The 72,089-nt window shown below is 45.0% G+C and overlaps 2 protein-coding genes across 2 annotated transcripts in view; both read left to right on the forward strand.

Annotated features, from left to right (window-relative positions):
* The first annotated feature begins 3,385 nt into the window (after positions 1 to 3,385).
* On the forward strand, positions 3,386 to 20,624 carry ABRACL (ABRA C-terminal like). The gene is made up of 3 exons (XM_040429230.1): positions 3,386 to 3,665; positions 10,833 to 10,903; positions 20,040 to 20,624. Exons 2-3 carry the CDS (start codon positions 10,843 to 10,845, stop codon positions 20,222 to 20,224), a joined length of 246 nt encoding a protein of 81 aa, XP_040285164.1. The 5' UTR covers positions 3,386 to 3,665; positions 10,833 to 10,842; the 3' UTR covers positions 20,225 to 20,624.
* Positions 20,625 to 47,687: 27,063 nt separating this feature from the next.
* Positions 47,688 to 72,089, forward strand: part of HECA (hdc homolog, cell cycle regulator) — a 72,774-nt gene continuing 48,372 nt past the window's right edge. Inside the window, exon 1 of the mRNA XM_040429231.1 lies at positions 47,688 to 48,140. Within this exon, the coding sequence (XP_040285165.1) occupies positions 47,918 to 48,140 (223 nt within the window). The 5' untranslated portion in view covers positions 47,688 to 47,917. The remainder of the gene's footprint in view (positions 48,141 to 72,089) is intronic.

Here is a 72,089-nt window from a genome sequence, read left to right on the forward strand (position 1 = left end):
ACAAAGCACCAGAAGTATTGCTCTGGTTCACCCTGGCACTCCATGTGTCAGAAACTCAAATCTATGGTATCTAGGGGGAAGTGTAGACTTTTTCTGGTGCAAGTTATTGTAAATCTGGTGGGCTTTGATAGGTTCCGCCCTTCTGTAAGCCCCACCCCTTTTCATGGCATTTTAAAAACGTGGCGAGAAGCTCAAAAAGCTGTAAATAGGACATGTCCCATAATTCATGACTTTTTAATGCCACAATAGATTGATAAAACTCTCCTAATATTTTCTCGTATACAATGAAGTCTCTGAACTTGTTGGACAAAGAGCATAGCCAGTTTATTAGCAGGGGTAAGCCAGACAGAAGGTATGAAAAGTACCATCTTTCTGAACATGTCCACAACCACCCAAATGGTATCCTGCCCCCCGGATTTTGATAATTTAAACAACAATAAAGTCTATGAATGTGTTTATCTGTGATCTTTTGGGAGTAAGTAAAGGTGTTAACTGATAAAGAGTAAGGTTCTGAAGGTGTTATTGGTGGCACAGATGTCACATTTCCCAATAAACCTTTCCACATCAAGTATTACACATCTTAGTAATACCCAGATGACCAGCCAACTTGCTACCATGACAATTTATCAGAACAAACAACAAGTAAGCAGAATGCCCACATTGTCTCAGATGGGAATATCTCTTTAAGCTTTCAGAAGAAAACTTCCAGGAGAAAAGGAGACACTGATCCAACCTATAATCTTGAGGATGCTCTTGTAAAAGTACCGCCTCTGTTCCCACATCATAGGCTTGCACCTGAACAATAAACTGCAGCTCTGGTTCTGTCTCTGATCTTGCCTGTGCTTCCAGTGCCTTGCACCAGTGCTTCTGACCTAGTGTGTAGCTCACAACTACACCAAGACTATTCTAAGAGGTAGCAGCTTGGTAGCTCCCCTGCAGCAAAGTCAGATTCCTGTAATGGGTGAAAACCAGGGGGCCGCCAGGGTAACTCCCTCAGGTCTAGCTCAACGCCAAACTGGTTATTGGCATAGTGGTTCCACAACTATTGTCTGTAAGTTTCACCATTGATCCAAACCGATCCCTCATACAGCTCCATGAGGTTTTCTGTCTTTCCTCTACACAGAGAAGCATGTGAGCCACACGCACATAGATGCAGGCAGGTTCTAAACATTTTTGTAGTTTTCACAACCTTCTAGCATGGCATACCTTTTTTATTTTAGGGTTTAACACTGAAGAACTATCTTCAGAATAGGTCACCAGTATCTGATTGATGGCTGTCTGACTAAAAGCACCCCTGCTGATTAACTGTTTGACGAGATCACGGCTCTCTGTGACCGCTGCGGCCTCTTCTTAAGCCAGTGACCTCATGTTCATTGGTCACATGGCCTAGGCACAGCTCTGGCCAATTCAAGTGCAATACCAAGCAGAGCCGCTATATAATGGATGGTGGTGTGCTTGGTAAGCTGTGAGGTGGCTGCAGCACTCACTTGAGTGTTGTGGCCTCTTCCAACTGCTGATCGATGGAGGTGCTGGTCCTGAGGATAGATCATCAGTATTAAACACTCGGACAACCCCTTTAAGTTCAGAAATTCTTATGGATTTTGTATCAGGGTTGCCTTAGATTTTCCCCTTTGCTTGCATGGGTTAAATTCTTGGCATAAATTATCAGTAAATCTATGTGGGAAAATAAATGTCCTATGGCTATGCCACAAATGTCTTCTCAGACTACCTCTTTGAGCCTCATGCACACGACCCTATTCTTCATGCATGCCCTCGCATATTTTTGAAGATATCTGTATTTATTGCTGATCCGTGTGGCCACAAATTCTAGAACATCTGCTATTCTTGTCCGTATTGTGGATGACAGTAGTCATTTCTATTGATTGGAGTGAGAATACTGCAGAATGCACATGGAAGGTAACCCTATGTTGTAGATCTGTTGTTTGCTGACCAAAATACGGCCGTGGTCATGTGCGAGGGGTTATCTCAACAGGGCACATGCAGGGCATATCCTGCCAACACTGATTTGATTCTTTGGAGTTGGGGGCACAGTGGTGGACAGAACTTTCCCATTTCAAGCGTATTAATCCCAATTTAATCATAATCCTCACCCCAAAAGTCAGAATATTAGCCCCAATACACCCGACCCCCCACCCACCTACAGCATGTTGAAAGAAACCTGGCAGTAACATTAACTCCTTGTAACTACTAGCGCCGCCTCATAGTGAACATGTCGCTATGTATTAATCAATAGTGTTGAGCGCGAATATTCGAATAACGAATTTTAATCGTGAATATCTGCATTTCGAAAATTTGTGAATATTTCAAATAGAGTGCTATATATTCGTTTTTCGAATATTCGTAATTTTTTCCATCTGAACACATGACTCCTCCTTGCTTGAGTCATTGGCCCACAAGCAACTTAAGCAGGGAGAAATCATGATGGAAAACAATGATGAATATTCTAAAAAACTAATATATAGCACTATATTCTATAGTGCTATAAATTAGTTTTTGACCCACGCCTGTATTGAGCGTGCAATATTCACATATTACGCGATCATTACCTTGCCGAATCTTCGCGTAAAAAAAAAAAAAAAAGAATGTAGAATATAACGAATTCGCAAATATATGACGAATATTCTACAAAATACTCGCAAAATATCATGAGTTTGAATATGACCCTGCCGCTCATCACTACTAATCAATATCTGCTTGTGGAAAGGATTAACAAGGTCCCTGGAGGCATGGATGGCACAACAGTCCTGGTGGGTAGCCAGCCCCTAAACATGGCCTGACTGAAACCCCTGAGGCAGGGTTCTAGCTTCCAGGTCTCTGGCGTGTGGATGGGCGCACCTACATCTGCTTCCCCGCTGTCTGTCCAGAGGGAGCAAGATGGGGACCGGGTAGCGTCAGAACATGAGCGGTGTGGGATCTAGAAGATACTTATTATTTTACACCAGTGCTTCCCAGTCTGTGGCTCTTCAGTCATTGCAAAACTACAACTCCCAGCATTTCCTGCAAGCCTGTGGCTGTCAAGGCACCCTGGGAGTTATAGTTTTACTCCATTCTCAGCAAAATGAAGTGGCTGACTATAACCCCTTCCCTTTACCTTGTGTAGCACCACAAGACCCCCCATACTGGAACAGCCTTTTAACCCCTGCAGCACCAGACCCCTCCATAAAGCACAAAATCTCATCAAGACATCCCCTTCAGCAAATGACGCTCGTTCACCAGACCACTCATGTACAGCATAGCTCATTTATTGAGAAGGTTTCCCTCCCTGAGACTGTGCACAGGTCATGTGACTGCCACATACCACGTGACGCCTACTTCATGGCACGCGCCAGTCTATAGAGTGCCACGGGCAGGAGGGTGGCACCTGTCCTGTGGCTCCTGTGCCCGTTCACCCTGAGCTCAGCGCGGCTTGTCTCCATAGCACATCACAATGCTGGCACACAGCCTCCTCCCCATTTCCTCCCGGCTTTCATTCAATAGGCTTCTCCCCGCTCCTATGGGCGGCTCCGGTGCGGCTAACATTAACTCCTTCCTACAAAAAGCGTGTCTCTTCCTCCTTCCTTCCTTCCTTGTATCGATCTGGAGCCGGTGTGAGCTGTGCCTGCTGCTGCAAACCCCAGAGCACGATCCCTGGGGGAGACTTACTGGTGAGTAGCAGCCCAAGAAGGGGGCACCTAGGCTCTCACCTGGCCTGGGCACTCATATGGCACCGTGCCCATATATGGATTTCTTGGTGCTGCCGTTCGCCTATGATGTCATGTTCAGAGGATCTGTATGATCAGGGGCTGTAGACTGTAGTAGTAGACCAGTCATTGGAAAATGTACACAAGTCGCTTCAGTGTGAATAAGCCATTGCGGTGGTGAGATCGCTTCAGTGTGAATGGCCAGTGAAGTTTACTCTGGTTGCAAGCTTTTGAAGTTACATGACCGTTGTGTTTTTATTTTTATATAACCTTTTTTGCAGATCGGATGCAGACCCTTTTCTCTTCCTTGTATTATGGACAAGGATAGGACAGCTCTATAAAGGGCCGGCTGTTCCGGTCAGTGAAAGGCATACAGACGGTATCTTAGTTGCGGATCCGCAATTTGTGACTGCAAAAATGGCTACGGCTGTGTGCATGAGCCCTAAGGGTACTTTCACACTAGTGGCAAGGAACTCCGGCGGGTGAACAGCCTGTCGGATCCGTGCTGCCGCTAGTGCATGCGTGCCCAAGGACTACCACTCTGGCCCCATTGACTATAATGGGGGCGGGACAGAGTTCCGGCGGCAGCGTGGCAAAAAATGCCAAGGGGCAGCCGGAATAAAACTACGACACATCCAAAAAAGATGGTGCAAAAGTAAAGGTAAAAGAAATTCCGCTCTAAAGAAATCTAAGCTGTGCTGTGATTGGTCGCTATGGGTACACAAAGGGCTAGTTTCAAGATGGCGACATTGCAGCAAGAAAAAGTATTTTGTATGCTGGAATTTGTAAGAACAGGCTCTGTTGTGACAGTATGGGGACACTTTCAGAATACATTTGGTAAGTGTGCGCCACATAGAAACTGCATGTCACGTTGGGTGAAGCAATTCAAAACCACTGGCTGTTTGTCATGGGAGTCCGGGCCATCCAAAGGCTTCAGAAGAGGAAGTGAACAGGATGAGCATAGTCCTAGAGACGACCAGGAGACTAATATGGAAATACAAGTGCCACAAACCACAGTATGGCGTATCTTATGAAAACCTCTGTGTTGTCAGCCATACAGATTCTTCAGGTGCTGAAACCAAACACTGACCGGCTGGTGTACAGCGACGAGGCTTTTACCAGGAAGGTCAATCACTACCACATTAGAACTTAGGGCTCAGAAAACCCACGTGACCTTATCGAGCACATGTGGGACTCGCCCAAAGTAAATGTCTTCCCTTTGGTCCCTTTTTTTTTTGCTGAGGGTGCGGTCATTGCCCACTCCTACCTGGAAATGTCTATCAGTAGGATGGTGCTCCTCCTCATTTCCATGCTGCACTCTGATTGAAACCCTGCTGGCAAGTTGGGTCAGCCACGCCGGAATAATCAATTCTCCACGATCACCAGATCGGACACTCTGCATCTTCTTTCAGTGGGGCTACATCAAGAATTCATTGCATCTGTATTTCCCCTCCTCCAGCCACAGGATCTTAACCCTTTCAGGACCAGAGTTTGATGGGGGTTTTTTTCCGCTCCCTGCCTTCCCAGAGCCATTTATGTCTATTCACATATGATGTAGTTGAAAGCGGGAAAATTCCAAATGGGGTGAAATTGCAAAAAAATAAGCGATTCCACCACAGTTTTACGGGTTTTTTAATTACGATGTACGATAAAACTGACCAGTTACTTTTATTCTACACGTCAGTACGAATCCGGCAATTATATATAGATATAGATATATATATATATATATAATATAAATATATGTGTGTGTGTTTCTTGCGTTTTGAAGGTGCTAAAAAAATTTAAGTGGGGGGGGGGGGGATCTGTTTTATTTATTTTGTCGCCATATTTTGACCCCTATAACTTTTTTTTTTGTAATTGTGTACAGAGCTGTATGGGGGCTCATTTGCTATGGGGGAATCTGAACATTTCATTGATGCCATTCTGCGGTGTGTATGACTTTTTGATCACTTTTTATTTAATCTTTTTTATAGAAAATGAAGCGACCAAAAACAGCGAATCAGCCATTTGGACGCTTTTCTCCGTTTCGCTGTTTGCCGTATGCGGAATATATTTTTATACTATGGGCTTTTTCGCACATTGCGACACCCGTGTTTTTTTTTTTGTTGTTTACTTTACCCTTTTTAATATAGGGAACTATAACATGCAATCCTCTGATTGCTATTATCATAGACTCCAATGCACTTGCATTGAAGTCTATGATGATTTTACTAGTTTCCTATGGAGCCCTATTAGAGGCAAGGGCTCCATAGGAAATACTATGCAGCAGCCTTTTGTCATTCATAAAGACACTGGCTGCTGCATACACGCTTCGGCTACTCCGATCGCCACACAGGGGAGCCGGAGCACAACCAAAAGTGCGCACTTTCGGTTTCAGCGTGCTCAGATGCCATGGTCAGGATTGACCACGGCATCTGAGGGGTTAAATGTCCGCTCGGCATTACTGCCGATTGCGGACATGGGCTGCGGGTGTCTGCTAAAGGAAGCAGGTGGCTATGGCGGCAGGAGCAGTCGCCATCTTTAAACACCCGCCCAGCGCCGTACATGTACAGCGCTGGGCGTGAAAGGGTTAATGACATGAGACGATGCATGACTGAAAAAGTGGAGTCTGTATCCAAGGCTTTGCCGTTTCTGGACAGAACAGGACTACCGCCTAGACATCTGCCACGTCACCAATGGAGCTCACGTCGCACATTTGTAGTGTACAGATAAAACTTCGATAGGTAGTGGGGGAGAGTTATCAAAATTGGTGTACAGAAAAACTGTCTTAGTTGCCCATAGCAATCAAGGCAGCGCTCTTCAAACAGCTGATCGGTGGTAGGTCATAATTAGAACAAAAATGGAGAACCCTTTTAACTGTTACACCGGTCTTGATAAATCTCTCAGGGCTCAAGAATCTTACAAGCAGCAGACTGTTATAATATCTCGTCAGATTTACTAACTAAAATGATCCAAAAATGATGAGGTGTGTGGCATCTGCCAAGTGATCTAAGTGGTACTTCTACTGTACCTTTAAAAGTGTCAGGCATGCCTAAGAGGAGTCAAATAATATGCTAAATATGTGGAGCATTGCTACTGATTATTGCTATATATGCCAACCAAGAGATGGCAGTAATGGGTTCAACATGCCTAGTAAGTTGTGCCGAATATATTATGTGCCATGTGCAGGATTCTAAGTGTACTTTCACACTAGCGTTTTTCTTTTCCGGCATAGAGTTCCGTCAAAAGGGCTCAATGCTGGAAAAGAACTGATCAGTTTTATCCCCATGCATTCTGAATGGAGAGTAATCCGTTCGGGATGTCTTCAGTTCAGTCATTTTGACTGATCAGGCAAAAGAAAACCGTAGCATACTACGGTTTTATCTCCGGCAAAAAAAAAAGACTTGCCTGAATGCTGGATCCAGCATTCCCCCCCCCCCCCCCCCCATGGGATTCAAAATACCGGAATGCCGGAGCCGTTCTCGCGGTCTGCGCATGCGCAGACCGAAAGAGAAGGTGAAAAAATAAATAAATGCTGGATCTGTTTTGCCGGATGACACCGGAAAGACGGATCTGGCATTTCAATGCATTTTTTTGACCAGGCATTTTTAAAACTGATCAGGATCCTGATCAGTCTTACTAATGCCATCAGTTGGCATACGTTTTTCCATCGCCGGAACTGCTCGCCGGATCACTCTGCCGCAAGTGTGAAAGTAGCCTTATTGCATGCAAGCCCATGTTAAAGGGGTTCTACCGGCCACAGAAATTCATGGGGCACCCCCACTGATCAGCTGCTACGGTGTCATTGACTATACCAGTGGTGGAGATGGTGAACCTATGGCACGGGTGCCAGAGGCGGCACTCAGAGCCCTATCTGTGGTTCCTCGCACCCTGGAAAAAGTCTATGGTGTACCAATATGCCTTAGACTTTTCGTGCCACTCATCAGCGCAGGGCTCACTATGAACGGCACAGGCAGCGCACTGAATTTAGGCAGGATATTATAGCTAAATGATAAAGTACACGGAAGATATACTATATTGAACTGTATTATTCAGGGTAAATTGCCATGTTGGCACTTTGCACTAAATAAGTGGGTTTTGAGTTACAGTTTGGGCACTCGGTCTGTCAAAGATTCGCCATCACTGGACTATACTGTGTACAGAGCTAGAGGCAGATGGCTCTTACACCATGTAGTGGCCATGCTGGGGTACTGCAGCTCAGCTCCCGTTCAAGTATAGGCTCATCCAGACGACCGTATGTGTTTTGTGGTCCGCAAATTGCAGCTCTTTAGAAGTCTGGCAGAAAAGCTTTCAAAGCTGGAAAACTCCTTTAACTTGGACAATGAGTAATATATCAAGTGTGCTGCCTGTTTTGGTGGAGAAGATATTTGTGCCATTTTTAGGGGGGGAGGGTCACTTTTATTTTATTTTTTTAGCAATTTACATTTACTAAGTGTTTTATGGTTAGAGCTACATAGCCAGACTTGCCCATAAAGTTGCTTGTGTACTCCAGTTCCTTGGTGCATACAATCTGACTGTAATACATATGACTAGACTGAAAAATCCATATGGCAATCTGCAAAAAGTCACCTGAGGATAGGCATATACTGATGACCTGAGGATGGGTCATCAGTATATACTGCCTGCGCAACCCCTTTAAAAAGGACCTGTCGCCTCTCCTGACATGCCTGATTTAATAGCTCCATGCATTCCCCATGTAATAACGATTCTGTAACATCTATTCTTATGGCTCTATGATGTGCCGTTCCTTTTATTATTTCTACTAGAAGTTATGGATTAATTGCTAGCAGTCTGCAGTAAGGGTACAGAGGGGAGGTAACCAGTTGGGGGTGTGTACCTGCACAGACTGAAAATGGCAGCACTGATTGGATAGAGTGGGTCTGTGCAGGTACACACCCCAAACTGGTTACCTCCCCTCTGTACCCTTACTGCAGACTGCTAGCAATTAATCCATAACCTCTAGTAGAAATAATAAAGGAATAGGACATCATAGAGCCATAAGAATAGATGTTACAGAATCGTTATTACATGGGGAATGCATGGAGCTATTAAAACAGGCATGTCAGGAGAGGTGAAAGGTCCTCCTTTAAGGCTGCATTCACACGTCCGTGTTACACGGTCCGTGTGATACCGGCAACCAATGACGCCATGCACTCCTGCACTCAGAAGAAATCCAGGCCGGTATCACACGGACCGTGTAACACTGACGTGTGAATACAGCCTAAGGCCTAGTTCACACAAACGTGTTTTTTTTTTTTTTTTGAGTGTTCGGGCCGTTTTTTGTGTTCCGTATACGGAACCATTCATTTCAATGGTTCTGCAAAAAAAACTGTACTCCGTTTCCGTATTTCCGTTTTTCCGTTCCGTTGAAAGATGGAACATGTCCTATATTTGTTCGCAAATCACGTTCCGTGGCTCCATTCAAGTCAATGGGTCCACAAAAAAAAACTGAACACATACGGAAAGGCATCCGTATGTCTTCCGTATCCATTCCGTTTTCATCTATTGAAAATGTTATGCCCAGCCCAATTTTTTTTATGTAATTACTGTATACTGTACATGGCATACGGAAAAATGGAAACACAGCGGAACTCAAACGGAACAACGGATCCGTGAAAAACGGACCGCTAAAAACTATAAAAGCCATACGTTCGTGTGAACTAGGCCTAACCCTAACACTTTTTGTCTAGAAAAGCTACTCCAGTTTTCCTACTCTGCCCTCCTACTGGAGCGAGATTTGACTTTTTTGCAACTTTTTTTTTAAAAAGCCTCAGTGATAAATCTGGAGTGAAACTTCCCACCCATGCTTCAAAACTGGTATGAATGGTGTAAGAATGCAATTGAGCACAAAAAGTTGCAACAGCCCCATGTTACAACTCTTTGAAGCCAGAATTCTGGGGTGAATGCATGATAAATTGGGGCCAAAGTACTTAGTGGGCTGTGCACATGTCCTGTACAGCAAGGGTTTCCATCTAGATGGATTGTAACAGATTTACTTAGCGCTGCGATCATCTGACTGTACTAAACGGCTCAGTGACTTTCATAGTGACACTGGATGGCAGCTTTACAAAGTGCGGTTTGTCACATTTCTGTCCTTTAGTTTGGTCAGCTGAGGTGGTGATATTGCATGTAGAATTAAAATATCAGTCCTCCATACTGACACTGGATTTTAAAGCCGCGGGAGTGATGAACTACATTTAAAGACGGACCTGTCTGCTCTCCTGACATGTCTGGGTTAATGAATACTTCTATTCGCCATGAAATAGCAATTTGGGGGATTTATTTCTTAGTACTCTGCATGACGTTGTTCCGTTTGCTGTGAATAAATTGACAACTGGGTATGACTACTGCACTTGTCAATGCGATGTATCCCTACAGTCTGATCCTGCCCAGTCAGTGCTGACAATATCAGACCGCGTAGGAAAATCTAGCGTTATGTCTGCATATAGGTCTGAGGTGTAATACCAGGTACAGCCTGTGTACAAGTGGGGCACTGATTCTGTAAGGGCTAAAGCACATGAACATAAGGGGTCCCTACCAGTATTGTGGACCTCAAACAACTTGAATGGGTTTGCGATCAGCAAGATACGGCCAAAGATAGGGTCCGCATCCGTAGCATGGAGTGCACACGTCCGGTGCCGATGCATTGAGGTCCGCAGCACAGGCCTGGAGCCCTTACCTTCGTGTGCATGAGCCCCAAAGCCTCCATTTGTACATGTGTAAGAGTCAGAAAAGGATCTCTGCACTCTTCTAATGTAATGTAGCTGTCAGCAGGAAGGAGTGGGTGTAGGCAAGAGTATCGCTTGGTCACTTGAGAACTTCCTGCTTTCTACGTGTCTTGCTCAGAGAAGGATGTGTAGAGAAGCCTGTGCACTCAAATAGATAGAATACTGGCAAATATGGCAGATTAAAGTGATGGCCTATCCTCAGGGTAGGTCATCAGTAGCTGATTGGTGGGGGTCCTATACCCTGTACCCCAACTATTCAGCAATAGGGCCAGCTCCAATTATCTGAATGTATAAAGGACCCCAAGAACCGTTGCTGGCATATACTGAAACTGGTAGAATTCCATAACTCCGGCTCACTAGGTCACCCATTTTCTAAAATATGTGATTTGTGTTGTTTCAGGTTGATTACAATGAATGTGGATCATGAAGTTGGCCTTCTTGTGGAGGAGATTCGTCGTCTTGGCACAAGAGGTAAACACGGGATGAGATTATAGGTTTATGGCATTTACAGGCAATCCTCTGTTGTAGTAATATGTAGGTCAGAGGTCTCCACACCTTTTTAGAGGTTGTCAGCCGCTTTCAAATAACAGGTGGTTTAGTGCTGAGCCACAATGAATAATAAGAGAACATTATCAAATCTCAAACCAAATTATATGGATCTTAGGGCTTATGCACATGAAGGTATTATTATTATATATTTTTTTGTATATATATAAATTTATTATCCATATGCGGAACCATTCATTTCAGTGGGGCCGCAAAAAAGTAAATTACTTACTGTGTATTCAGTTTCCGTATGTCCGCAAATCCATTTCGCATGAGTCCTTGCCCTAGTGGAGGCTTGGATGATCCTTAGGGCTCATGTACACGACCGTATGTATTTTGCGGTCATCAAAACGCTTATCCACAAAAAAAATGACATCCGTGTGATGTCCATTTTGCATCTGATTTTTTTGCGGATCCATTGTAACAATGTCTGTCCTTGTTTGGAAAACAATAGGACATTTTTTATTTTTTTGCAAACAGACATACAGACACCCTTTGAGAAGCCAGCAGCGAGGGCTCTTTCACACTTGCGTTGTTGTGTTCCGGCATAGAGTTCCGTCGTCGGGGCTCTATGGCGGAAGAATCCTGATCAGGATTATCCCCATGCATTCTGAATGGAGAGAAATCCGTTCAGGATGTCTTCAGTTCCGGAACGGAACGTTTTTTTGGCCGGAGAAAATACCGCAGCATGCTGCGCTTTTTGCTCAGGTCAAAAATCCTGAACACTTGCCGCAAGGCCGGATCCGGAATTAATGCCCATTGAAAGGCATTAATCCGGATCCGGCCTTAAGCTAAACGTCGTTTCGGCGCATTACCGGATCCGACGTTTAGCTTTTTCTGAATGGTTACTATGGCACCCAGGACGCTATTAAAGTCCTGGGTGCCATAGTAGTAGTGGGGAGCGGGGGAGCAGTATACTTACAGTCCGTGCGGCTCCCGGAGCGCTCCAGAATGACGTCAGGGCGCCCCACACGCATGGATGATGTGATCGCATGGATCATGTGATCCATGCGCATGGGGTGCCCTGACGTCATTCTGGAGCGTGCCGGGAGCCGCACGGACTGTAAGTATACTGCTCCCCCGCTCCCCACTACTACTATGGCAACCAGGACTTTAATAGCGTCCTGGATGCCATGGTAACACTGAACGCATTTTGAAGACTGATCCGTCTTCAAATGCTTTCAGTTCACTTGCGGTGTTACAGATCCGGCGTGTAATTCCGGCAAATGGAGTACACGCCGGATCCGGACAACGCAAGTGTGAAAGGGCCCTTACTTTAAAGGCAACTTATTGTTTCCATGTCTTAGTGACATGTGAAAGGTTTTGATTGTTAGGGGTCCTAGGACTCAGACCTGCACCGATTTGCTTAAAATGAGGTGGCAGAAGTGCCCACATTTAACACTGTGCCCCTTTCGCTATTGCTTGGCTCTCCTTTCAGAGCATAGCAAGCAGATGAATCATGGGGGAGATTTATCAAACTGGTGTAAAGTAGAACTGGCTTAGTTGCCCATAGCAACCAATCAGATTCCACCTTACATTTTCCAAAGGAGCTGTGAAAAAATGAAGGGTGGACTCTAAAGGGTTGGTTGGGGCAGCTAAGCCAGTTCTATTTTACACCAGTTTGATAAATCTCCCCCCATGTGCCTTCTGCATCTGTATGTTCGTTCCACAATTAGATAGAACATGTCCTATACTTGGCCACAAAACAACTGGATGCCACACGAACATCAAATGTATTTTGTGCATCCACATTGGAGGCCTAAAATAAGAGAATATATTGCAATATAGGTAAAGCATTCCATGGGAAGAAGACATCCAGTCTGGTCATGAAGGAGCTTGTCCACACAAGAGCTGGAATGCAGATGTATAAAGCGTGTAACCTATGGTGCAGTGAGAGATCTCCGTATCAGACATATCTGCAGATTCCCCATGATTCCTATCACTGCAGATAATACAACGTTCAGTACACTATATCTTTCTGATACTAGATGTCAGTGGTAATTTACTTTTCTTGCCCCAAATAGTTACAAGTTAGTGTCTGCCAAATCTTATGATTTAGACGGTTCTGCAGTTTGGATGAGGCCTAAACCAGACCACAACGTTACGGCTACTTTCACACCAGCGCTTTTCCTATCCGCTATTGAGATCCGTCATAGGATCTCAATAGCGGAGGAAAACTCTTTAGTTTTGTCCCCATTCATTGTGAATGGGGACAAAACTAAGCAGAACAGAATGGAGTGCACTAAAATGAATTCCGTTCCCATGACTCGCACAAAAGCGCAGCAAGCATGACGTATCCGTCATGACTTACAATGTAAGTCAATGGGGACAAATCCGTTTTCTCGGACACAATAGAAAACTGATCCATCCCCCATTGGCTTTCAATGGTGTTCATCACGGATCCGTCATGGCTATTTTAAAGATAATACAACCGGATCTGTTCATACTGGATGCAGTGGCGTGTCTAGGGTGTTTGGCACCCGGGGCAGGTCCTTTCTCTGGCCCCCCCCCCCCCCCCATCCCTCCAAAAAAAGTAGTGTTGCCCTCATTGTACAACCTTCACAGTAGTTTTGTCCAGTTATATGCCTCCTCATGGTCATTATGCCCACACTGTGCCCCCACACAGTATTTATGCCCTCACTGGACAACTTTTACAGTAGTTATGCCCACATTGTGCCCCCTTAAAGTATTTATCCCTTCATTGTGCACCCCTCACAGTAGTAATGCCCTCTGTGCCCCCTTTATAGTAGTAATGCCCTCTGTTATTTTATGGACAGTCAGGTCCATAAATATTGGTACATCGACACAATTCTAACATTTTTGGCTCTATACACCACCACAATGGATTTGAAATGAAACGAACAAGATGTGCTTTAACTGCAGACTGTCAGCTTTAATGTCAGGGTATTTACATCCAAATCAGGTGAACAGTGTAGAAATTACAACAGTCTGCATATGTGCCTCCTACTTGTTAAGGGACCAAAAGTAATGGGACAATTGGCTTCTCAGCTCTTCCATGGCCAGGTGTGTATTATTCCCTCATTATCCCAATTACAATGAGCAGATAAAAGGTCCAGAGTTTATTTAAAGTCTGCTATTTGAATTTGGAATCTGTTGCTGTCAACTCTCAAGATGAGATCCAAAGAGCTGTCACTATCAATGAAGCAAGCCATCATTAGGCTGAAAAAACAAAACAAACCCATCAGAGAGATAGCAAAAACATTAGGCGTGGCCAAAACAACTGTTTGGAACATCCTTAAAAAGAAGGAATGCACCGGTGAGCTCAGCAACACCAAAAGACCCGGAAGACCACGGAAAACAACTGTGGTGGATGACCGAAGAATTCTTTCTCTGGTGAAGAAAACACCCTTCACAACAGTTGGCCAGATCAAGAACACTCTCCAGAAAGTAGGTGTATATGTGTCAAAGTCAACAATCAAGAGAATACTTCACCAGACTAAATACAGAGGGTTCACCACAAGATGTAAACCATTGGTGAGCCTCAAAAACAGGAAGGCCATATCAGAGTTTGCCAAACGACATCTAAAAAAGCCTTCACAGTTCTGGAACAACATCCTATGGACAGAGGCCAAGATCAACTTGTACTAGAGTGATGGGAAGAGAAGACTATGGAGAAGGAAAGGAACTGCTCATGATCCTAAGCATACCACCTCATCAGTGAAGCATGGTGGTGGTAGTGTCATGCGTGGGCATGTATGGCTGCCAATGGAACTGGTTCTCTTGTATTTATTGATGATGTGACTGCCGACAAAAGCAGCAGGATGAATTCTAAAGTGTTTCAGGCAATATTATCTGCTCATATTCAGCCAAATGCTTCAGAACTCATTGGATGGTGCTTCACAGTGCAGATGGACAATGACCCAAAGCATACTGCAAAAGCAACCAAAGAGTTTTTTAAGGGAAAGAAGTGGAATTTTATGCAATGGCCAAGTCAATCACCTGACCTGAATCCGATTGAGCATGCATTTCACTTTTTGAAGGCAAAATGCCCCAAGAACAAGCAGGAACTGAAGACAGTTGCAGTAGAGGCCTGACAGACCATCACCAGGGATGAAACACAGCGTCTGATGTCTATGCGTTCCAGACTTCAGGCTGTAATCGACTGCAAAGGATTTGCAACCAAGTATTAAAAAGTGAAAGTTTGATTGATTATTATTCTGTCCCATTACTTTTGGTTCCTTAACAAGTGGGAGGCACATATGCAAACTGTTGTAATTTCTACACCGTTCACCTGATTTGGATGTAAATACCTTAAAATTAAAGCTGACAGTCTGCAGTTAAAGCACATCTTGTTTGTTTCATTTCAAATCCATTGTGGTGGTGTATAGAGCCAAAAATGTTAGAATTGTGTTGATGTCCCAATATTTATGGACCTGACTGTATATAATCAGGCTTAGCTCTGCTACAGTGTATATTTGCACACAGTCTGTGACACACAACACTGGTGGTCACTTCGATTCACTACAAGGAACACAGCTGTTTTCTCTAGAAGGACTAGAGAGGAGCACTGGGTCGGTCGAGCGAGCGGCTGCAAAGTTGTAAAGGGGTGTGTTTTTTGTTTTCCCCCTCCTGCCTGGAGGAGGGTGAGCGGTGGCTGGCGGCAAGTATACAAGTGAGTGAGATAGGTGCGCGCACACTTCCTGACTTGGAGCACGCATGCTACTTCATAGGCTGATCCCCTTGCCGCGGCGCTGCCCATGTGACCTCCCCTCCTCTGTCTGTCACTGCTGGCTGTGCTCACCCTGCCTGAGCCATTCAGTTAATGATTCACTGAATGGCAATGGTCGATGGTCGGTCGGGATGCGCTCTCACTGGTGGCACAGCATCCCCCCCCTTGGCACGCCACTGACCAGATGCAGACAGTTGTATTATCATGACTGAAGCGTTTTTGCTGATCCATGACGGATTCAGAAAAAATACTGGTGTGAAAGTAGCCTAACACGGAGTGAGAGCGGTAAATTGTAACATGACAGTATGTTGACTGCATGCAGTTTTGTGACATGGCTTAATTTACGGAAACCAGTATATAAAGGTGATGACCATAACCTGTCAGGGTACAGCTATCTATTGAGATTAGAAAATATATAAGCAGTGATCTAGCTGTAGGTGCCAGTAGGGTTGTCGCAATACCGGAATTTGAACTTTGATACGGATACTTGATACCAAAACGATACTTGGCTGCCCCAATACCACTTCAGGCGGCCTCGCCCTAAGTGGTACTATTGAGGTTAATAATTATGAAACCACTTACTATTAATTTGAACCTCTTGGAAGTTCAAAAAATGGTAACTGCATGTGCCTCACATTAATAGTAAGTGACCCTATCAAGTACCTCCTCACATAATGGGCAACATTGGGTTGAGTGAGATATGTGATGGGGTTACTTGCTATTAACCCCTTAATGACCAGGCCTGAAAAGACCTTAAAGGGAACCTGTCACCTGAAAAACTCCATATTAAACCGACCACAGTACCTTACAGTATCCCCCAGTGTGTTGCTAATCATGTTTTTCTTGCCTTTTTGTGTTTCTTCATACTTGTTAAAAACGATGTTTTAATGTCGGTTGGCGCTGTCTCCGAGTCGGGCTTGGAGTCAAGGGGGGCAGCGGCCTAGACGTCTCCAATACTGCTCTCCCCGCCTCCCGCCGCCTTGATTGACACGCCGCATCTCAGTGCCGGGACCGCGCTCTCAGCCCGCATGCGCAGTAAAGGGCTGCTGTAGCGCGATCCCGGCTCTGGCTCGTACACTCAGCCGGCTTACAGCGCATGCGCCCGCCAGCCTTACATACTCGCGAGTATGTAAGGCTGGCGGGCGCATGCGCTGTAGCAAGACTGAAGCCGGCTGAGTGTACGAGCCGGAGCCGCGATCGCGCTACAGCAGCCCTTTTACTGCGCATGCGGGCTGAGAGCGCGGTCCCGGCACTGAGATGCGGCGTGTCAATCAAGGCGGCGGGGAGAGCAGGATTGGAGACGCCTAGGCCGCTGCCCCCCTTGACTCCAAGCCTGACTCTGAGACAGCGCCAACCGACATTAAAACATCGTTTTTAACAAGTATGAAGAAACACAGAGGCAAGAAAAACATGATTAGCAACACACTGGGGGATACTGTAAGGTACTGTGGTCGGTTTAATATGTGTTTTTCAGGTGACAGGTTCCCTTTAAAGGGGTTGTGCCATTAGAAATTTTCAACATTTTTCAAACCAGCACCTGCATCTGAATACTTTACTAAATTTTTAGTTACATACAATTAGAATAGCTACTAAGTTATTCAATAAAATGTATCCGTATAGTGCAGGGATGGCCAACCTGAGGCTCTCCAGCTGTTGCAAAACTACAACTCCCAGCATGCCCAGACTGCCTACAGCTAGCAGCCTACAGCAGGGCATGGTGGGAGTTGTAGTTTTACAACAGCTGGAGAGCCACAGGTTGGCCATGCCTGGTATAGTGCCACCTGCTATCTCACTGAGGTGGTCGCACACACTCAGTTTAAATCTTCAACTGCCACCAGCTGAATAGTTAGGCCCCCATGCACATGACTGTAAGCATTTTGCTGTTCACAAACCACAGATCCATAAAATACGGAAGTGGTCTGTGTGCATTCTGCACTCAAGAAAACCAGGGAAGGTGAGTACAGCCAGCGCCGTGCTGCCCTCACCTCCCCGTGTCTCCCACATGCTGATGACTGCTTCCATAATGGAAGCAGTAATTGGCATTCAGACTATAAGATGCACTGCCAACTTTCCCCAAATTTTTTTCCTTTGGGGAAGGGGGGGGATATATTTATATTTTTTGCCTATTTATGTTAATGTTTTGCACTAAAAAACCAGACACGAATTATTCTCCAAATATGTCCCTATTTTTATTTAATGTGTTCTATGAAATGTATTTTATACTAGATTACATCTTTTATTTTATTTTTAGTTTTAAATTTTTATTTATTACATTCTTTAAAAAGAAAATCCCATTATGTGATTACTATTTTATAACTTTATTTTAAATGCGTGTGTGTGTAATAAAAAAATATATATATATATATATATATATATATATATATATTTTCACCTAAAGAATTATTAGGAACACCTGTTCTATTTCTCATTAATGCAATTATCTAGTCAACCAATCACATGGCAGTTGCTTCAATGCATTTAGGGGTGTGCTCCTGGTCAAGACAATCTCCTGAACTCCAAACTGAATGTCAGAATGGGAAAGAAAGGTGATTTAAAGGGATTCTGTCCCCAGGTTTCACCCCTGTCAGCTAAACATATGCTGATGTTCAGGGCCTCATCAGGATTCCTAATGTGGGCTTCTAAATGTGATCCGTAGCCTTATTTTGCTAAACTGGTTTTACTAACCTGTCACTCAAAGAAATAAGGTGCCCAAGGGGATGTCAAGGGATGCAAGGTGCCGGCGCACCCACCGCCGTTCGTGCCCAGCGCCGCCTTTCCAGACTTCTGCACCGCCTCCTAATCCTCTGTGCCGCCTTTCGCTCTCCCTCCCCCCCCTCCTCCTGCTGTAAAGATCTCGATTCGATACTATTTTCCAATACTAGGCTGTGCTACTGCACCCGCCCTCTGACAGGTGCTGCGATCTGCTGACCAGGGCAATTACCTCTGCACCTGAGTGTTTAATTGACGGGGATCGCAGTACCTTCTCATAGAGGTCGGGTATGTGATACCGCGGGCATCCGCATCCTAAATTTGTATTACAGGTTAATTATCTTCATTGGTGGCGCAGAGATCTTACGAGTATCGCAATAATTTTTCATGGTATCAAATCAAAATTTTGGTATCATAACAACCCTATTTCAAGCACTATTGTAGCTGTCAGCTGTCTGATGTATATGGCCAGCTAAAAGGGAATCTGTCCGCTTCAAAACAACCCCCGAACTAGAGTAACGGCTGTATTGCATTTAAAGATCAGACACAGTTGTCAGGAGGGAAGCGTTCCTTCACGGCAATCGCCTGTTTGACAGCGGAGGAGACTGCTGCTATTACATGTAGTGATCTCCTCCTCAGTATGGGGACGAGTGATCACTAATGCCATTGCTTGTCCCCATACAGAGTCATTAAGCTACTTTCACACTCACGTTTTGGGTGGATCCGTCATGGATCTGCAAAAAACGGATCCGTTACAATAATACAACCGTCTGCATCCGTTATGAATGGATCTGTTTTGTATTATCTGTAACATAGCCAAGACAGATCCATCATGAACTCCATTGAAAGTCAGTCAATGGGAGACGGATCCGTTTTCTATTGTCGGAGAAAACTGATCCGTCCCCATTGACTTACATTGTGTGCCAGGACGGATCCGCTTGGCTCAGTTTCATCAGACGGACACCAAAATACTGCAAGCAGCAGAATGGTGACTGAACGGAGGCAAACTGATGCTTTCTGAGCGGATCCTTTTCCATTCAGAATGCATTAGGGCAAAACTGATCCGTTTTGGACCTCTTGTGAGAGCCCTGAATGGATCTCCCAAACGGAAGCCAAAATGCCAGTGTGAAAGTAGCCTTATTTGCCAGCGGCAGACTGATTAGACGGCACAATCTACTGCCAGCAAACAATGATTTTTAACCATGCTTAAACTTTTTTTTTTTTTTTTTTTAGCATTTGTTTGTTGATCGGGTAATCTGTGGCAGTATTACACTGCCAGATCATCGCTAATGAGTTACTACGAACGCTCGTTGGTGATGATCTGGCAGACAATTTGCTAGTGTAATACAGCCCTAAGAGGAGTAGAGTGTCACTTTTGATCTATGATAAGAGTAGGGGGACAGACAGCGCTGCTGCATCTAGTAAGTGCTGTAGTTTAAGGGTGTGCAGCATTTTCTCTTTACTCTGTGTGCTGAAAGGGGTTTATCGAATTCTTAGATTTGTTTTACAGTCTTCATTCTGTTGACTAGGAGCTACCTTTTGTGCCAATATTGTATATGTTACTACTTTCTATCTTTTTTTTTTTATTTTTTTATATTATTTAACCTGGAGAATCTACTCCAAAGAATAGTTAACAGTGAGTTTTTTTTTGTTCCTTTACAGGTAATGATGGAAAACTCCAAGTAAAGTTTGGTGTGTTATTCAATGACGACAAATGTGCTAATCTATTTGAGGCTCTTGTTGGAACCCTAAAGGCAGCTAAACGGAGAAAAATCTTGACATATGACGGAGAATTGCTTCTACAAGGAGTTCATGACAACACAGACATTGTGTTACTTCAGGATTAGAGGAGAATGCCCATGGTCTCCTGAATTTCAGACCAAGGCCTCCTGCCCATGACTGTATCCATTCTGCACTCTGCAAAATACAGGTTCGGTCATGATGACATTCATGTGTTGTCTGCATTTTTTTGCGGCTTCGTAGAAATGAATGGGTCCTTGTGCAGTCCGCAAAAAAATGTGGATCGTATGTGGGCCAGAAATGCAGTCATGTGCATGAGGCCTAAAGGTGTTCACCTCAATGAATTGTGTGCAAAGTCAAGAACTAAAATTTTTATAGTTGGACGTTGCAATAAATTTCCAGTCCGTTTTTTTTTTTTCTTTTTGGGGGATGGGGACATACATTACTTTTTGTAACCTGAAAGGACCAAAATTGCAATAAAGTTTCTGAAGAACTATTCTAAAATACTAATGTGTTTGTGTTGATGGATGTTCAGGGCCCCATATCGTGCGTCTGGTAAAATAAAGCCCCTATTCACTACATGATTTTGGTGTCCAGTTATTGTGTAATGGGCCGATGCAAACCAGCGCTGATCGATGTGTTTATTGCCGATTTGGCGCTCATCTTGCACAAACATTGGACAGTTTACCAGGACCCTAGGTCTATGTTGTTCCTTTTTATTTATTAGCAGGGTCTTAACCAGTGCTCAATTTCAGTGCATAAATGTCACATAAAGCAAAACTGTAACCGGGATCACAATGGTGAAAACTGGAATCGGGGCATCGTCATGGCTTTTCACAGAAGTTCTATGTAGTTATATATTTATATATAATTATTTTTTTTAAGAAAGTGGTCTACAGAAAAAAATGGCATCACTTTTCTCTTTAAAGTTACGGCTACTTTCACATCTGCATTTTTTTGCTGTCCGGTTTTGAGAACCGCCATGGGATTTCAAAACCACAGCAAAATGCTTCCACTATAATACAACTGGCTGCATCCATTCAGAACAGATCCAACACTAAAACCACTAAGTCAATGAGCCCCAGATCTGGCTTTTTTGTGTCTGAAAAACCCCCAGATCCGGCACCATTGACTTACATGTTTTTTGGTGCTGGATCCGGCTTTTTCAGTTTCCCACGCCGCACACAAACACTGCTTGCAGCAGTTGTGTCCGGCATGGGAATGCAACGAACGCGTTCTGGTGCCATTCATTCTGTGTTTTTGTTTTTTTTATCCCCATTGACAATTAATGGGGACAAAACTGAAGCATTGTGCTGCGGTTTTGAGATCCTATGCGGATCTCAAAACCGGACAGCACAATGCAGATGTGAAAGTAGCCTTACTTGGAGTGTGTGACCACTACCTTCCGCAGATCTGTGTTCTTTGCTTGCTTTTCTGTTACTGTGTTGACACTAATCTTAGAATAGAAGTGAAACTAAATGTTAGTGACATAGGTTTCCAAAACATATTATAGAACAGCTTACATGTAACTTCTAAATTGTACTCCAGAACACTGCAGTGACATCCATAGCCTGTTAGGCCGGACTCAGTGCAGCTACTGTCCTAACCTCCCAACCCTGACTGGGTCGCATAGCATTATAGTGATTTATGATGCTATGTAACCCTTACAGTTCTGGAATGTATTGGATAACACTGACAGCATTATGTCAGTGTTGTACAATAAATTCCGGACCTCTAAGGGTTGCATAGCATCATAAATCAATACAGGGTGGGCCATTTATATGGATACACCTTAATAAAATGGGAATGGTTGGTGATATTAACTTCCTGTTTGTGGCACATTAGTATATGTGAGGGGGGAAACTTTTCAAGATGGGTGGTGACCATGGCGGCCATTTTGAATCCAACTTTTGTTTTTTCAATAGGAAGAGGGTCATGTGACACATCACAAGAAAAACAATGGTGTGCTTGGTTTTAACGTAACTTTATTCTTTCATGAGTTATTTACAAGTTTCTGACCACTTATAAAATGTGTTCAATGTGCTGCCCATTGTGTTGGATTGTCAATGCAACCCTCTTCTCCCACTCTTCACACACTGATAGCAACACCGCAGGAGAAATGCTAGCACAGGCTTCCAGTATCCGTAGTTTCAGGTGCTGCACATCTCGTATCTTCACGGCATAGACAATTGCCTTAAGACGACCCCAAAGATAAAAGTCTAAGGGGGTCAGATCGGGAGACCTTGGGGGCCATTCAACTGGCCCACGACGACCAATCCACTTTCCAGGAAGCTGTTCATCTAGGAATGCTCGGACCTGACACCCATAATGTGGTGGTGCACCATCTTGCTGGAAAAACTCAGGGAACGTGCCAGCTTCAGTGCATAAAGAGGGAAACACATCATCATGTAGCAATTTCGCATATCCAGTGGCCTTGAGGTTTCCATTGATGAAGAATGGCCCCACTATCTTTGTACCCCATACCATCAATTTTTTTTTGTTCCAACAGTCTTGGAGGGATCTATCCAATGTGGCTTAGTGTCAGACCAATAGTGGTGGTTTTGTTTGTTAACTTCACCATTCACATAAAAGTTTGCCTCATCACTGAACAAAATCTTCTGCTTAAACTGAGGGTCCTGCTCCAATTTTTGTTTTGCCCATTCTGCAAATTCAGTGCGCCGATCTGGGTCATCCTCGTTGAGATGCTGGAGTTTGTAAGGGTGCCATTTGTGAGTAGCTAATATCCGCCGAAGGGATGTTCGACTAATGCCACTCTCCAGTGACATGTGGCGAGTGCTACGCTGTGGGCTCTTGCTGAATGAAGCTAGGACAGCCACTGATGTTTCTTCATTAGAGACAGATTTCATGCGTCCACATTTTGGCAAATCCAACACTGAACCAGTTTCACGAAACTTAGCAAGCAGTTTGCTAACTGTAGCATGGGAGATGGGTGGTCTCGTAGGGTGTCTTGCATTGAAATCTGCTGCAATGACCCGGTTACTGCGTTCACCAGACATCAACACAATTTCTATCCGCTCCTCACGTGTTAACCTCGGCGACATGTCAATGGCTGTAAACAAAGAGAAACTTGTAAATAACTCATGAAAGAATACAGTTACGTTAAAACCAAGCACACCATTGTTTTTTGTGTGAAATTCCCAATAAGTTTGATGTGTCACATGACCCTCTTCCTATTGAAAAAACAAAAGTTGGATTCAAAATGGCCGACATGGTCACCACCCATCTTGAAAAGTTTCCCCCCCTCACATATACTAATGTGCCACAAACAGGAAGTTAATATCACCAACCATTCCGATTTTATTAAGGTGTATCCATATAAATGGCCCACCCTGTATAATGCTATACAACCCCGGCAGTGCTGGGAGTTCAGGACGGCAGCTGTGCTGCGAGTCCGCAGTATGACACTCGTCTGAAAGCGGCCTTACACATATGTAGACATGTTAAGTCACCTGGTTTTACAGGAGGTCATCCTGTTTTTAGCCCAGGTCACTAGGCAATAAAATGTTATACCTGTTTGCAGGGGAAGTTGGGTTAGGCCTCATGCACACAACCTTTTGATCTGCAAAATACGGTTACCGGACTTGTGCATCCCACAATTTCCGCAGGACACATTGTAAAAATGCCTGTTGTCCATAAAATGGGCAAGAATCGTACATGTTCAAATTTTTTTTTTTTTTGTGGGACTGACATGCAGACCCATAGATGCGGCTAGAGGATGATGTATGTGTAGTTGGCATGGGAGCCCACACTCTCTTCATGTGAATCTTCCCTGCTCTCCTCTTGTTGCTGACACTGTGGATCTGGCTTGCAGAGTGGCTGTGTGGTTAGGGGCTGGAGCTTGCATTGCAGGTTACAGAAGCAGCCTGCTCCATCCCTAAGGCCTAATTCGACACAAACACGCCTGTTGGCTGTACAAAAAAACTATTGCATGCAACAGTTTTTGTCCAACCGAAACCTTCCTTTTTTTCTGGAAAGTGGCTGGGTCACCGCCAGACCTAATTACCGTCAATGGGGAGTTAGTGGTGAACGAGAGAATCCGGCAATGCCAGATCCATTGAAATACGGCATGCTGCTCTCTGCCGGATCTGCTTGACGGAGATGTGAACGAGGCCTTAATCGGAGTGACCCGGAAGCAAGATGCTGAACATCAAACCAGCTGCAGGTATAATAGTAGTAGTATTACTTGGCATTATCAGCTACTTTCAGGTTTATGCTAGCTTCATCTTGGGATCTATATAATATGTACAGTGCCATGAAAGGAATGGTGCTTAAATAATAATAATAAAAATCAGCACTCCTGTCACAGTAGCTGAGCCCCCCATAAAGCACATAAACCATGATGTATTGCCTTATTGTCGATGGAGTGTCTTCCACAGTGGGCTAATATACAGTTCTTGCCTTTAGAAAACCTTCCTGTTATTTACTTCTTGATCTGTAACAGTTTTTTATAAAAGCACCCTAACATTTCCCACTATGCACCGCAGGAGATCATGCTGCTTCTATACACTGAGCTGGTATTGAACAGCTATGCATCATGTCTTTAGTTTACTCCCCATTCGTCCTAAGGCTGTAGGGAAGGGATCGGCAACCCCCGGCACTCCAGCTGTGGTGACAGTATGACTCACAGCATGCACACGAGCTTGGTTGTTCTAGAAACTCCCACAGAAGTGAATGCAGCATGCTAGGAGTTGTAGTTTCAAATCAGCTTGAGTTCCAGATCCAGAGGTTACCGAGCCCTTCTGTAGTCTGTGGTTGACACAAAGTCCTGACCGGACAGAACCTAGCACAGTGGTGCCTATTGCTGAACAAATGCTTGGAGTAAGGAGGGTTGGCATATAGTCTGGTCTGGGGTCTAATAGTAATATAACATCTCTTTAAAAGAAAAAAAATATTATATATATATATATATATATATATATATATATATAAGCCATGTCCCTGAAAAGGACACTCAAATTTTTGCTATGACCTGCTGCTTGAGTATAACCCTGTGAAGGGTTCTCTACATCTACACCCATACCCCAAGTGCCACTGGTGTAGCTAGAGGGGTTGCTGCAGTTGAGACCAGGCCCCTAAGCCTGTGGTGTTGCATTGTTCGCTTTATAAGACACTGCGTCTTACAAAGCGAAAACTAGTGAGCACTTCCATTATGGAAGTGCTCACTAGTCTGCAGGAGAGTGAAGCGCTGTACTCACCCCTCCTCCCTGCTCTTCTCTGGGCTGCGCACCACTGTCCTGACTGCCTACAGTGCAGCGCAGGCCCAGAAATGACGAGGGAGCGCAACTGCAGGGGAGAACGCCAGAAAGGGAGAGTGGTGGCAGAGCAGGAGAGGTAAGTTAATTTATTTATTTTAAAGTCTGATCTGTGGTCTGATGCTTGGGGATTCTGACATGGAGGTCTAATGGTGGTCTGATATGGGGCCCATTTCATATGGAGTCCTGATCTGAGCTCTCACATGGAGGCTTAAACGTGTCTGATATGGGGAGTGGGTCTGACATGGAGTCCTGATCCGAGGTCTGATATGGGAAGGGGGGGTCTCATCTGAGGTCTAAAAATTGGGTTCTGATCTGTTCTGATGTGTTATAAGGGGGTATTTTTTGTACTGGCATACATGCTCTGTCTATTGTATCTGGCAACATCTATAATACATGCAGTTTCATAGTTGCGTCTATTGTGCATAATGCCACAAGGTGGCCCACTGAGACTATATTGCTCAAGGACCCACATGAACCTGGAGCTGGCCCTATGTACACCATACAAAAAGGAATATGTATGTTTACACACATGTGATTGCTGTCTGCGGAGTAACATGCAAGAATACATGGGTTTGTAGCATATTTTGTGACAGATTCACTCCATACTTTTGTAGGCAACGCAGTTGCCGTATTTGTGGGAGGGGAGGCTCCCGCACATCCTATATAAAGCACTGCTGTGCCCTCCCCCTTGTCAGCTACGTTCGCATCACGTTCACAGCAGCGTCATGCGCAGGCGCATCTTTACTTCCGGGTCGCGAGCGGGGTCAGCGTCCTCTGCGCCCCAACGTACGGCCAGCAGAGTTCCCACATCGTTCGTCGGCGTGTGCGTCCGGTTTGGGTAGGGTAACTCTTCCTTCGGACAGCCGAGCCCCACGTCCGGGCAGCGTTGGCTCTGTCACATGCGGCTCGGCACATTCGGCTCTCTGTGCAGCTGCCTTAAACTCCCTGCACGGCGGATACCGGCTCTGATTTCACGCCTAACTGTATGGGTAAATGTTAGCAACTACATAATAGCGGACACATATATGTAGAAAGCGCTCAACAGTACCCATAGGAATGTAACACCACATTTCAGTGTTCTTACAAATGTAGCAGCCATTTCAGTGGCCATGTACTAGAAATAGTTACCATGTTGCTGACCGTACATACGGAGCCAACACATCAGTGGGCACACAGATATAGTGGTCACCAATCATTGACCATATCATGTCACAACTGCATAACAGCCCATACATATAGGGCCCACATACTGTATCAGTGCCCATACAAGCTTATCAAATATATGTCAGTGCTTGTATAAATATACCACGGTAGGGTTGGTTCAGCTGATTTCACTACCTGGGTCAGCTCTAGCATACAGCAGCTGGTGTGGAGGCTCCTTATGGCTGATCGACGGCAGAAGGTCTCAGGAGGGCGCTGGTATTTATGGGAGGATCAGAGTTGTTCATATGGGACCCACGCTGTGGTCAGCGACATGTGGCGCTCTGGGATGGAGCTGAGTTTGGGCGCTAATGGTCGGACGATGGTTGTTAGTTTCGTTCATCCTGCTCAGTATTGGGGTTGCACGTGCTTAGAGTACGTGTGGTTGTATGTTGCTGATACTTGGTTATATGCGGGGCGTGTGTCTGCAGTGGCTCTAGCTTCGCACGCTGTGTTCAAGTGATGGTAATGTGGTAAAAAAAAAAAAAAAAATGTTTAACGGTCTCCTGTTCTACGTGTGTGGCGCACGACCGCAGTTAGCGCCAAACATGCAAGGTGTCGGGTAATGTGCATCAGTGGTCCGTGTATGGTGGCACTAGCAGATAGGGTCAAGGCATCTGTGATTGAGTTCCGATGTTCTTGCATGTAAATGTGTTTATTCTGTAAACATTACTTTACGGGCAAGCATGTGTCAGCTGTTCCGTGCTATGTTTATAGGTGCACTATGTCTATCAATTGGCGTTGCATCAGGGTTATGTTCAACCACGTTCACGTGTTTCTTAGGCCGATCCGAGGTGGTGCGGAAAAAAAAAAAAAAAAAAGTTTGTTCGCGCCTGGCCAATGGCAGAAGGTGCCAGGCGAGGGCTGGCATTCACGGTAGGATCAGACGTGGTTCCACGGTCAGTAACTTATAGCGCTCTGGGGTCAAGGGGGTTGGGCGCTAATGGTCGAATGATTGTGGTTAGGATTGTTACCTTCAAAGCTACGTTTGTCTGCATTTACATTTTTGTCCCATGCGCCTTTCACTGCAGAGCTGCGTTCATGCATCCGCAGTTGCATTCCATCAATACTCTGCTCACTTCAGATTGCATTCATACGGCTGCTTTATACCATGCTCTTCATGCTCATACCATGTTTTAGGCACCACTCACATCCAGTGCTGCATTCACCCACTTGTTCTTACATCATGTGTTATACTCTGCTTCCACTAAAGCTGCATTTCTTTTCATTTCTAGGCCTATAATAGTGTGTTCCTACTATGTTCACAAGTTGGTCATTCGTTTGTCACGACAAGGGTCTTCTCTTAGCGAGCTGCAATGCCTCTGGCTCTTGTTTTCTCCCATCTGTTCAATTTCACGGTTCGCGGTTGATTAATGTTTCGGTTTTGCACGTGGTTCGGATCACTACTGTCCATGCATTTTTCCATCAGGTCTGGCCCATGTTTAACTACTTATCGTCACCGTGAGGTCATCCAGTTCAGTCTCTTGGCTACGGGGGCCTGGTGACCGTTCTTCGTGTTGTCCATTAGGGGTACTATACGGTTGTAGGCTGGTTAGTGTCTCAAGTTCATTGTCGGAGATGGTCATGGTTATGCGAGTCCTATTGGTGCCGCATAAGTGGTAAAAAAACAAACAAACTGCTATTAGTCGCCCACGCATGGCTTCTCCGTTTTAGTTTTACACACAGAACTCCTCCATTAGTCTCCCACGCATGGTTTCTCCGGTTTAGTACGCACATACGACTCCACCATTAGTCTCTCATGCATGGCTTCTCCGGTTTAGTTTTACACATATGGCTCCGCCATTAGAGTCTCTCACGCATGGCTCTGCTATTTGAGTCTCTCACGCATGGCTTCTCCGTTTTAATTGTATACATATGACTCCGCTATTTGAGTCTCTCACGCATGGCTTCTCCGTTTTAGTTGTATACATATTACTCCGCTATTTGAGTCTCTCACGCATGGCTCCGCCATTAGAGTCTCTCACGCATGGCTTCTCCGTTTTAGTTGTATACTTATGACTCTGCTATTTGAGTCTCTCACGCATTACTTCGCCGTTTTAGTGTTTCACATATAACTCCGCCATTAGAGTCTCTCATGCATTACTTCGCCATTTTAGTGTTACACATATAACTCCGCCATTAGAGTCTCTCACACATGGCTTCTCCGTTTTAGTGTTTCACATATAACTCCGCCATTAGAGTCTCTCACGCATTACTTCGCCGTTTTAGTGTTACACATATAACTCCGCCATTAGAGTCTCTCACGCATTACTTCGCCGTTTTAGTGTTACACATATAACTCCGCCATTAGAGTCTCTCACGCATTACTTTGCCGTTTTAGTGTTACACATATAACTCCGCCATTAGAGTCTCTCACGCATTACTTCGCCGTTTTAGGTTTACACACATTAGTCTCACGCATTACTTCGCCGTTTTAGTTTTACACATATAACTCCGCCATTACAGTCTCTCACGCATTACTTTGCCGTTTTAGTTTTACACACATAACTCCGCCATTAGAGTCTCTCACGCATCACTTCGCCGTTTTAGTTTTACACATATAACTCCGCTATTAGTCTCTCACGCATTACTTCGCCGTTTTAGTTTTACACACATAACTCCGCCATTAGAGTCTCTCACGCATTACTTCGCCGTTTTAGTTTTACACACATAACTCCATCATTAGAGTCTCTCACGCATTACTTCGCCGTTTTAGTTTTACACATATGACTCTGCCATTAGTCTCACGCATGGCTTCTCCGTTTAGTTTTACACATATGACTTCGCCATTAGAGCCTCTCACGCACGGCCCCGCCATTAGAGCCTCTCACGCATGACTTCTCCGTTTTAATTTTTACACATATGACTCCGCCATTAGAGTCTCTCACGCATGGTTTCTCCGTTTTAGTGTTACACATATAACTCCGCCGTTAGTCTCGCACGCATTACTTCGTCGTTTTAGTGTTACACATATAACTCCGCCATTAGAGTCTCTCACGCATTACTTTGCCGTTTTAGTTTTACACATATGACTCCGCCATTAGTCTCACGCATGGCTTCTCCGTTTAGTGTCACACATATGACTTCACCAGTAGAGTCTCTCACGCACGGCCCCGCCATTAGAGCCTCTCACGCATGGCTTCTCCGTTCTAGTTTTACACATATGACTCCGCCTTTAGAGTCTCTCGCGCATGGCTCCGCCATTAGAGCCTCTCACGCATGGCTTCTCCGTGTTAAATTTACACGCATGGCTCCGCCATTAGAGTCTCTCACGCATGGCTCCGCCATTAGAGTCTCTCACGCATGGCTCCGCCATTAGAGTCTCTCACGCATGGCTTCTCCGTGTTAATTTTACACATATGGCTCCGCCATTAGAGTCTCTCACGCATGGCTCCGCCATTAGAGTCTCTCACGTATGGCTTCTCCATTTAAATTTTACACACATAACTCCTCCCACAACCAGTAGGTTCCATGTCTTTTCTGCCTTCAGACCCGCTCGCATGGCTCGGTCATCTATGGCTCGCAATACAATTATCTTGTGGTGACTCGCACGCATGGCTTGCGCCATTAGGGTCTCTCTCACGTTATTGTTTTCTCTGACTTGTATTTTCTAGGTTGTCGGGTCTTCATTGTTTTCCCTATAAGCAGTCATCCCAAGCATGCCTTGGCGGACATCATCTTCTCCCAGGCATGCTTATTTCATCTACAAACTTGGGCTGAGGGCGTTGGTGCCCAGCCAAAGTCCTGGGTATCGGTCCATCTTCCCATAGGAGGTACAGTAATAAGGCAGAAGTCATTATCCAAGAATACGGCAAGTAATTACGAGACGGCTTGGTTGGATCACATCACATACCTACTAACATTTATCGCATTTTGCCACTCAGATCTTAAACATTCCCACGGAACGATCAAGTTATATTTAGCCGGGATACAACACTATTGGCATTTTTCCTATCCAGATATGTCATCTTCATTCTTAGCACACCCTATTAGAGCAGTCCTGAAAGGAATACTTGACGCGTCAACCGTAAGTAAGATTTCCAGGAAACCATTATCAGGTGAAATGTTAAATCCATGTTGATTATGTTAAGTGCAAACCCCTTTGGTTAAAGACTAGCGCTTTGATCAAAATAGCCCTGTATTTATGTTTCCAGGTGTTCCTGCGACCTGGGAAATTCACGTGCCCCATCACTAGCAGTACCTTCGTGCTAAAACAACAATTAAATGCCTAGGTTCCTCCATCTCCTACACTTGATCATACAAAACCACACGACCAGGCGAAACCGTAAAGTTGAAGTTCTTCCCTACGGGTAACAGTGGCAGTCTTTGATGTACGGTCGGAATTCATCATATACGCTCCACCTAACTCCCCTCGTATTAGCATACAACTCCGGCCCCTAAGCATTCATATATCCCTAAAGTACATATGTGTCTTATTGCCTTAATTAGATATCGATCCGTTAAGAATAACCGGCCACTCATCCAGTATAGGAGCCGCCTCAGCCGCATCAAGTACAATGTACCTGTTCACATTATTAAGAACCGGGTCGTTGGAAATCGCATGGTACACTCGTTACATACCCGACCCTAAACGAGACATGTCTTTATCTTTCAGAATTTGCTGTCATGACGTTATTGTAATACAGTTCCCTGCTTTCTCTACTACAGAGTCTTGTATTTTTGGCCCCTTTAGGCTACCCTTTACAGCAGTTCCGCCACTACTCTACTGCTATGTTTAGGTTACTGTCATTCTGATAGTCGATCCGAGCACAAGTGTAGGCAACGCAGTTGCCGTATTTGTGGGAGGGGAGGCTCCCGAACATCCTATATAAAGCACTGCTGTGCCCTCCCCCTTGTCAGCTACGTTCGCATCACGTTCACAGCAGCGTCATGCCCCTCCCACCCAACCCTCATATCATCCTTACTTACAGGGTGGCCCCCTTTAGGCTACCCTTTACAGCAGTTCCGCCACTACTCTACTGCTATTCTTAGGTTACTGTCATTCTGATAGTCGATCCGAGCACAAGTGTGTCTTATGCCACCTGGTATGCCCTATTTTCCACAAATAAAATGCCGCAGACCTGCAGTCACAGATTTTCATGTGGCAAATCCACAGCATTTTACAGTACCAGCAAAGTGAATGAGATTTTAACAAATCTCACCCACACACTGGGTAAAAAATCTGCAGCATCAGTTGACCTGTGGTGGGGATGTGTATTTCCACTGCGGAATTCCCTCTTTGCAATGGAGAGAGTGAAATCCACAGCTGTTTACACAGCAAAAGTCGCATGTAATACATGTGGATTTGGCTACATGCACACTACCGTTGTGTGTTTTGCGGTCTGCAAATCGTGCATCCACAAAACACAGATGGCGTACGTGTGCGTTCCGCAATTTGCGGAACGGCACGGACAGCCTTTAATACAACTGCCTATTTTTGTCCGGACAAGAATAGGACAGGTTATATTTTTTTTGCGGAGCAACGGATGCGGACAGCACATGGAGTGCTGTCCGCATCTTCTGCGGCTCCATTGAAGAGAATGGGTCCGCATCCGAGCCGCCAAAACTGCGGCTCGGGTGTGGACCAAAACAACGGCCGTGTGCATGAGGCCTTTTACTGCGGTTTTTACCGTGGCAAAAACTAGAGTGGACATTTCTGCTGTATTTTCAGTCATGTATGGACATAGGGTTAAATAGGTTTTACTGTACTTTAGGAAGCCTTCAAGTATAGCTTCAGTTTTAGCAGTTTTTACTATGTTAGGGTAACGCCATGTGGATTTCATTGCAAATCTTTAAATGTCTGGTCAAAATTCACAACAGAAATGACAATCTGTTGATTTGAAAATCTACATCATATCCTGAATTCTGCCCTCATGCCTTGTACTGTAACTTGTGGATTTTCAGTGTCGATTCCATTGCGGAAATCCACAGCAGTTTTACAGTAGAATGCATGTGGATGGGGTTTTAAAAATTAACAGTGGATTTTCAGCAAAATCTGCAACCTAAAAATGATAGAACATTGTAGAGTCCACCTTTGAAACATGGCATGGCTGTTTACTTTACTGCTAGTGACGTACTGGGCTTTACATGAGTATGCTGGGTGGAGATTTCTGCGGCACAAATGCGCGGTCTATAGCATTGCCCTAGGCAGGTGATGTCCCTGGCATCTCTGCTAGGCGTAAGCCTCTGCCTAGAATTGTGAGAATGGAAACAAAACAGACCTTGTTCCGATGCTCCACTCGCACATGCTAAATGAGTGAAGAAGACGTTATGTCCGGGTCCAGCTCTGAAACCGAACAACCCCTTTAGGCTAGGTCTACACGACGACATGTGTTGTGCAACAATAAGTCGCGCGACAGATAGGGCACAACTACACTGCAACATTTGTCGCACGACAATTTTTATAATGATAGTCTATGGTGTCGCAATGCGACATGCTGCGACTGCAACGCGACAGTTGTAGAAAATTCCATCTCGAATGGATTTTTTGCGACTGTCGCATGTCGCAGTATGTTGCATGTCGCAGTGCGACACCATAGGCTAGCATTATAAAAATTGTCACGCGACGTTGGTGCGACAAAATGTCGTCGTGTAGACCTAGCCTTGAATGACCATTCATTACAATGATAATTAATACCGTACTTCATACTTAAAATGTTGCACATATGGCTTTGTGACGTTTTGGGCTTATTTGTACAAAAGTTTTGAGATGTTCTATGTTTTTACACCACTCACTCCAGTTTGAAAAGTGCAGTGGAGAGTGGGGGCTCGGCTCTCACTTGAGAGCAGACTTTTGCTGTAATGGCCTGGATTAGCAGAAGTGCTGATCCCGGCTGTTTAACCTCTTAGATACTGCAGTTAATTGCGACCATGGTATCTAAGTGGTTACACAGGGAGCAGACTCCCTCTGTCTCGCATCGGCACCCCATGAATTAGATTGTGGGGTTCTGATGTCTGTGCATAGACATAATAATAGCCCCAGCCCTGCCTTCAGTGTATGCTAGCAGGCTGTGCCTCTCTGGCACACCCTGTTGGTGACTGTCAGTATAGCACTGACAGTATAATTCTCTGCAGGGCATAAACAATACAGAGAATTATAGAAGCGATCAAAAGTACAGCCCCTTGTGGGATTATTAAATGGTTAAAAACTGTTTTAAAAAGTTTTTCAAAATAAAAAAATTGCAAAATCAAAATCCCCTCCACATATTTCATATTGCTGCATCCGTAATGAACCACACTACACATTCCTATCCTGTAAAGTATGCCAGAATTGCTCTTTCTTGCCATAAAAAAAAGAATTAAAAGCGATCAAAAAGTATAATGCACCCCAAAAGGATACAAATGAAACTAAAAGTGGTCCCCTCACGAAACTCTATATAAAGAAAAAATTAAAAAGTTATGGGTCCTCGGGTGTGGCAATGCAAAATTCTTTTTTTTCTAAAAAAGGGGTTTTTATTGTACAAAAGTAGGAAAACTTGAAAATATATATATATATATATATATATATATATATATATGAATTTGGTATTGCTGTAATCGAACTGACCCAGAGATAAAGTTATAATGTTATTGCTTCTAAAAAAAAAAATGCCACATAATTTATAACATAAAAACTCAGTGGCAGTATGGCTGTTTTTCCCAACACCTTCCCAGAAGAAGTTAATAAAAGGCAATATTCCCATCACAGACAATGGGGGCATATCGCTAGAATAATGGTGCCAAATGGTGCCATTAAAAACTACAACTTGTTCTGAAAAAATACAAGCCCTCATACGACTACATAGACTGAAAAATAAAAAAGTTATGGAAGGCGACAATGAAAAAAAAATGGCTTTGTCACTAACACCCGAAATGCATACAGGGGGAAAGGGGTAAAATCCACACTGATAGTCGTTTACAGATTTTCTTGCAAAAAAAAAAAGATTTCACCTTTCATTTTCCAAAGGGGCTCTGAAAAATATAAGGTGGAATCTGATTGGTTGCTATGTGCAACTAAACCAGATTTCCTTTACACTAGTAATAATAAATCTCCCCCACTTGTTCTATCAACGATAGTACCTGGGTTTCACATGGTCGTCTGGGTGGTCACTTCAGAAACCAGGAGAACTCATGGAATCATCGGGTGAAGTAATGTAAAAAATGGTGGGGCAGATTTACTAATTGGACAGCAATATGCTGTGTGAGAAATTTAGAACATCAGACTCTTTCCTTCATTGGGTGGTATACTTTAGGCCAGTATTTTTCACCAAAACTGGTGCACTTTATGAATCAATAATGTCACATCTGCCCTTGTGCGTGAAATGGTGCAAGCACCTGTTAATTTTGGCACAATTCATTAATAAATCTGTCTAAATTGATTTGCGCCCAAATTATGGTGCAACAATAGTAAAATTAGTCTTCTTAGAAAACCAGGTGAGTTGACACATCTTCATATAGCAAAAATGGAGTAACTGTGTGCGCCAATGCCCACAACATACCGACATTGGGGACCCGCAACTCTAGAGTGTGGTCCCCTGACCCTGTCCTGCTGGTCGTCATATCCAAGCTGTCAGCAGTGACTGGCCGGGATCACTGTGCTTCCGTAAGTCCTATAGAAGTGAATGGGACGTACATGGTGCAGCACAGCGAGCTTGACTGTTTACATAAACCAAGCCACCTTGTCTAGCCTGGACGTCATGGTGGCCAGAAGGATGGAGTGAGGCAGGATGGATCTGAGTCCCAGAGGTAGCCCACATCTATCAGACATTTATGGTATATCTTGTGATTATACCATAAATGTCTTAGGGTAGGTTCACATCTCCGGCACAAACTCCAGTAGTCTATAGTGAGACACAGACCACCGGAGTTTGCCGTATCCAGCATGGCTAGATACCACAGGGAGCAACCGGGTCCCCATTCACTATAATGGGATCTGGCGGTTTTCCAGCATAAATGCTTGCTTCCTGTCTACCAGAGTTTGTGCCAGAGATGTGAACATAGCTGATGGGGTATAAGTAACTCCATTTTGTCCTTTCAGCAACGTGTATTACATTTGGTCAGAGCACTTACAAAATCTCCCTTCTCCCTTCCCCCTTTTGGAATGTGTGAAACTTCCTGTGCGGTTTCAAGATATCCATACATTCCTTAGTTTGTAAGTTTGAACAGCCTTCTAACCATATAGGGTCATTTTGGCTCAAGTACTTGCTGTCCTATGTGTATATACCTGATTGGTCAAATGCTGTTACTATGAGTCATCTATTATGTTAATGCAGAGCTCATGTGTGATCATACCATAGGTCGAAACTAATGCTAACATATGATTGGATGTCAAGGAAGCTCAACCCCCTCTATTATAACTGTTTGCCAACTGTGAAATAAACCAGAATGGATTGGAAATAGACATGTGTTTAGTGTTCATCTGATTAATTCTCCCGGTACCGGATAGACTTAATTCAAGCTGATCACCGAAATCTGGAGACAGGGACACGTTAGGCAAGAGAGTATATTGCCCAACAGTTTTGGGGGCTCGGGTCCGTGATTGAGAGGGTCCTCTTCAGGTCTACAGTGAAAGACATCAATTCTTGTCCTCCTCTTGGACCTGGAGCAATGACCAAAATCTCATTCAAGTAAGTCGAACCATCTATTTATGATTTCGGTGGATTGCGGTGTCCGGGACACGCAAAAGCTCTGGGAGCTTAAAAGTTGATTATAAGAAGCTCAGGGAGCTCATATCAGGGTGCACTATATGAATAATCTGTTCAGGGAACAGGAGGTTACAAGCTTGGATTAACTCTTATGTATATATAGTATAAGTATTTTAGAAGTATTAAGATTATCTGTCTGTGTGAGATGTTGACCGGGTGGTAAGTGTACGGTCACATCCCACTGTGAAATCATTCTGTTTCCATCACTGCCAACATGTAAACTTTATGTTGCACGGTCTAGTCTCACAAAGTACTTCCTAGTTAACACATGGGTAGTTAGAAGCTTACAGACTGGTTACATCAGAACTCATGTGATGGTGAAGGGGGGCTATGGTGAGTGAGAAAACACAGCAGTGTCAGGAAGTTATTTGATGGCAAGGAAAAAAGTGCCCCAGTGTCTGCAATCAGAAAGGGCTTGTGTTAAACGTTCAGAAATGAACTGGTTAAGTTTTGTTGCCCTAATGATATGTGTGTGTTTAAATAGTGACGATTTATAGCCCTAGAATTAGAGATTACAGCACTAAAAGATGGACAGTTAATGCATAAGTGTATTGATAATTGAAAAGAGAAGTTGTTGAAGGATAATAATAGGCTGGTGCATACTGAGTTATGGTTTAAAGTGTCCATGGAAGTGACTGAGAGAAATTGGAAGATGGAGGATTTTGAATCCTATAGAGAGAACAAAGAAGTTTGCCATGTGGCATCCCTTCCCCCACCACATCTGCTGTAAATTCCAAAATGTGACTTGTAGTTCCACAGGAACTTTTCCTGTTCCCTCTGAAATGTGCTCTCAGAGAGAACTCCCTCCCATCTCATACCCCCCCTCCTCTGCTCAGGAATTCCATATGGGGGTTGGGGGGGGGGGAGGGGGGGCTGGTAATTGGTAAAAGCATCTGCAGATTGTGCAGATACTAACCTGATCTTCCAGACAGGGCTCCAGTATTGGATTAGATCCAATAATGTTTGCAAAAATAACCTTTCCAAATTGTATGTTCCGATGGTTTAAAATAGGGTTGTCCCGATACCGATACTAGTATCGGTATCGGGACCGATTCCGAGTTTTCTCGGCGGTACTCAGCCGCCGATACCCCGCCCCGATACATAAATAGAATACTATGGGCGTAACTATGGGCGGGGCCCGGTGCAGTCACTGTACTCTTACACCGGGCCCCGCCGCTCACCGAAGTATTTATAAACGTGAATCCTTATCCTGTTGTTAAGTTGAACTAACGCTGCCCTCTCCCATGTTCCCCTGTATCCCCCTGTATCCCCACAGCACTTACTTAAGCTTCCATAGCAGGCAGAGCGGACGGCACCAGTAACGTCACTCACTGACGTAGAGCGCCTGCTCCGCCCACTTTATGAATGAAGCAGGCGGAGCAGGCGCTCTACGTCAGTGAGTGACGTTACTGGTGCCGTCCGCTCTGCCTGCTATGGAAGCTTAAGTAAGTGCTGTGGAGATACAGGGGGATACAGGGGAACATGGGAGAGGGCAGCGTTAGTTCAACTTAACAACAGGATAAGGATTCACGTTTATAAATACTTCGGTGAGCGGCGGGGCCCGGTGTATTGGGGGACACTGTTATGAGGGGGATCTGTGGATGACATATAGCAGTGTCATCCACAGATCCTCCCCATAACAGTTCCATCCACAGATCCCCTATAACAGCACCATCCACAGATCCCCCACCAAATAACAATGCCATCCTCAGATCCCCCCACCCCATAACAATGCCATCCACAGATATCCCACCCCATAGCAGTACCATCCACAGATCCCCATAACAGTGCCATCCACAGATCCCCCATAACAGTGCCATCCACAGATCCCCCATAACAGTGCCATCCACAGATCCCCCATAACAGTGCCATCCACAGATCCCCCATAACAGTGCCATCCACAGATCCCCATAACAGTGCCATCCACAGATCCCCCATAACAGCACCATCCACAGATCCCCATAACAGTGCCATCCACAGATCCCCCATAACAGTGCCATCCACAGATCCCCCATAACAGTGCCATCCACAGATCCCCATAACAGTGCCATCCACAGATCCCCCATAACAGTGCCATCCACAGATCCCCCATAACAGTGCCATCCACAGATCCCCATAACAGTGCCATCCACAGATCCCCATAACAGTGCCATCCACAGATCCCCCATAACAGCACCATCCACAGATCCCCATAACAGTGCCATCCACAGATCCCCCATAACAGTGCCATCCACAGATCCCCCATAACAGTGCCATCCACAGATCCCCCATAACAGTGCCATCCACAGATCCCCCATAACAGTGCCATCCACAGATCCCCATAACAGTGCCATCCACAGATCCCCATAACAGTGCCATCCACAGGTCCCCCATAACAGTGCCATCCACAGATCCCCCACATGACAGTGCGTCATCCACAGATCCACAGATCCCCCAAAACGGTCACATGACATTTAAAAAAAGTATCGGTATTCGGTATCGGTGACTACTTGAAAAAAAGTATCGGTACTTGTACTCGGTCCTAAAAAAGTGGTATCGGGACAACCCTAGTTTAAAATGTGCCTGCAGTGATTATTCCCATGATGCTAATTGGAAGTGTCCAATCCTATAAATCTAAGGTTGCACCCATTTTAAGTCCTTATTCAGATATGAGTAAAAGTTTGAGGAACATGTGGGACAGTTGAACGTCCTGTGATGGATTGCTTTACTTCCCCTGCTTACACATTCCTGAAATAAGAGATGCAAGGCAAAGGAAATGGGGGAAGGGGGAATTATATAGAATAAGTGGCGATGTGTGTAACACTAAACAAAAAAACACATGGCATATAAGATGATTTGAATTTTAACAAAATGACTGTATGATTATAACATGTATATTGTTTCACAGTGACAGACCATCAGCAATTCTGGGTGTGGTGTGGCTATCTGTTTCCAGGAAAGCTGTGTTTGGAATGTAACAAAGAAATTGTGTGATTAGGTGAAAGATACATGATTCAGTGGGATGTGAATGGGTGTGGCTCTGAGTGGTATGTTTGTAGCAGAGCTGTGTGTGCAATTCATATTTTATGTGTAAGGGCGAAGTTATAAGTTGTTAATGAAAATGAGTACATGAAAAATGTATATGAATGCGTATGGAGTACGGTATTTGTTTTTAAATATGCGCATTGAGAATTTTATTTTTATTTTTCTTGGAAGTTTTTGGTTTTTATTGGTACCAACAGCATTGATCAAGCTGTGCATTTTTATTTATTGAAGTCAATGAAAAGTTTTTATGGGCCCTTTGTGTGTTCATGTCTGTATTGTCAGATCTGTTCGTTTCAATGTTTGCAGTTACATGTTACATGTTAAGTGTTGTGCTTAACATCAGAGCTCTGTTCGTATGGACAGCTAGGATACTAATGGCAGACAGAGGACGGACCAAAGAGTGACAAAGGCAGATGGTACTACCCGCTTTGTACAGGATTTAGGGGCCATCAACAACGTCATTGTGCCTATAGCTCCTGTGGTACCTGATGTCACTTAATTATTTATCTGCCATTCCAGCAGACGCTGTTTGGTTCAGTGTGATAGATCTGAAAAATGCATTCTTTTCTATCCCAGTTGATAAGATAACCAGACTACTTTTTGCTTTTTCCTTTGACAGACGTCAACTGACCTGGTGCAGAAATGCCCCAGGGATATGCTGATTCAACTGTAGTGTACAGCATAGTCCTCCAAGCGATGTTAGAACCATGGTACCCACCCCCCCCCCCAAGGTTCTGTGCTGCTGCAATATGTCGATGATTTATTACTGTGTAGCATGTCAGCGGAGGCCAGCATTCAGGATGGTTTATCACTGTTATAATGATTGTCAGGATATGATCACTAAGTGACACTTAAGAAAATGCAATGGTGTAAAATGCAGGTTGAATACTTGGGCTTTTGTCCTCACAAAAAGTGAACGGAGAATCAGCGCAGAAAGAGTCCAGTCTATTGCGGGTTTGGTCGCCCCGCACACCAGGAAGGAAATGTTATCTTTCCTTGGTATGATAAATTACTGTAGACAATGGATTCCTGATTGCTCCTACTATGACAATGTTTTGAGGCAAGCCACTCTGGAAGAAAATCCAGATTTGATTAAATGGTCTTCTGAAATGTACAATGCATTTGATTATCTGAAATGTTCGCTCATGTTGAGTCCAGGGCTGGGCCTCCCTGACTATAATATGCCCTTCCACATGTTTGCACGCCAAAATTGTAAAACCATGGCGGGTGTACTGACACAAGAAAACGGAGGCAAGTTGCGTCCTTGTGTGTTTTTCTCAAAGGTAATGCCCACCTCTGTTCAAGGGATGTCGGCATGTCTGTGTTCTCTTGCAGCCTGTGCTATGATGGTAAGAGTTGACAAATTCTTTCACAATGTGACATTACACCATTTTTCACACCACTCATGATGTTGTAGGCCTACTCAAGGACATCCACACTCAACACAGCAGGCAGCTGAGCTCATTGCACTCACTAGGACATGTATTCTACATACTGATAGACCTGTCACCATTCATACTGAGAGTAGGTACACACATGGGGTAGTGTGGGACCATGGTATGATCTGGCAGAGGAGAGGATTCACGACAGCAGATGGTAAGGATCATGTCTCACAGGGCAATGCACTGGCAGTTAAGGTGGCGAAATGAGTGGCCAAATGCAACCTCACAGGTTTGTGTAACCATTGGGAGATGCCATGTTTGGCACCTCCAACCCCTGAGATGTTGCAAATGCTTACTGATCTTCAGTGGTATGCCACTGAACAGGAACAGTAAGACTGGTGTTATTCAGTATTGCAGAAAAATCCTGAGATAGGATTAGTCTGCGAAGAGGGGAAGCTATGCATTCCCCAACACAGTGCTTCCATCTTAATAGCACATTTCCACGGAGTAGGACATAAACAGCATTGAGATACTCATGGGTAGGCCTTTCCTCACACCATGGGCAAGACGCCCCCTGGTAGTGCAGGAAGGGGACTTGGACCTGATCAGAGAGGAGTAATAATCTGATCAAGGTCCTCAGTAAAACTGAAAAAATAAGTTGCTTGTAAGTCTCCTTCTCTTTCACAGGAATCAACCCGTCCATTCCGGATAGGTGACCAGGTGATGATCAAGATCTTAAAGAAGGGAAAGGAACCAGGAAGCTTCACCTACAGACCACCTACCGAGGTAGTCGCGATCACCAGAACAGCAGTCCTCACTGAACAGTCGCCCACATGGATCCACGCCACAAGGATTAAGTTGGTAAAGAAAAGAGAGGTACTAACGGAGGCAGACAGCCTTGACCTCGAAGACGATACAGAAGGGGTACTAACGGAGGCAGACAGCCTTGACCCCCAACGAGATGACGCAGTCGGGAAATTCCTCGAGATTGCTGAAATGTAGTGCTTTGATAATTGCAGTTTTGTGTCTCCTATTCACTGTCCCATGGCTGTGGAACAGACAGATATACCTGAAAACAGAATGCAGAGGGGAAGACAATCTGTGGAAGACAAAGGAGAACTTATGGCTGTACCTGGCCAAAACTCTGAACTTAACTGACTTTTGTCTCCAAACCACTTTATCTGTATTTAACATTTTGGAGACATGTCTGGTAGCAGTCCCCACCCCAGTAGATGTATGGACGGAGCTCCTACGTTCCCAATGGAATGACACAGACTTGGAGGATCATGATGTTAAATATGGATATGTAAATCCTTATCATGCTTGTTATGACTGTCCTATATATGAGACTCTGCAAAGTAATATGATAGAAATAATTACAGGTCTTGTCACAGCAGCAGGAATATGTTATAACTTCACCTGTGATGAGACACTATTGCCTCCCTGCATACAAGCAAAAATGCAGAATAAGACTAAACCAAATATTTGTGATAGAGATTTAGGTAGTTGTAAAAAGATAGTATCAGGAAAGAATATGCAATGTAATATTACAAAAACAGTACCATCCCTAGACAAACATGTACCTCTACCAACAGGATGGGTATTGGCCTGTGGGAATACTAGTCACACATATATACCAGCCAATATTACAGAGGGACCCTGTACAATAGCTAGGTTGACATTAGCAATGATACCACTATTTCCAGCAATGCAGACACGACACACGAGAGACACTTCCCTACAGTTACCAGAAAATTGTGATTATAATGTGAATCTCCTCTGTAGATCAGAATACATGAGTTTAGGGATGTCTTTGATAGGAGTACCAGGTTTGGCCATATATAACCACAGGACAATATTAAAACTTGCCTGTTTTATGGTAAAACAGATAAATATCACTAGTGCAGTTCTGCAAGATATTCTGCTGGATATACAATCATATGAAAAGGCTAGCTTGCAGAATAGGGCAACTATTGACTATTTATTGCTCCAACATGGTGTAGGATGCTCAGCGTTCGCAGGGATGTGTTGTTTCAATTTATTAGATCACTCCCGTGGAATAAAAGATAAAATAGGCCAATTAGAGGAGATGAGAAAACATATAAAACAAGATGTTGACCAAGGATGGTGGGACTGACTTTTTGGCTGAATACCTGACTTTGGTCAAATAAGATATGTTTTAGGAGTGGTACTCGCCGTGGTCGCTGCAATAGTGTGTCTCTGCTGTTGTCTGCAGTGTGTGCCCTCCCTTCTAGCCATATGTCAAAAGGTGGCCGAAAGAGGGGTACACTCAACATTCCTCTATACTCCGGTAGAGGTAGAAGAGGCAAACACAACCCCAACAAAGCCTGAGGATTATACTCCTGAAGGGTATATGGAATACCTAAAGGCTTACAAGCAAACAAATGAAGAGCAGAGAAAGAACCATATAGTATTAGGTATATATATAAGGTTCTTAGAGGGGATTGATGGGGTATAAGTAACTCCATTTTGTCCTTTCAGCAACGTGTATTACATTTGGTCAGAGCACTTACAAAATCTCCCTTCTCCCTTCCCCCTTTTGGAATGTGAGAAACTTCCTGTGCGGTTTCAAGATATCCATACATTCCTTAGTTTGTAAGTTTGAACAGCCTTCTAACCATATAGGGTCATTTTGGCTCAAGTACTTGCTGGCCTATGTGTATATACCTGATTGGTCAAATGCTGTTACTATGAGTCATCTATTATGTTAATGCAGAGCTCATGTGTGATCATACCATAGGTCGAAACTAATGCTAACATATGATTGGATGTCAAGGAAGCTCAACCCCCTCTATTATAACTGCTTGCCAACCAGCGATGGACTGGCCATCGGGAGTACCGGGAGAATCCCGGTGGGCCGATCGAATTATGGGCCGGCCAGGGCCGCCAGGCAATCAGGCATCAGGGGCGTAAAGCTCCAGTAACAGCAGGCAGTGTGGGGGCGGCGCTCACTCACTGACGTCACACGCCTGCTCCTCCCACTAGGCGGCGCAGGCGCGTGACGTCAGTGAGTGAGCGCTGCCGCCCGCACTTGTTACTGGAGGCTGGAGGCGGGAGCTGAATATGTAAGGTAGACCGTAGTAAAGACTCTTTACTAAAGAGATGAGCGCTGCCGCTGTGCCCCCACGTGTAGTAGAATACCTACCTGGAGCCAGTGCCAGACTGTGCACAGAAAGGGCACTTTGTCACTGTGGACAAAGTATGGCACTTTCTGTGCACAGATTGGCTCTAGGTGGGTACAGTGTGGCACTGCAGTCACTAAGGGCACTATTTATCTGGGCATAGTAGGGCACTATCTGCCCACATAGTCAACATATGGCGCTCTGGGCACTGCCATATAATAGTGTGGGTACGGTACGGCGATATTTGGTTCTATGTGGGCACTGTATGATTGTGGGCAGATAGTGCCATACTATCCACAGATAAATGGCGCATTTAGTGCCTGTCGTGCCCACATAGTGCCATATAGAACCCATACTCGGAAAGCGCCATACTTGTGTAGACAGACTATTATAGGCAAAGTATGGCACTTTCTGCCCACGTTTTAGCTCTAGGTAGGTATGATATGGCACTTTGTGGGCACTGTAGACACTAAATACACAACTTATCTGAGCATAGTATGCCCAGGTCTTCCCACGGTCATACAGTGCTCAGATAGCGCCATGTTATGCACAGATAAATGGTGTATTTCTTGCTTATGGTGCCATACAGTACCTACCTAAAGTGAAAACCTACAGTACTTTGGCCACAGTCATACAGTGCCGACATAGAGCCAAAGTATGGCACTTTCTATGCACCTAGGTAGGTACTATATGGGTACAAATGCGCTATTTTTCTGTGAATAGGAGGGCACTATCGTGCTCTATGTGGGCACTGTATCACTATTAGGGCAGATAGTGCCATAGAGACAAAATGTCTCCCAGCACATTATACATGGCTCGTCATCATGGTTACGACCTCCCTGTAATCCAGCATTGGTGGTCGAAAAAAGCACCAAACTATGTGCACTCCCACAATCCCGGCTACTCCTATAGTGTGCAAGCACGACCACCGCTGCTGGATTACAGGGTGGTCAAAACCATGGAAACGAGCAGTGCATAATGTGATGGAAAAATGACTCCCGCCAGCAAAGGAAGCAATATGGACAATCACAATACATTAGTAAGTGCCTTGTATTAACTTTCTCTACAAGATAAATGCCACTTGCTGAAGAGACATAACCCCTTTTTTGAGTGTGTTTGGGAAAAATAAAGTGGGCCGGTCTGGCTGAAGTCCAGGGCCACTTTATTGTCCCAGTCCATCCCTGTTGCCAACTGTGAAATAAACCAGAATGGATTGGAACTAGAAATGTGTTTAGTGTTCATCTGATTAATTCTCCCGGTACCGGATAGACTTAATTCAAGCTGATCACCGAAATCTGGAGACAGGGACACGTTAGGCAAGAGAGTATATTGCCCAACAATAGCCATAGATGAGATTATCACTTTAAAGGGGTTCTGCACTTTGTTTTAACTGATGATCTATCCTCTGGATAGATCATCAGCTTCTGATCGGCGGGGGTCCGACACCCGGGACCTCCGCTGATCAGCTGTTTGAGAAGGCAGCGGCGCTCAGGCAGCGGCGCTCCAGCAGCGCCGCGGCCTTCTCACTGTTTACCGCTGGCCCACTGACGTCACGACTAGTATCAACTAGCGTGGACGGGGCTAAGCTCTGTTCACTTGAATGGAGCTTAGCCGCGCCCACGCTAGTTGATACTAGTCGTGACGTCAGTGGGCCGGCGGTAAACAGTGAGAAGGCCGCGGCGCTACTGGAGCATTGCCTTCTAAAACAGCTGATCGGTGGGGGTCCCGGGTGTCGGACCCCCGCCGATCAGAAGCTGATGATCTATCCAGAGGATAGATCATCAGTTAAAACAAAGTGCAGAACCCCTTTAACCTTTTTAAAATTTTCCGTTTTTGTTTCCTTTTTTTCCAACCGGCCTTCCCAGAGCCATAACTTTATTATTTTTATTCACTTAACCATATGAGGGCTTGTTTTCTGTGGGACAAGTTGTACTAATGACACCATTTATTATTGCATACAATGTAGTGGAATTTTTTTTCCAAATGAGGTGGAATTGGGAAAAAATGCAAAAAAAAACAAACAATACCAATTTGATGGGTTTTGTTTTTATGGCTTTCCCTATTCAGTAAAACTGACATGTTAACCTTTATTCTCCGGGTCAGTACAATTATGGCGATATCACATTTATATAGTTCTTGTGTTTTAATACTTAAAAAAATATTTGAAAAAAATATATATAAATTTTTGGCCTCTTGATTGCCAAATTCTGACCCCCATAACTTTATTTTTTTGTGGAGTCTCATTTTTTGCAGGGCAATATGTACTTTTCATTGATACCATTTTGGGCGGTGTATTACTTTTGAATCGCTATTTATTCAATTTTTGGGGGAGGTGAAGCAACCAAAAAACGTTGAATCGGTCATTTTGATTTATTTTTCTGTTACGCAGTTTGCCGTATGGGATAAATAATTTTATATTTTAATAGTATGGCTGTTTTCAGACGTTGCGATGCCCATGATGTGTATTTTTTATTTTTATTTTGGGGAAAGGGAGGTGATTTTAATTTTGAAATTCTCTTTATACTTTTTTTTTTTAACACTTTTTAAAAGTTCCCCCAAGGGAACTTGAACATGCAATGATCAGATTGCTTTTGTCATAGACGCCAGTGCATTAGCATTGAAGTCTATGAGAATTTTGCTATGTTCCCGTGGAGCCCCGCTACAGGCTGCGGCAGCCGGGGATCATTCACTAGGACCAAGGCTGCCACAGGAGATGAATGTCTCCTCCGATCAACATTGGGGGGAACCATTGCAGGCACAGTTTTTAGCTCTCATGCCATGGTCATGTTTCACCACGGCATCTGAGGGGTTAAATGTAACGCCAATCGCGGACATTAGCCCTAGGAGTCTGCTGCGCTGGCAAGCGGGCGCTATCTATAAAGACCAGGCCAATGCTGTACATGTATGGTGCTGGTCGGGAAGTGGATAAAAAAACAAGGACGCTCCCATCAAATTCTGGACTGTTGGCAACTATGTCGTTGGGGTACATGCACACAGTGCGCGTTACGCACAGATTCGAAAGTACCACATGTGGATTGTAGTGCGTAAACACATGGAAAGCTGCGCAAAAATCTGTGCGGAAAATCCACATAAACTACATACAGCGTTTAGGAGATTCCATTCCTAAAATCCACACAGAAAATGCATGCCATCCACCTCCCATTGATTTCAATGGGAAAGCTGAGCGGTAATTTACACTTTGTGTTTTTTCCCACTGACGGATTTAAAAAGTGTGATGTGGAAAAAAGAGGCGAAATGAATATTTACTTTCTATTCTTGTCTGTTTTACGGACAAGGATAGGACATGTTCTAAAGAGAGCAGGACATTCCGCAAAATGCAGAACACACACAGCAGGCGGACTGCAAAAACGGCAACAGCCATGCGCATGAGCCTTTATACGTCAGGAAAAAGCGTTGCGGGAGCCCAGTGCTTTATTTTTCTTCTTTTGTGGTATTTTTGGCATCTCCCCCCCTCCCCCATGCACTAGGTGCATCATTTTGTTGGGCTGTCCACAATTTGAGGTATGTCTTTGGTGCCATTTTGAAGCATTTATCATTTTATTGGCGCTAGGTGTGCAGGAGGCATACACATTTATGAATGGCCTTGTGCTGAGGTGGCCCAGCAGTTCTGGTATCTCCTGGATTCCCAGAGAACACCACTACGCATAGTTTCCCTCCATTCCATTGTGTCATGAGAGAAATGCTGCAGTACACACGCCCCACAACGCGACTCCCGCCACGGATTGGAAGGAGCGGAGGGTGCGGACATGGACTGGATGGAGGGCGGCCCTGAGGGAACGTGCGGTGACGTCACAAAGGGATGGGCCGCTGGCCCGTGACGTCACAAGAGACAGGGAAAACTGACAGAGGGGAGGGGCCGAATGCACGGAAAGCAGAATCAAAACAACGAGACACGCCTTCTATCCCTGGCTGCAAACACAGCCACCCATGTCCCCGGGCTCTGGGCACACTGCATGCCTCCCTGCCTGAAGGACAGCACGTAGCGCTTGTTTCCAGCTATCCGGCCACCATGGAGGCCGGCGGGGCGAGCAGCTGAAGGCTCTATGCGCTGAGCTGACTGCGGGCTCCGCAATGCCTAACGTGAAGAACAGCAAGGGCAAGAAGAGCAAGCGGGCGAACAGTAGCGGGGACGAGCAGGATAATGGAGCCACGGCGGCGGCGGCGGCGGCGGCTGCAGTGGGAGGCATGGCAGCAGCCCCAGCGGGAGCCGCAGCTGCACCCTCCTCAGCGCCCGCTGCAGCATCGGCGGTAACGCCACTGGCATCGGCAGCACCTTCCAGTGACAGCAGGAATGGTAAGTGCCCGGCTCACCTGTCACTGCGGGCATGAAAGCTCAGGGACCCTTGGCATGCATTCTGGCAGGATGGCCAGGAAAGTACCTGCACAGCTCCCTGGCCACTAACCTGACTTCCTTATAGCCACCCCCAGCCTAGACCTCTCTTTCTGGGCACCCCTTGCTGTGCCCGCTAATGTAGCTATAGGGGGTGCAGAGGTAGCAGTCGCTACCGTGCCCAGGAGCCTGAGGGGGCCCAAAGACCCTTGTGCCACATAAGACACTGGCATTATAGAAAGTGCATACTGGTCAATTTACACCTCTGGCTGGAGGGAAGGGGTTAGGTTAAGAATTTGGCATGAGGGGGTGCCCTTTCAATGTTTGCCTCAGGCAGCAGGAAGGCTTTGTGCTCCCCTGCCCCTTGCCAACAAGCACTGAGGGACGGGTCCCAAGCAGAACTCTTGCACCAGGGCCCATGAGCTTTTAGCTACGCCCCTGGTGATAGCGTTTTGTACCCAGTGCATCCCCCAAAATGAAAGTGGAACTATAGTACTTTGCAGAATTGTAAGTCCTTCTTTGTGGCGGTAAGGTCTCTTTCACACATCCGTGATAAGATGGTCACTGGGTCATCCGTGTTTGGTCCGTGTGTCCGTTTTTTGTCCTTCATGTCATCTGTGTTCCACTGGGCTGAAAAGTAATTTCCAGGGCATGTCCTATCAACGATCCATGAAAACCGCCAACCAAACATGGATAACATCCGTGTCATGTCCGTGGTTGGAGTGTAATGTGCTTGATCCGTAGCCACAGACAAAATAGGGCATGCTTCCGTGATACATGGAGACCACGAACAGCACATACATGATGACGCGTGAAGAAGGCCTAATCACAGCTTCACCCTGCTTTCCTAGACACCTGAATGGGATATGTGCCTGGACATGCAGCAGCGCGTCCCCTGTATTACTACAGGGGGTCAGCAGCGCTGTCATTCAGGGGCATGGGAAAGCCTGGTGACAACCTAGCGAGGGTCAGATGTCATTTCCTGGAAAGTAAGAAATGGTAACATAGGATTTACTGTCAGATCGGTGGGCTCCGACCACTCTGCTAAGAGCATATCCCGTCGGCTCTGCTTGTCTTTTTTTCGGCGGCGTCAGTATTGTCCGTCATTGTGTCAACCACTTTGCCTCCAGAAAAAGCTGATCCAGCAGGAGAAGTGCCTTCCTGGGCCTGCTGCCTCTGTTCTAGCACTTGGCAGGGGTCATAGCGGCCGGACCCCCACCATAACTTTTCATGCAGCGTTCGGACATAGCCAGGAATGAATCTTTATGGTTAGAAATATCAGATTTGTTCCAGACAATTGTGTAGATGGGAAATGTCTCTGCAGCACAGGCTCACATATGAAGGGGTCAGGCACAGAGATCAGTCTTGCCACAGGGGTGCCAGCGGAGGTGAGTATATATATTTTTTTTTTCCGGGAGAGAAATCTTCAAAAAAAGAAAAAATCAGCACAGTTTGGTGCATATTTCCCTGTGGCTTTCTCCGGATTCACTGCAGAAATAGTCCACAACAAATTAGCTTTTTCTGGACGAACCAGGTATAGTCTGATGAAAGCACATTTGAGTGCTGAAACGCGTCACTATGATTTAATATGTGACTGAAATTAAATTCTGCATCAAAAATTAAGCGCGAGTGACGGTCCTTCCTTTATCACTGCAGAAATAGTCCGCAACAAATTAGCTTTTTCTGGACGAACCTTACACAAGAAACATTCGAAAAGAAAGCGAATAAAACGCATTTACTTATTTGTAACCAGTCCCTGTTTTGGCCTCATGCACACGGCCGTGTTCCGCGGCTGAGAGCGGTCAGTGGTAACCCAGACAGGATTCCTTCTGACAGCAGGAGCGCACGGCATCATTGGTTGCTATGACGCCGTGCGCTTCATGCAGCCGCTGCTGTACAGTAATACACTCGTATAGATCATACCTGTGTATCACTGTACAGCAGGGGTGGCATGAAGCGCACGGCGTCATAGCAACCAATGACGCCGTGCGCTCCTGCTGTCAGCAGGAATCCCGGCCGGGTTACCACGGACCGCTCTCGGCCGCGGAACACGGCCGTGTGCATGAGGCCTTTGGGTGATAAAATACATCAAAAACTGCACTGTGTGAACAAGGCCTTAAAGACAGGTTCACATTTAGGTCTGATTCTGATGGCTGTTCCGATTTTTACCTCAACAAAAAGCAGACATATGTAGTGTTTGTTTTAAGTTTGGCGTACAAGGTCCGGGTTATCTAAGAATTCTGTTATTGATTCCGCTACCACGGACCATACGTTATGGTGGTCCATGGTAGCAGAATCCATAACAGAATTCTTAGAGAACCCCGAACCTTGTAATCCAAACTCTTACGTCATTCCATTTGAATGTCCATGCATGTCCGTTTTTTCTGTACCTATACGAGTCTTCGACAGAAAAAACGGGCATGTGTCTTGAACCACTCTCCTGGTGTTGTGCAAGAATGGGGGGGGGAGTGGCAACAGCAATTGGCTGTAGCAATGTCAAGCCAGATGTTGGCATTGAGGAAGCCCAGCCGGGCATTGCAGGCCTAGAGGAGAAGGAGGGGGGAGCCAGGAAGCAGGTAAGTAATCGTCCCTTTACTGGTATGGTAAAGTAGTCAGGGGAAGGGGCGGGAGTTTACCAAAACCTTCCCCATTCTTGCATAACCCCTTTAAAGGTATGGCCAAAGGGAGAGACTGCCTTGTGGCCACGTACCTTCCGGCCGTACGAGCCAGAGCAGCATCACATTAACTAATTGTAACCTCATTGTTTATTCAGTCTTCATTGTTAGGGGGTTGTCTCACTTCAGTAAGTGGCATTTATCATGTAGATAAAGTTAGCACAAGGCACTGACTAATGTATTGTGACTGTCCATATTGCTTCCTTTGCTGGCTGGATTTGTTTTTCCATCACCTCACGGTAACCCGCAAAACTGTGCTTCTATTAACCATGGCCGTGCAATATTCAGCCACATCCTGACTGCAGCATGTGCGCTCGGCGTGGCCATACCCTAATGGGTCCCTGGATTGTCCATGTGTCCTTTGTTGGTCACATGGCCGGATAATACTGTGATGTGGTTCAGGCCTTCATATAGCTATTAGAAGGTTAGAAATGTTTTACTGGAAGCCTCTTCCTTCCACCATTGACCTTAAAATCTGTCAGCAGAGCCCCTTAGAACAACCATTCATTGCCTTACGTTTTATACCTAGGCCTCACACTGACAGGCACATCTTAGTTATCCACCGCAGAACTACAGGAAAGGCCCAAACTACTTTCATGCACAAGGTTCGCCATTTTAAAACAGCCGACCTAATCCTGCTGTCACCCGTTGTGCACGCAAGTCATAAAACTGCTGGTGACAGATCTGATGAGAGTCGTAATTCCCTCCGCTGTCCTGCTTTATTACAAGGCTACATTCACACCACAGTGCAGTCCTGTGAGTAGTTATGGGGTATTCTGCTTATGTATCAGATTGGCGGGAGTCCGACAGGTAAGCGCTCACATGGTGGCCCTTCAAACAGCTGATCATGGGGGTGTCGGGAGTCAGACCGCCACTGATCTGATATTGATGACCTATCCTGGGGATAGGTCATCAGTATCATGAAACCAGAATACCCTTGTAACACTATTCCCTTGGAGGCTGCTCTGGTTCTTACACAGTTCCTGGCGTTTCTCCTTTGAGACTTAATACAGAAGTGCTGGTCAATGCTGATCCTTCTTAGCTTCAGGTGTACGCGTACAGTTACTACAGCAATACTGATCTGGGAGGGACAGACATTGTCCTGTTTGATTCTGTCAGTGAAAAGTGATCGATGGTTCACTCTGTGCCGCTCCATTCATTTCTATGGGAGTTCCCGAGATAGTCAGGCTCTGTACTCAGCTATCTCGGAACTCCAATAGAAATGAATGGTGCGGCCGTGCACATGTGTGAACGGCCACTCCAGTCATTTCAGGGGAGCAGCAGGGGGCCTGCAGGAGGTACGGGGCCCAAGGTTCTTGTGATTGGTGGGGGTCCCAGCGGTAGGACCCCCACCAATCTGATAGTTATCCCCTATCCAAACTTTTACCTACCGGAATACCCCTTTAAAGGCGTTGTCTCACTTCAGCAAGTGGCATTTATCATGTAGAGAAGGTTAATACAATCCACTTAGTAATGTATTGTGATTGTCAATATTCCTTCTTTTGCTGGCTGGATTTGTTTTTCTATTACATTATACATTGCTCGTTTCAATGGTTATGGCCACCCTGCAATCCATCAGCAGTGGTCGTGCTTGCACACTATAGTAAAACGGTTCTGGCAAGCAGAGAGGGCGGCACTTTTTTGTACAGTAAGTGGAGTGCCTTGTATTAACTTTCTCTACATGTTAAATGCCATTTGCTGAAGTGAGACAACCCCTTTAATACAAGGTACTTACTTTATTCATTTTTCCATCACATTATACACTGCTTGTATCCAGGGGTTTACGACCACCCTGCATTCCAGCACCAGTGGCCATGCTTGCACACTATAGGAAAAAACGCTGCCCTCTCTGGTGGCCAGGATTATGGGAGCTTGCATAGGCAGACATGTACAGCAGTTCCTGTCTGAGCCAACTCGTATCTGCACTGCAACGGTGGCCATAACCCCTGGAAACGAGCAGTGTATAATTTGATGGAAAAATGAATCCAGTCAGTAAAGGAGGCAATATGGATAATAACAATACATTAGTAAGTGCCTTGTATTAACTTTATCTGCGTGATAAATGCCATTTGCTGAGGTGAGACAACCCTTGAACTATAGTTCCATTTGAAATATTTCTATTGACATTCTAGATCAGGACTTCTCAAACATTTGGTTCTGGGCAGGGGCTGATTGGGAACTGTTTGAACTGGAAGTGGCCCTGGAAAAAAACTAAAGTGGCCCAGTGTTGTAGGTGGGTTCAAACTGACAGAGAACAGGCCAAAACAACAAAGTAGATGTTGTCTAATACAGGCCTCTAACTGTTCAATCGTCTTGGGCCTTCTTTGTTGCACCTTCCTCTTTATGATGCGCCAAATGTTCTCTATAGGTGAAAGATCTGGACTGCAGACTGGCCACTTCAGTACCCGGATCCTTCTCCTACGCAGCCATGATGTTGTGATTGATGCAGAATGTGGTCTGGCATTATCTTGTTGAAAAATGCAGGGTCTTCCCTGAAAGAGATGACGTCTGGATGGGAGCATATGTTGTTCTAGAACCTGAATATATTTTTCTGCATTGATGGTGCCTTTCCAGACATGCAAGCTGCCCATGCCACACTCACTCATGCAACCCCATACCATCAGAGATGCAGGCTTCTGAACTGAGCGTTGATAACAACTTGGGTTGTCCTTGTCCTCTTTGGTCCGGATGACATGGCGTCCCAGATTTCCAAAAAGACTTCGAATCATGACTCGTCTGACCACAGAACAGTCTTCCATTTTGCCACACTCCATTTTAAATGATCCCTGGCCCAGTGAAAACACCTGAGCTTGTGGATCTTGCTTAGAAATGGCTTCTTCTTTGCACTGTAGAGTTTCAGCTGGCAACGGCGGATGGCACGGTGGATTGTGTTCACTGACAATGGTTTCTGGAAGTATTCCTGAGCCCATTCTGTGATTTCCTTTACAGTAGCATTCCTGTTTGTGGTGCAGTGTCGTTTAAGGGCCCGGAGATCATGGGCATCCAGTATGGTTTTACGGCCTTGACCCTTACGCACAGAGATTGTTCCAGATTCTCTGAATCTTCGCATGATGTTATGCACAGTTGATGATGATAGATGCAAAGTCTTTGCAATTTTTCGCTGGGTAACACCTTTCTGATATTGCTCCACTATCTTTCTGCGCAACATTGTGGGAATTGGTGATCCTCTACCCAGCTTGGCTTCTGAGAGACACTGCCACTCTGAGAAGATCTTTTTATACCCAATCATGTTGCCAATTGACCTAATTAGTGTTAATTGGTCTTCCAGCTCTTCGTTATGCTCGAATTTACTTTTTCCAGCCTCTTATTGCTACTTGTCCCAACTTTTTTGGGATTTGTTGACACCGTGAAAATTGGAATCAACGTATTTTTCCTTTAAAATGATACATTTACTCGGATTAAACGTTTGATCTGTCATCTACGTTCTATTACAAATAAAATATTGACATTTGCCATCTCCACATTATTGCATTCAGTTTTTATTCACAATTTGTTTAGTGTCCCAACTTTTTTGGAATCCGGTTTCTAGAAATCTTGTTCTACACACCCTTTCTCTTTGGCCCAACCCCTTTTTAAAAGGAAGATGGACAGTCTGCATGAACTGTTGGCCCACGTGGATAAAGTCGCAGCATGTGCTGTTCTTGTCATTGTTCTGTCCGATACTCATTCATCTATGGGTATTGCAAAAGAAATGGACGTTGATATGAGTTGAGATGCTTTTTTTTTTTTTTTTTTTTGTGGACCTAAATCGGAATAGCCGTCTGAATGAGGCTTAAAATTTATTTTCCTGCAAAACAGCTCAAAGTATGATCGGGAAACCCAATCACAACTTTTACTTGGGTCACTTTCAGACCCTCATGATATGGCTGCATGTCTACAGCTCCCAGATCCCACATGGTTCTACCTTACAGAACGTAAAAAAAAAAACCCTATGGTGATCGAAGTTCAGTTTAGCAGAACCAGATGGACTCTGGATGTCGAGTTTTTACTAGGTTTGCAATTTTTCTGTCTGTGGCAGCCCTTACTTCACATTTACAGCTGTGACACATTGATACATTTTCTTTTTTGTGAAGTAATAGATTTTTTTTTTTCATCTAGCCCTTTCTATTGATGGAGGTGAGGAAAAACGGAATGCACATGGAAGCAGTTTTTCAAACATCCATTTTTTTTTTTTTGTGGACAGAATATCGGGCCTAACCGGTTGTGGTTTGGAATTTCAGCTTTCAGCCACTTAATATAGCACAAAGAAGTTGAATTGCCTCCAGGATTTAGATCTAGTAATATTAAGAAATTATAACAATTTGGCCTGACAAAGTCAAACTACTTACAAGAAAAATGTTGGCTTGGAGCATTTAATACTTGTCTTTTAAGGGAACCTGTCATCAGATTTTGCCTATAACTAATTACCATTCATGCTCCTACTGCTCACCTCATACATTTTACATTACTTTTTTTTTAGTCCTCAGAGCCTTTTTGCAGAAATCGCATTTAGAAAAAAAAGGTTCACCTAAACCACAAAAAGCCTGACCCTCCAGCTCCAATTGACATCCCCTTACCTCGTCCACGTCTTCATCGCCTTGCTCAGGACACCTCATCCTCAAACTCATTGCGCTTGCACCAGAACCAGCTGGAAGTCTTGCCACGCATGTGACAAAGACCAGAGTGGTTTCAGTAGACCCGTCAACCATTGTCCGTGTAGCACCGTCATTCATGCTTATACCAGGGAGGCAATCAAGGGGAATTAGGAGCAACCATGTATGCATGAGATTTACGAGGTACCGGCAATGACATCAGTCAAGCTAAGGAGATGGCAGTCGGCGCTGGAGGAACATATAAGGAACATTATGTACCTCTATGCCAGGAGCAGGACCGTTCTCCTTTAGGCAGTACTTTAATGATGTGCACATGGGGACAGTGTTTTGTCTTATGAAGATATCCACTGTCCATATGATCTAGGTAGGGCATGTGAACATCATAAAGGAGGTGCTTGGAATCCCCCTTCATGAGCGAGAACAGAGAGCTGTCCTGACGGAGCACATGAATGACCATGTGTGATTGGCCACAACTTCCCCAGCAAATTTGTTTACTGGGGATGTTGGGAGTAATTCTAATATGAAAAGTGTTGTCTTTAGGTCGGTGATGTATATCCTGCCAACTACCAAGTTAAAATTGCACATATAAAGTAATCAAAGATAGCATATTGAGTGATGTAGCTCTAGGGAAGTTCTCTACAGTTCAACACAAAGCACTTTAGATACTGAACTACGCATATGGAACCATAGAACATATATTGACTTTGTCCTCATCCACCCAGTAGTGCAGACCAGGGCTTTTCAGTTTTATACTGGGACTTTACCATCCAGAGTTAGTGAGCTGCTTTAATCAGGATTGTGGATGGGATTGAAACGTGTAATCTAATGTATCCGTGGATCCCTTTTAAGAAATAGGGAATAAAGTTTGGCAAATTTTAATTGCTCCTGGTGCCTGATGAATTTCTATTTAGAACATAATTATCCTTGTGCCGCATCATTTATCATAACCCATACCAAAATAAGCATCTTAAAATGTGTCCAGGACCCAGTATAGCATTGATCTAAGCACAAAAATGAATCAACTATGTCAGGGTTGGCCAACCTGAGGCTCTCCAGCTGTTGCAAAACAACCCCCATCATGCCCGGACTGCCTACAGCTATCCGCCTACAGCAGGGCATGGTGGGAGTTGTAGTTTTACAACAGCTGTAGAGCCGCAGGTTGGCCATGCCTGAGCTATGTTGTTGAACCAGTGTGATTGGTGTAGCTCATAATCATCTTGGTCAAAACAGCCTCCCCAGTTGTGCCACACCAGGACATGGTTCACATTTATCCGTTCGTTCTTTTGCGGATGTCACTTGGAGCTCTGTAGGGCGTGACTCAACAGAGAATAGGTGATTTTGAGCTGGGCATTGCTGGTCAGTAGTAAACTGGTGAGAAAGTATACCTGCAGATTTATTTTCTGAGAAATGCTTCTTAGCTCCAGGGGACAGACTGTTATCAGTGTCTAAAGGGTTATTCTGGGACATTGATGGAATATTGCTAGGTGCAGGTCCCATTTTCAGAACTGGGTTCTGAAGTGAAGGGACAGCAGCCATGCCATCGTGGCCATCTCTCAATTCACCTCTATGGGACTGCCGGAAACTCCCATAACGGTGGATGGAGCGTGGCCCCGCATGCATGGCTGCTGTCCCTTTGCTTTGGGGGCCACGTTTTGGAGATAAGAGTGGCATATCATAGCCATATGCCATCAATGTCTCAGATGGGAACACCCCTTTAAGAATAGGTTGTCCGTGATGCAACCTACCAAACCTGAATGTCTGTGTCATGGATATGTCACAGATTATCACCTGGATTTCCCTGATTGAAAACCTGCTACATTATTGAGCAAATGAAGTCGTCTACCTCAGCAAGTCTGTATACAGCAATGTTACACTAGTAAGGCTAGGGCTACTTGGTGACGTGTCGCTGAAAAGTTGCACAGTGTGTTTTGTAGTGATAGTGGTGTTGCAGTGCGACAAGTTGGGTTTATGTGTGACTGTCGCATCACAGCTGTAGCATGTCACATTGCAACACCATTGATTATAATTACAAAAAAATGTCACGCGCGACTCCTGAATTTTAAGGAAGACTGTACAAAATGGATGGGTCTCATACATCTTGTCTATAGAGGCTGCCCCAATGGTTGACTAACAATAATAATATCCAAGATTGATGTTCTGGGACAACACGGTACCATTACCTGATAAATTGCTAACAGATTCTTATTGGACATATATGATCTGACGCTGTACTGTCCCGTAGAAAACCATGTACAACTGACCTGATCTGCAGATTGTTGGTGTGGAAAATGTTACTTTAGAAATTTAGAGCAAATGGGTGTCATGCCCCACTCTGACGATGTGCGGAGGTCGGCCAGGATAGCAGCACGAGTTTAGTATTTGTTTTGGTGTCGTGCTGGATCCGCCTCTCATCAGGTGCACTGGGTGGAGTCATTAGTTTAAATGGTCTCCAGCTAAGTGCTCTGAGCGGATTATACTGATCATTTTGGTCTGGGAAGTTTGGAGGGAAGGTTGGCTGTCAGTTCCTGCTCTCTGAAGATAAGTGTAATTTCTTGTTTGGTTGTTATTGTCATCTATCCCATCCAGGTTCTGTGCGAGCAGGCTGCTCCTATCTCCCCACTTCACCATCTCAGGGAGTTCAGGGTTTTGTCAGTTCAGGCTGGAGGACACAGCACACCTACCTTCAAGGTCTGCCTGTGGGCTGAGCAGTGCAGGGAAAGAGGTCAGGGATAAACTAGGAGGTGACCCTTCCCCTGTCTCTCATCCAGAGCCTGGTTGGTATGTTATCTTTTATACTGTGCACGTCCGCCGTGACAATGGGATAACAAATCAGAACACATCCTCAAACCAAAAAGGTCACCCTAGGAAACATGGAAACAGCGGTGACTTAAAGGGGTTGCCCTATGAAAAATATTCTACTGTTTTCAAACCAGCACCTGGATCTGAATACTTTTGTAATTGCATGTAATTAAAAATTTTGTACAGCCACTGAGTTATTCAAGAAAACAGCCACCTGCTGTTCGTCATTTTTTTTTACATTTCTTTGTCCTGCTCACTGACAAGGCCGCACATACTCTGTTTCATCCTTCCACTGCCTCCTGAGCTGTGATAGGGAGAGTATGGACACGCCCCCTGAGCTGTGATAGGGAGAGTATGGACACGCCCCCTGAGCTCCAGCAGAAAAGACACTCCCCTTGAGCTGTCAGCTTGATATAAATCTAGCAGAGCAATGAATGAGGAGATCTCTGGATCCATGTGAGGTACAGGGCTGGTTCTGGCTTTGTTAGAAAGAGGTTGTCATGTAGTATACGATATCTGATTTTCATTTTTTACATTAATCATGGGATAACCCCTTTTAATGCCTTCTAAATATAGGACTTGTGTCTGCTCCATTTTCCGTTTCGTATCTTCTAAAAACTCACAGACCACTGTCTTTAACAGTTTCCAAAATAGGCCCTATTGTTTTGAGGTGTCTCATCTGATGTGTATGTGCCATTTCATCAAGAAGGATCTGTGCTCCCCAGTCATCCTGTTATGTGAATAAAACTGAAAAGTCCTGTCCTTCCCATAGAAGTAGAGAGTCTTGTCCTTCAACATATAATCAGCAGCTTTTAATGTTACACTAGCGGAAGGGTCCATATGATGTGGTTGGTGGTCTTGGTAAAGCTTCACACAGAAAGGCCAGTAGATATTTGTCCAGTCAGCAGATAATGGCCACGTTTTAGGATTATCATTCACTATACTGACTATGGCGCTTTGAATAAAGACATCCCAGTTTTGTCTTTTGGTCGAGGAACTGGATTTATTAAAACATTTGATGATGTATTTTGATGGAGAACTATCAAGATAGGAAATACAAGTCAGACAACAGCTGTGGTAATATGATAGTGTTTTTTTTTTAATTTTATTTAAACTTTAGATCTTTATTTTTAGTGTTACTCTTTTTAGTGATCCGGCTGCTGCTAGTTCTACTTTTGGAACGGTTATTCCTGCAAGGAGATGCGTTTACATTATTATTATATTTCTTTTAGGCTTGTTTTTTTGGCTTCTAAAAAAACACCATGAATTTCATTGGTTTTTATGTGTTTATTTTGTGACTTTTTTTTTTTTATATTTCAGCTCAACCCCACTTCAGTGGAGCTTAGCTGCAGTCCAACCCGTGGACTGGTATGGCGCTCTTTTTGAAAGAAAGCAGCCATGTTCTTCCTAATCCCTTTAAATGACTGAGTTAGGCCTCGTTCAGATTTCCATGTCAGTGTCACGTCCATGAAAACAGCGTACGCGTTTTATCCGTGAAGGATCCGCGGTTGGTCTGTGTGTCCGTTTTTACCATCCTTGTGTCATCCGTAATTCACGGAAGTTGCTCAGCTGAAAATTAATTTCCAAAGAATCTCCTATCGGTCATCCATGAAAAATGGACGCAACACAGACACAACACGGATGCCATCCGTGTTGGTCAGTGATTTTCACGGACCCATAGACTTCAATGGGCGTGCTTGTTCCTCATCCTGGATCAAAATAGTGCATGTCCCCGTGATTTTTTTTTTTTACTGACCCAATGTCTTTGGCTACAGAAATACAGAAATGTGAACAGACACATTTTAAATCAATGGGTACGTGTGCTGTCTGTGGAAAATGCGGACGGCACACGTCAGTGAAAAATGGAAATGTGAAAGAAGCCTAAAAACTAGATGAGGATATATTGATTTTGCGAGGTTGAGAGGCGCATTTGAGATCTGCACATGGGTTTACCACAAATTGCTGTGGCTTGGTAATGCAGTTTTAGGACTCATGCACGCAAACGTATTTTTTTGTTAATAGATCCGCAAAAGAAAAGTAACATGGATGTCACACGAAGGGCATCCGTTTTTTTTTTTAATTATTTTTTTGTGGAACTGTGTTTTGTGGACTGCAAAATACATATGGTCGTGTGCAGAGGTTGCAATAACGCCTGTACAAGCGTCATAGACGTGTGTTTAGGCGATTTTACTCCTTAAAAAAATAATCGAAGGCGTACCAATACACCTTAGACTTTTCCCTGCCTTTCATCAGCGCTGTGAACAGCGTGGGCAGCGCAGCGATGCTGCCTGTGCCTGAAATGACCAATAACCAAGCTCCTTACATCAAGGAGCTTTGTCAGTGCTCCAGACTAAAAAAAATACCTAGTAGCCATTGGCTCCTGAACTGAAAAATTTAGGAGCCAAATTAAATTTTTACGAATCAAAATTTTGGTATCGTGACAACGCTACATCGATCAGATCGGCGTAGGGTTGTTTCGATATTTGATTTGCTTTCGTCACCATAAAAAATTATTGCGATACTCACTACCACGCAAAAAAAAAACCACCAAAAAAAGCCGCGTGCATTTCGCATTTTATGAAACGTTCGGCCCATAATAGAACAGTCCTATTCTATTTTTTGGGGTGACAAGGTGACCAAAAAAATGATGGCGAATCGCATGGTTTTTATTTATTTATTTCTGTTACGGCGCTCACCGCATAGGAGATATATTTTACGCTGGGTTCACACCAGAGCATTCTGAAAGGAGCGCTCTGTATGCGCGATTGTACGGGCGTTTACAAGCGCGCATACAGAGACAAGTGAACACACATTGTCGCGCGTTCCCGAAAGTCTATGTACGGGAACGCGCGACAAACGCCCAAAAAAAGCTCATGTACTTGTTTGAGCGTCGGGCGTTTTACAGCGCGATCGTACGCGCTGTAAAACGCCCAGGTGAGAACCATTCCCATAGGGAAGCATTGGTTTCTCCTTGTTGAGCGTTTTACAGCGCGTAGGAACGCGCTGTAAAACGCTCAGGTCTGAACTGAGGGTTAGGGTACTTTCACACTAGCGTTTTTCATTTCCGGCATAGAGTTCCGTCACAGGGGCTCTATACCGGAAAATAACTGATCAGGCATATCCCAATGCATTCTGAATGGAGGTCCTGAAGAAAGAACAGGAGACTGGCAGCTACGCGATCAATTGGAGGAGGTGAGTAAATTTTTATATATATTTTTTTTTATTAACCCTCATTGGCGCACTGCGCCACCAATGTTTATTATACTGGGGTGTTGGGGGGGGGGGGGTGCGCACTGCGCCACCAATGTTTATTATATTGAGGGGGGGGGGGGGGTGCACTGCGCCACCAATGAAGATAACTGACCTGTTAATACAAATACAGGAGGCGGGTTCCGGAATCAAATAGCCGACACCCGACCTCTATGACAGGGAGCTGCGATCCGCTGCAGTTAACCCCTCTGGTACCGCACTTGAAGGGTTAACTGCCGCTGATCGCAGCTCCCTGTCATAGAGGTCGGGTGGCGGCTATTTGATACCGCCACCCGCCTCCTGTATTTGTATTAACAGTTCAGTTATCTTCATTGGTGGTGCAGTGGCCACAGCTCCTCCCCCTCCTGTCTCTCTTCTTATTGGCGGCGGTGGCACAGGGGTGAGGAAGAGACTCCTTCACTGCGCTGCTGAGAAGAACATCGGCGGCGGGGCAGAGAACTATCATCTCCTGTGCCCCGCCGCTGTATTCAACTGCAGAGCTGCGGCAGTGGGTCTAGTCGCAAATGGCGACAAGACTAAAAAGTCTTGTCACCATTTGTAAATTCTAAGTCGCATTGGCGACCAAAATGGTCGCCAATGCGACTTAGAATTTACAAATGGTGACAAGACTTTTTAGTCCAGCGGATCTGGAGCCCTGTTTGTTATTGGTCGGTTTAAGTGGGCAGCCGGACCATTTGACACACCGCTCTGAAGTGAGGAGGAAGAGTCCTGCAGCGGCGCGAGATTCTCACCGGGTGGCGCCTGCCTGGGTAAGCGGTCTTGGGCTGTGGGTCACTTCCTCCATGTGCTCACAGCGTCCTTTTCAGTGAAGAATGTGCGCCCAAACTCCATAGTAATCAGATACCAACAGACTCGCCCCAGGGCACTATATGCCTGAGCATGCTTGCCCTGGTCGGATGAATAAAATGATCGGTTCCATGCCAGGCCAGTCGGGCGCAGTGCATGTTGACAAGGAGATTGAAGTGTGTGTGTGGGGACGGGGACGGGGACTGAGGAGTTGGGGTGGGCTAAGAGTTTGGGCGCACGTTCTTCACTGGAGAGGACGCTGTGAGCACATGGAGAAAGTGACCCGCAGCCCGACCGTCTAGAACATGAAGTGAATGTGACTATTGGAAGACTTTTATGATTGGTGAGCACATTAAATGAATTTATCGTAATTAGACAGCACAATTTGTAATTGGTACAATGTTATATATGCCCTGCTGGGATCTAAGGGGGCTTACATGGATGCAAATGACACCATTCAATACATACACTTTTTTTTTTTTTTTAACATCTTTATTGCTTATACAAAACAGTACACAAAATAGAATTAGAAATTAGTATACATTTTCAACCCTTTTTTTTCCCCCTTCCCCACTAACCCCTGTACCCCCCCCCCCTTCCCAGCATATGATGCGTGCGCCCCCGCCTCCCCCCCCTAGCCCCCCTGGAAAAGGGAGGAGAGAGGAGGGGCCAAAAAAACAAACAAACAAACAAAAAAAACCACTATAATTAGATTAAGCTAAAATTGTACAGTCCTATCAGAATTACCAGCCGTCCCATATCTTAGCCCATTTCTCAATTCCACCCCTCTGCTTATAAAGAATCCGTTCGTAATTTTTCACCTTAATAACCAGATTTATCCATTTATTTACTTCTGGGGCCTGCCGTGCAAACCAGCTCCGACTAATCAGAACCCTGGCCAATAGTAATATTCTCCCTAGTAGAATCTTTTGGGGTTTATGACTGGTTAGTATCGAGATATCGTTCAGTAAAAACAATTGTGGCTCAAGGGGAATCCATGTTTTTAGTTTATAAATAAGGAACTTATTGATACCACTCCAATATGCCCCGAGTTCTGGGCATGCCCAGATCATATGTATGTAATCCGCTCCGGCAGTATCACATCGAGGACAGTTGGAGGAATCTCTTATTCCACACCTATTAAGCCAAGTGGGGGTAACATATAATCTGTGGTAAATATTGAACTGTATTAGGACGTGGTTGAAGTTGTGCGAAAGTACATCTGGGTTAGTAAAAATACTCCCTCACCCTACACTTTGTATATTTGGGCAATCCCTCTCCCAAGCTTTTTGCCCAGGTGATTGTGTCTCAAAAAACCGTGAGTTAATTAAAAAATTTATATAAATTTGAAATCTTCATTCTTACTGGTGCCTTCCCAAACATCTCATTTATCACGGAGGAATTATCTATTTCTAACAGTGATTTATCATCCAAACTAAAAAGTGCCAAACGAAGCTGAAAATACCTAAACCATGACAAATTCTCAACACTATGTGATAGTTCCACAAACGACTTAATTTCTCCATTTTTAACAACCTGTGCCAAAGAAAGAATCCCATTCTTTTGCCAGAATTGATCCTTTGCTATACCATCTAATACCTGTAAGTGAGTGTTGTACCAAAGGGGCGTGAATGTGAGTGATCCTTTTACCCCCAACCATTCTCTAGTAACAGCCCATATTTTCATTAGGAGTTTTATGGTCCCTCTATGCCCCCGATCCCTATTAGTCAACAACCCAGATTCCAAAAGCGTAAATATATTATCATGTGGAGAACTTTTTACTAGACTACTTAAGAAAGTACTATTTGAACATTCGCTGCATGTCCATAACTGGGCGGCAATGAAGTAGCTTTTAAAGCATGGGAGGTTTAAACCCCCATGTTCCAAAGGCTTATAAAGGTATTCCAATTTGATTCTCACTTGTTTTCTTCCCCAGATCAAATCATTAATTATTCTTTCCATTAATTTGAAATATTTATCCTCTATCCAGATAGGTAAGTTCCTAAGAACATAGAGAAATTGGGGTAGAATTACCATTTTAACGAGTGAAACCTGGTCCGCTCTGGATAGGGGAAGTCTCAGCGAGATCCCTATTTTTGCTCTCATTTTTGTTATCAAAGGGGTCAGGTTGAGATGTACCAAATCTTCAACCTTGGGAGATATCGTCATACCCAAGTATTGAAAGTTATCAACAAGATGTAACTAGGTTATCAAAGATTCCTCTTGAGACACTGAGTCTATTGGCATCAAACTGGTCTTTGACCAGTTTATATCCAGGCCTGATACCTCTCCAAATTGTTGGGCGGCCTGATTCAGTAAAGTATTTTTGCCCTTTAAAGAATAGGCTCTGTTGTGCCTTTTCCAGCAGGAAGTTGGAGTATGCTTTTGCTGTCTTCTTCTGCATATTTTCCCTATTTTCCTCTGTCCTATTTATATAAAAAGATTGTATAGCTAAGGACGCTTGTTCTTTTAAATATTTCTCGTTTTTCCCGTACTCCTTTCTCAAATTTGCAATATGACTGACCATTATACCCCTCATATAGGCCTTGAAAGTGTCCCATACCACTTGGATTCTGGCTGACCCATAATTGGCTACCCAAAATTGGTTTATTGCCTTTTGTATTATTTAATGATCCTTTATTACTGATAGCCAATAAGGATTTAATCTAAAGGGAGACCTCCCTATATGTTTATCCTGGACCAGGCAGAATTCAAGGAGTACCGGTAAATGATCTGAGAGTGACCTAGTCTCATACTTCATTCGTGTTACGTGTCGTACATATTTTTTATTAATCAGTGCGAGGTCTATTCTGGACATAGATCTACCTGATTTGCTAATGCATGAGAAAGCTCTTTGCCCCTGGCCCAGACCTCCCCAAACATCCTGGAACCCGGCCTCGGAACAGAAGCGAGCCAGGGGGGATCCCTGAAATGGGGCGTCTCCCTCCGCACCCAGAGTAACCCTGTCTACTGTCGGATTCATAACACAATTGAAATCCCCAATAATCAATGTGGGGCATTCTGGCCATTTGTCAATAAATGTTAACAGAGAATTCAGCACTGAGAACGAGAATGGAGGTGGAATATAAACAAATGCCAGAATGCACATCCTACCGGCTATCTTACAGTATAAGAAGACAAATCTTCCCTGATGGTTAACAGAGGCCGCCTCGCAAAGAAATTCAATTGTTTTATGGATAAGAACTGTCACTCCCCTAGAATGACTAGAGAAGGTCGAGTGATACGTATGCGCAGCCCGTCCCCTGGTGACCATCCTCGAGGTCTCCCCTGTAAGGTGTGTTTCTATCAGGCATACGATCGCTGGAAGATGTATACGCATCATGTCAAAGACCGCTTGTCTCTTTCTTTTGTCCCCCAGACCCCTAACATTCCAAGTTAAAATTCTGATAGACATTGTCAACTATAGAAGAAAGGAGAAAAAAAAAAAAGGGAAAAACACGCATCAAAACCCACCCCATCCCGCCCCCCCATACTAGTAATCCACCGGCACAAATTGGAGCAGATTTCTCACCTATGACCATCCCTCCCATCCTCCCCCCTTCCCCGCTCGGTTCCTCCCTACTAGGATAGCACGGAAAGGGAAAGTATAAACCCGCACTAATAATCATTATTCATCCCTGCCACTGCGTCCATAGTTAAATCACATATTATTATGTTCAAGCCAATCCGCGGCTTTATCTGGAGTGTCGAAGAACAAAGTGGTATCTTTGAAAATAACCCGGAGTTTGGCTGGGAAAATAAGTGAATATTTAATGTCCCTTTCTCTTAGCCTCTTTTTAACAACCATAAACGAGTGCCTCTTTTCCTGGATATCCTTTGAGAAGTCGGGGAAGAAGGCCAGTCTATTCCCCTCGTATAGAACGTGGGGACATTCCCTCGCCCTTCTTAGTACCATATCTCTGTCCCTTGAAACGAGCATCTTAGCAAGGAGTGTTCGTGGTTGTCGCCCAGGGACTGGTTTCTTCCCCGGGACACGATGGGCTCTTTCCACCATAAACATTGCTGAAAAAAATCTCTTCCAAAATTCTCCAGGATCAAGGACTGTATAAATTGATTAGGGTTCTTATCTTCCGCACCTTCTGGAACCCCCACTATTCTCACGTTATATCTTCGTGACCGATCTTCAAGGTCCACTACCTTTCTTTAAAAAAAATTAAGATCCATCTTCAGGGTAGAGACCTCAGTGTTTATTTTTTGGGATTCGTTTTGCATTATTACCAGAGAGCTCTCCACATTTTTAACTCGATCACGGATTTTTGACAGATCGTCTCTAATCAGTCCGACCTCAATTTGGATTGACCCAAGTTGGGTTGTAATGCCTTGTATTAAGTCCCCATTCTGCTTCACTGCCATTAATATTTCTTTTAGCAAGGTGGGATCCACCTTAATCATTTCTTCTCCCTCTGCTCCCCCTTCCCCTTGGGGTACCCAGAGGGTTTTTGTGATTCTGCCTCCGTCACCTCTATATTATCAATCCTTTTAGAAGTAATGTCCTTTTGGCCACCTCTGGTATTAACCCTTGGGGACTTTAGATATTGGTCTATTTTTATCCCTTCAAAGGGTTTAGTAACAGATTTCTGAGTAGAGAGGTCTGTCGACCGCCTGCTGGTTTTTGGAGCCATTCCGTGCCCCCCTTTTTCTTGCCTGCTTCCCTCTTCTTTCTTTTCTCCTTCCTTTTTCTTTTTTTCTTTCCTTTCCCTTTCTCCTTTCCTCTCCCCTTTAATTTTATTCTTCAGTTTTTTCTTACTTATTTTCTTTCCCTTCCACCCCTTTTTTTTTTTCCTTTGTTTTTTCTTATCCCCTTCCTTCTTTTTTTTTTTTTTTTTTTATGTTTTCTATTCTCTCCTTTTTTTTTATTATTTAGATCCTTATCTTCCCTTAGTGCTGCTCCATATAAGGTATAGCTTGGGTGTTCGCTGGTTAACTTTTAGGTGCCTTGTTAGCCTTTTTATCTGCCTGTATAGAGGAAATCCAACCATGTACAATACACAGGGAAGAAAGGAACCGTCTCACCGTTTCCACGTGGGACCAGGGAACCACGGATACCAGGACAGGAGCCAGAGGCCAAGGGAAGCCACCAGAAGGACCAAACCAGCCAACCAGTCCAGGGACGCCAGCCGGCCGAGGATCCCACCACAAGGAGGCGGAGTCAGAGACCCAGGACACAGCCGGAGCAGACCCCACCACAGGAGAAACACGGCCGAAGACACCGGACCCATCCGAAGCAGCTCCAAAGGAAGAAGAGCCAGCTCAAGCAGCAGCAGAGCCCACAAGCAGTCCAGGCACAGGGCAGACAAGGATCCAGCGGAAGGACCGCCACCGCAGCGGACGCGCAGAGCGCGCCGTAGCCGGCACCCAGGTAATACGTCCAGGCGGGGTACACACTTAGGGAGGAGGAGGCTGGAGACCCACAGCTTACATGCGGGAGGAGGCTGGAGGTCCACAACTTACATGGAGTAAGTGAAGCAGGAGAGGAGGGTGCAGGCTGTGGGAGGCAGGGGCAGAAGTAGAACAGCAGCAGGGATCGCACTAGGTATCGAGTTCCCCTGGTCTAGGAGGAGGGAGACCACAGGCCGCAGAGACGCTCAGGGAGAGCGGAGGAAGCCGAGCCCTGAGAGGAGGAGGAGAGAGCGTGACGTCCGTCTCCTACGTCATCGCGTCATCCTCAGCGCAATACATACACTTTCTAATAATAATTAATAAATAAAGTCAAACAAAATTTGTGGAATAAAAATGTCCGAAATGCTTTCTTAAGGGTAACCTTAAAATACATACTTCAATAAATAACTGAACCACAATTAAAACCAACAGATCATTAAATCAAGCAATACGGAATTGTACTAATCACCGAAGTCCACTCAGCAATAGCTGAGTGACACAGCCCCTCTAACAAAGCAAAGCGACAAAAAAAACATTAACACAGTGAGGGCGGGGCGACGATCCGGTCTTGACAACTGGCCCAGAAGCACCGCTGCACCTGCAATATAAAGACAGAGCACTTCCCGCCACAGTAATAGCCACCAACCAGGGTCCCCGAATCCCCTCAGCAACAGCAGCGGGCAAACCAGCTGAGGCCCCAGCTGTCACCAGGGTACACAGGTAAACCAAAACACTCAGCCTGAGGAACCTGTAAGAAAAAGCGGGAAAGAGACGAGAAAACACAACAAAAGGGAGGAGAGAGAAAAAGGCAGCCATAATAATAATGTAAACCATACACATATGTGAGGTGCCATTGCCCCATGTGTCCCCCAAGCAAAACGCTCTGGGGGGCCCTCATTTTTAGGGAGACTCCAGAAAAACCAAGGAGGGTTGGCAAATAGGTAAAAGATTGTCCCAGATATAGGGACAGCCATTTTGCCCCATTAGGTCTCTAATGTATCCATTTTGAGGTCTGCAAATCGCGTATCCACAAAATATGGACATCCATGTGCTATCCACATCTCCATGCTCAAAAGATAGAGCATGTCCTGTTCTGGCGGACCCACTGAAGTCAATGGGTCCGCAAGAAAATGCGGATTGCACATGGACCGTATCCGTGATTTGCGTATAGCAAAACGGAATCAGTTGTGTGCTTGAGACCTTATAGTGAAAGCCACAGTGCTCAGAGACGTCAAATACACTATACTGTGCAATAGTCCAATATACTATATACACTGCTCAAAAAAATAAAGGGAACACTTAAACAACACAATGTAACTCCAAGTCAATCACACTTCTGTGAAATCAAACTGTCCACTTAGGAAGCAACACTGAGTGACAATCAATTTCACATGCTGTTTTGAAAATGGGATAGACAACAGGTGGAAATTATAGGCAATTAGCAAGACACCCCCAATAAAGGAGTGGTTCTGCAGGTGGTGATCACAGACCACTTCTCAGTTCCTATGCTTCCTAGCTGATGTTTTGGTCACTTTTGAATGCTGGCGGTGCTTTCACTCTAGTGGTAGCATGAGACGGAGTCTACAACCCACACAAGTGGCTCAGGTAGTGCAGTTTATCCAGGATGGCACATCAATGCGAGCTGTGGCAAGAAGGTTTGCTGTGTCTGTCAGTGTAGTGTCCAGAGCATGGAGGCGCTACCAGGAGACAGGCCAGTACATCAGGAGACGTGGAGGAGGCAGTAGGAGGGCAACAACCCAGCAGCAGGACCACTACCTCCGCCTTTGTGCAAGGAGGAACAGGAGGAGCACTGCCAGAGCCATGCAAAATGACCTCCAGCAGGCCACAAATGTGCATGTGTCTGCTCAAACGGTCAGAAACAGACTCCATGAGGGTGATATGAGGGCCCGACGTCCACAGGTGGTGGTTGTGCTTACAGCCCAACACCGTGCAGGACATTTGGCATTTGCCAGAGAACACCAAGATTGGAAAATTCACCACTGGCGCCCTGTGCTCTTCACAGATGAAAGCAGGTTCACACTGAGCACATGTGACAGAGTCTGGAGACGCCGTGGAGAACGTTCTGCTGCCTGCAACATCCTCCAGCATGACCGGTTTGGCATTGGGTCAGTAATGATGTGGGGTGGCATTTCTTTGGAGGGCCGCACAGCCCTCCATGTGCTCACCAGAGGTAGCCTGACTGCCATTAGGTACCGAGATGAGATCCTCAGACCCCTTGTGAGACCATATGCTGGTGCGGTTGGCCCTGGGTTCCTCCTAATGCAAGACAATGCTAGACCTCATGTGGCTGGAGTGTGTCATCAGTTCCTGCAAGACGAAGGCATTGATGCTATGGACTGGCCCGCCCGTTCCCCAGACCTGAATCCAATTGAGCACATCTGGGACATCATGTCTCGCTCTATCCACCAACGGCACATTGCACCACAGACTGTCCAGGAGTTGGCAGATGCTTTAGTCCAGGTCTGGGAGGAGATCCCTCAGGAGATCGTCCGCCACCTCATCAGGAGCATGCACAGGCGTTGTAGGGAGGTAATACAGGCAAGTGGAGGCCACACACACTACTGAGCCTCATTTTGACTTGTTTTAAGGACATTACATCAAAGTTGGATCAGCCTGTAGTGTGTTTTTCCACTTTCATTTTGAGTGTGACTCCAAATCCAGACCTCCATGGGTTGAAAAATTTGATTTCCATTTTAAATTTTTGTGTGATTTTGTTGTCAGCGCATTCAACTATGTAAAGAACAAAGTATTTCAGAAGAATATTTAATTAATTCAGATCTAGGATGTGTTATTTTTGTGTTCCCTTTTTGAGCAGTGTATAAAGCTACTTTCACATTAGCGTATTTTGCGGATCCGTCATGGATCTGCAAAAATGCTTCCGTTACAATAATACAAATGCATGCATCCGTCATTAATGGATTCGGTATTATGTATTCTATAGCCATGACGGATCCGTCTTGAACACCATTGAAAGTCGATGGGGGACGGATCCGTTTTCTATTGTGTCAAGACGGATCCGTCTTGCTCCGCACCACATGGCGGACAGAAAAACGCTGCAGACTGATCGGAGGCAAACTGATGCATTCTGAGCGATAATTTTCCTTTCAGAATGCATTAGGGCAAAACTGATCCGTTTTGGACCGCTTGTGAGAGCCCTGAACGGATCTCACAAATGGAAACCACAACGCGAGTGTGAAAGTAGCCTAAGACTGTCCTATAGCTAGCTCCTGTGCATTCGTCCCAGACCACCACTGCTCCCTGACACAACCACCAGACTGATGTTGAATTCCTATTACATTGAGTTTTGCACAGTCTACCGCTCTGATCCCTACGTGACCGATTTGGTGCTTCAAGAAAGGTAGGGATTCAGTCTTCTGAGAGAGAAATTTTAAATGGTCAAAATGTGCTATTTCTGCGTGGAAGACATTATAGAGGAGACTGGTGAATGGTTTCCTTGCAGAAAAAGCAACATCTTAACATTATTTAGGCCTACGTATTATATGTATGAATTACAGCAAATTTCCACCTCATCACCACGACGGCTACAAGGAGATTGACCCCTGACCTCTGTAGGGGCAGGAACAGAGAGAGGGTTTAAATCCCCCCCTCCCACCACCAACACCAGTGTTTCCTGTCCCTACAGAGGACAGGGGCAGAGAGAGTCTCCCTGCGGGGAGATGAAGATGGTAATAATTTCATGGCACCTACCGGTGTTCCCCCTGCCCTCCTGCGGTCGGTGTACTAATGCTGGGCAGGGGTGAGGAGGGAGGCCTCGCTCCATTATTAGATGTGAGCCTGCTCCCGGCTGCGATCTCCCGCCAACGCCGAGTCTGGGGCGTTCGCCGGGTGCGCACCAAAGCACTTCTGGGGCGGCCGACGTCACTTCCGGTGGACGGAGGGAAGTGACGTCATCCAGGAAGCGTCTCCAGATTCAAATTTTCGGCGCCAGCAAGCGCTGAACGCCCGATCTGTGCGGTGTACCTGGAGCTGTGTTGGTCATGTCGGCTGAACCCCGCTCCCCTGGAGACCCTCCTGTGCTGCCTACAGTAAGTCCCCTGTGGGGAAGCGCTCGTTGCTCTGCTACTTGTTTTGAAAACACTGTACCAGGTTGCATACTCCTTCTCCTCCACTTCTCAGGCTTGGGGCTTTTTTCTCTCCTCGACTTTTACCTATGGCTGATAGGGATTATTTCCCCCAGGTTCCTAAGGAGGTCCAGAAAAGGATCAAGAAACAGGCCAAATGCGTGTCCTGCCTCAAACGGCTTCCGGACGAGTATCGCAAAAAGCTCTGCAAGGACTGTATCTCTAGCGTCATTGCAGAAGAACAGCCTTCCTTCCTTGAGGAACTGA

The sequence above is a fragment of the Bufo bufo genome, chromosome 4 (assembly GCF_905171765.1).
Source record: "Bufo bufo chromosome 4, aBufBuf1.1, whole genome shotgun sequence".
Taxonomy (NCBI): domain Eukaryota; kingdom Metazoa; phylum Chordata; class Amphibia; order Anura; family Bufonidae; genus Bufo; species Bufo bufo.

Bases quoted from the DNA above. Each gene is read 5' to 3' on its own strand.
- ABRACL (XM_040429230.1), top strand. From the start codon at position 10,843: ATGAATGTGGATCATGAAGTTGGCCTTCTTGTGGAGGAGATTCGTCGT. The intron at 10,904-20,039 runs GTAAACACGGGA...GTTCCTTTACAG, and splicing joins TCGTCGTCTTGGCACAAGAG to GTAATGATGGAAAACTCCAA.